We start from the raw sequence: 72,089 nt of genomic DNA on the forward strand, positions 1-72,089 counted from the left end.
TACTTTGATACATTATTGAAACGTGGATCCTTATATTGTACTTAGAAATGATGAGATATAAGTTATGATGTATTTTTCTAAACCTTGGTAATCCAAAAATGGCTTTGCTTAGGATATCAAATTAGTTAAAGAAATCATATGTTAACGGAATGTGTAATTATAACCTACATAAATCAACCAAGGGGAGGTTGTGTGATGAACTACAATCACCCGAAGTTGTTAGAATTGGTATTTGAGAAATCGAAGTAAATCCTAATCTTTCTACTTTACGAAACTACTTGCCAACTTAAATCGACATCATTGAGATGGTATGACATTAGGAAAGGGTGGACTTTAAAATGCACATGCTATCTCCTTAGTGCCAAAGATGCTCACTTAAGGTTTAAGGAGTCATCTATCATATATTGCTATGGCAAGTTTATCACATGTCCAAATATTAATTATCAATGTTAAAATGGAGTGGATTCTTGATCTTAGATGGTAACCTTCGCATAAATGAAAACCTCGTTTAGAATTTTTTATATTAGTCACCTATATATTATATATAAGTATTTACATTTTACAAAAAGTTCAAAATTAACCCCAAATGATTAACACCTCCGATTAAAGTAAAATAACGATTCATTATTAGAAACATTTGTGTCCACGGATCGATACTTGGTTCTTACCAATACTATTCTACATATACGATAGGTACACTTGCCTATTTTGTTTGTGTTTAGTGTTAGTAGAAATCAATTTTATAAATTTAAAACACGATCTTGTGCAAAAGCAAATCATTCCATCATTTTATAATTTTACAAGCCACACACGCAAGCACATCAGCATCTCTCGTTGTTTTCTCAGCCATCTTTAAATACTCGTCATTGATATCTGTCACACCCCGACCAAAGGCGGCGGAACATGCCGAGGTGTAACGATTGCCCATAGCACATGACACTATTAAAGCGACAATATTTAATAAACTCATTTCATTTCACAACATCGAATATGTCACATAACAATATCCATAACAAGTCATAACAAAATATAACAAAATGTAGCAAATCAAATATTGTTCATTTTTGCTAATATCTTAAGGGTATTTGTGACGTTTTCTTCAAGCATCCAAATCAACCAAGATGTAAACCTGTAACATTTCATAAAAAAAGTTTGTAAACACAAAGGTTGGTGAGCAATTCATAAGTTTGAACATATAGATATATAGTAAGAAAGATCCACAAAACTAGTATACGAAACAATAAATAAAAGCCATAATTTGGATAAAATCGCTAATAGAATTACGTTAGCGACACCTAACTATAAGGGGATACCAAATAGTCTAGGATTTAGTAGAATATCGTTAATTGCATAACGTTAACGACACCTGGCTACAAGGGGATGCCAAGTAGTCTAGGATTTATAGACTTCCACCAACCAAAAGCGATAAACACATAGGCATATAAGCATAGAACACCAAATCGAGCAATTATTCAAGTAAATTATACAATAACGTTTGTAGTTTAAGACCCAAGTATAAAACATTTAGTTTAGATAAGATGAAATGTCACCCCCAAAATAAAATATAGAAAACGGGGTATGAAAGTACTCGCATTCAAGTAACAAACTTGAAATATTGATTATATGGAGATTTGCAGGAAGGACGAGTTTAACGTATGAAGCCTAAATAAAAGAAAGTCTTGGATTTAGAAAGGTTGTCTTGAAGATCTTTAAATAAAATAATTGTTGCAAAAAGTAAACAATTAAAGTTCAAGGTTTAAAATGTAACTATTTAAGAATTTATAATAATAACCCTTTTGAAAATGTATGTTTGCTCGAAACCAAGTTAAAGTATCTAACCTAAATATTTACTTAACCAATGTTAAGTAATAAGGTGGGGGAAATGCTAAAATGCAAGTTCCATTGGGCTAAAGATACTAAAACGGGTCTTTAACGAGTGTTCGGGTTGTTGGTTCGGGTCTTGACGAATGGTCAAACCCAGAGTCAACTTTCCAATATTAATTGTCATGAGATAACTCACAAAACCTTTATAAGAATTAACCAAGTATGTAAATCTATTGTTTATAACTAAAAACGTACGTTAAGCGAGTGTTCAGTTTTGTCAGTCCAAACTTAGTTATGAGATCAAGTTGGATCCAACATTTCCAAGTACTTAAGAAAATAATAAAAATTAGTTTGTAAACTATTTTTAAATAAATATACAAGTCTTGATAGCTAAAAACACACTTGTGTGTCTTAAGCGAGTAAAAATCGGATCGTTCGGTTTCCATCTCACAACAAGTTCATAGATGGATTCTACATACCCATATATCATAGATCTTGTATGAAAATGTACAAATGAAAATATTTAAGTTCTACAACTAAAAAGGTCAACAACAAGTCTTTTTAACAAAAGTTCGGTTTGGTTCGGTTTCCATCTCACAATGAGTTCATAGATGGATTCCACATACCCAAGACTTGTAAATGTGACTAACAAACTAAAATGAGCAGAAGGTTGGCATAAATAATATGTATAAATAAGTTATGTGTGTGTATATATATATCAAGAACTCGAAGTCCTCCATGAAGCCTTGCCTTATGACGTTCGAAACTTAACCAACCGGAGTCGGTGAAGTAACTAACAAAGGTAACAAGGGGTGTGTATTATATATATGTTGTACCACCATATTCAAGAGTTAGTAATGTTAGATGAACAAGTTAGAATTAAAGATAAAACTTAGTTTGACTTTTAGAAGTCAAACCTTCAAGAACACAATGAAAATAACCTTAAGATCTTTGAATTTGAGAGTGAAATTTGGAGTTGCAACAGAGATTAACGGATGGAAAGGGTGGTGTATATATAGGGTAAGTTGAAATGGTCAAGCATAAAGGGTCTTGCATGAAAATGGGGTGTTTTGGTCAGATGTTTACATAAAAATAAGCCAAAAACGTGCAGGTGTGCATTCGCGCTATGCAACCGGATAGGGTGTCCCCGCGACGGGGTATATTTCCTGATTTTCCAACTTTTCAAAAATGGTAGTTTTGGCCCCCGAAGTTCGTTTTAAGTGATTTTTTAAGCGTTTTAAAGACCGACTTGAATGTTTTCAAGACCCAACATGTGTAAAATAATATTTCAACATAAAATCCATCATTTTAATTATATCATAAGCTTCGGTTTACAAAATGGGTCGGTTTACATCAATAAAGTTTACAAAACAAATACGAATCGAGACCCGAAATTGATGAATGTCACAGTATCCCCTACTTTAGAAAATTTTGTCCCGAAATTAAGATGAAAACGACGATGCAAACAAATGTGGATACTTCTCTTTCATTGCGTCTTCTCGTTCCCATGTAAACTCCGCGCAACACCGTGATTCCCATCGAACTTTTACTAACCGAATTCGACTACGCTTGGTCTTCTTCTCGTTGTGATCAATGATCTCAACGGGTCATTCAACCATAAGCATAGACTCATCAACATGAACTTCGTCGAGAGGTATATGGAGATTTCCCTCGGCTAGGCACTTTTTGAGATTCGAAACATGAAATGTCGGATGAACACCGGCAAGTTCTTACGGTAGTTCGAGTCGATACGCTACTTTACCAACACGTTCAAGAATTTTGAAAGGACCAACGAAACGAGGAGCTAGTTTATCCTTCTTTCCAAAATGGACTACCCCTTTCCAATGAGATACTTTTAGAAGGACAAGATCGTCAACATTAAATTCGATAGGTTTTCGCCGTTTGTCGGCGTAACTCTTTTGACGATTTCTAGCGGCTAGGAGATTTTTACGGATTTGATCAATGACATCGGTAGCTTCTTGGACCATTTCGGGTCCCGTGATTTGAGCTTCACCGATTTCGTTCCAACAAATCGGGGAAAGACATTTACGACCGTAAAGAGCTTGAAAAGGAGCCACGTCAATGCTAGAGTGGTAGCTATTGTTGTAGGAGAACTCGATGAACGGAAGATGAGAACCCCAATTCCCACCGAAATCAAGAACACATGCTCGTAGCATATCCTTGAGTGTTTGGATTGTACGTTCGGATTGACCGTCCATTTAAGGATGATAAGCGGTGCTAAGATTTAGACGTGTTCCCAAAGCTTCTTGAAGATATCGCCAAAAATGAGAGGTAAAACGGGCATCGCGATCGGAAATGATAGACAGTGGCAAATCGTGTCGGCACATGATTTCCCGAACATAGATTTGAGCAAGCTGCTTGACATAATACTTCTCGCGGATCGGAATGAAATGAGCAGATTTGGTCAAAAGTTCGATGATCACCCAAATGCTATCGTTGCCTTTTTGAGTGTTGGGTAATTTTGTGATAAAGTCCATAGAAATGTCTTTCCATTTCCAAATGGGAATCGGTGGTTGCTCGAGTAGAACAAAAGGTCTTTGATGTTCAGCTTTGACTTTTGAGCAAGTAAGACATTTAGATACAAACAACGCTACGTCCTTTTTCATACCCGGCCACCAAAAGGTAGCACGAAGATCGAAATACATATTATCCGCACCGGGATGAATGAAATACCGCGAATTGTGAGCTTCGTTGAGTATACAAGTACGAAGGTCATCGCGATCGGGAATCCACAAACGATTGAGAAAGTACAAAAGACAATCGGGTTTGGTTTCGATTTGAAGTTCGGCTCCACATGAGATTTCGTCGTACATGTTACCCTCTTCAACGGAGGTACGTTGAGCTTGGAAGATACGAATTTGAAGATCGGTTTGAATGACGACGCTTAAGAGTAGAACGGATTTGACATTAACCTTTCGACTTAGGGCGTCGGCTACAACATTCGCTTTACTGGGATGATAGCGAATCTCGAAATCGTAATCACTAAGTAATTCGGCCATCGTCGTTGTTTCATGTTGAGATCTTTTTGGTCAAAAATATGTTGAAGGCTTTTATGATCGATAAAAACCACACATTTCGTACCATAAAGGTAATGTCTCCAGATTTTGAGAGCGAAAACGACGGCACCAAGTTCGAGATCGTGAGTCGTGTAGTTCTTCTCGTTGACTTTAAGTTGCCTTGATGTGTATGCGATGACTTGACCTCGTTGCATGAGAACACAACAAAAGCCTTGATGGAATGCATCGCAAAATACAACAAAATCGTCGCTTCCATCGGGAAGGCTTAGAACAGGAGCATTGCAAAGCATGTCCTTGAGAGTACAAAAGGCTTCTTCTTGCTTCGAACCCCAATCAAAAGGTGTTCCTTTATGGGTGAGAGAGGTAAGAGGCAAAGAGATCTTAGAAAAGTTTCGAATGAAACGCCGATAATATCCGACCAAACCAAGGAAGGATCGAATTTCCGTGGGAGTCTTTGGAGTTTTCCGATCCTTAACGACCTCAATTTTAGCGGGATCAACATGAATACCTATGTCGTTTATGATATGTCCCAAAAATTGAACTTCCTCGAGCCAAAATTCACATTTGGAGAATTTGGCATAGAGTTGGTCGTTTCTAAGGAGCTCGAGAATGGAACGCAAATGATGTTCATGTTCGGCTTTGGATTTAGAGAAGAAAAGGATGTCATCAATAAAGACAATAATGAATTTATCAAGGAATGGTTTGCAAACGCGGTTCATGAGGTCCATAAATACCGCGGGTGCATTTGTTAACCCGAAAGGCATAACCAAAAATTCGAAATGTCCATATCGAGTATGGAAAGCGGTTTTAAGAATTTTTTCTTCGCGAACACGCAATTGATGATAACCCGATCGAAGATCAATTTTAGAAAAACAAGTTGCGCCTTGAAGTTGGTCGAACAAGTCGTCGATACGTGGCAATGGGTAACGATTTTTAAAAGTAAGCTTGTTAAGTTCACGATAATCAATGCACATACGAAACGAACCATCCTTCTTTTCACGAAGAGAACGGGAGCGCCCTAAGGAGAAGAGCTTGGACGAATGAAGCCTTTATCGGAAAGTTCTTCGAGTTGGTTTGATAGTTCTTGCATTTCCGACGGGGCTAGACGATAAGGAGCCTTGGCCACGGGCATCGCGCCGAGCACAAGATCGATTTGGAATTCAATCGGACGAACGGGAGGAAGACCGGTAACGTCGTCGGGAAAGACATCGGGGAAATCACGAACATTGGAAATATCTTGGATTTTCCTTTCCTTTTTGTCTTTTGTCACCGAGAGAGCTTAAAATGGAATATACTTTTGGCGTCAGTACTTTTGTGATTGTGAGCACGACATAATATTTAGCCTTCGAGAAGTTGTGTTTCCAAAGATCTTAAGAATTTTACCGTTGACGAGCGGGATGCGAATGAATTTATCAAAACAAACGACTTCAGCACGGTGCAAAGATAACCAATCCATGCCTACTATGACATCGAAGCTACCCATTTGTATCGGGATGAGATCGATGGAGAATTATGCTTAGAAGGAATAAAAGAACAATCGCGGACGACGGAATCGATGGTAATAGAATTGCCATTGGCGACTTCAACAGAGAACGGTCGGGAAAGCTTAGTTCGAGGCATCGCAAGTTTCGACTCAAATTTCAAAGAAATAAAACTTCTATCAGCACCGGTATCAAATAAAATAGAAGCCAAATGATAATTCACCAAAAACATACCGTTCACAACATCGTTTGCCACTTGAGCTTGATTTGCATTCATCATAAACGCTCGCCCTTGGTTACCATGGTTGACTTGAGGTGCTTGTTGTGGAGGTGGAGGTGGTGCTTGGATTGTTTGGATGGGTTGGATGAGTGGTGCATTGAGTTGGGGAATTTGGGGTTGGTAAGTTTGAACTTAGTAGGCTTGGGTTTGGTAATAAGGTATGCTTATGGTTTGAGCTTGGTTGGAAAAAGCTAAACGTGGGCAATTGTGGCGGAAATGGTTGGGATCACAACAATTAAAGAAAGCTCGGGGTTGTTGGGGTTGGTTTGATGGGTACGGTGCATAGCGGTTTTGGGCATTTTGGGGAAAGTTTCTCGGTAGGTTTGGTTGGTTAGGTTGGTTGGGTTGGGTTTGTTGGGCGGATCGGCAAGTGGTGTTAAGATGACCAATTCGGTTACAAAGGGTACAATGGCGACATGGCATGTTTGGTGGGTGGTGAAATTGGCAAGTGTTTCATAGCGGGAAAGGACCGGTATAGGGTCTTCGGTTTTGGGGAGCTGGGGTTGGTTGTTGAGGTTGGGGTTGGGTGACGTCAAAGTTTCGGTAATTAGTCTTGGGTTTCTTCTTGTTGTTGTTGTGTCGGGAAGAGTTGGAGTAGTTTATGGCTTGTGGTGCGGGTTCAACCTTGGCTTGAGATGCGGGCTCGGCTTTGGCTTTCTCGGTCGTTTTCTTAATGGTGAGGGTACCTGCTTTCACATGATTTTCTGACAGCGCGCCGGCCAAAGTGATGGCATCCTCGAGGGTCACGGGTTTGCTACTCATGACAGATTCCCGAATTTGCATTGGTAAATCCCCAATGTATTTATCAATTTCACGTTCGGTTGGGGTAACCAAATGAGGAACAAGGATGCTCAACTCATGGAAGCGGAGCGAGTAAGCGGCGTTATCACCACCTTCTTGCTTAAGATTCCAAAATTCCTCCTCGTTCTTTTGAAGTTCGTGCTTGGGGTTAAACTTCTTCATCATGAGTGCTTTGAGCTCGGACCATGGAAGAGACATAGCCGTTTCCGAACCTTGGAGGTGCACAACACTACTCCACCATGTTAGAGCGGTTTCTCTAAACATGCTTGACGCAAAATTTGTCCTTTTTTCGTCAGGGCATTCGCTGTGTCGGAACACACTCTCGTTCGATTCGAACCATTGCAACAAGGTAGTTGCACAATTGGTTCCAAGGAATTTGGACGGATTGGCACTAGTAAACTGCTTAAGTAGGTAACATGCGGGTTTGGGTTCAACGGGTGCAACAACGGGTGCGGGTAGGGTAGCTTGGATTTGGGTTATAAGTTCGGGAATCACAGCGGCCATTTGTTTGGCGACGAGAGCGGCCATGCGTCGGGTGGAGTTCTTGTGTGGTTGGCGTCTTAGCGGAGGCATGCTAAAATTTATAAAGAAAATGGGATAAGTTTTGGGTAAAAGAAATGAATATGAAGGTGTAATAAAAATAAAATAGGATGAAGTTTGATTTAATGATTGTGAATCCTAAAGTTAGTAAGGATGAGATGTTAGTGTTAGATAAAAATATAAATCTTTGTATATAAACAATAAAACCGAAAACAATAGTAAATGGTTTTTGAGAAGTTAAAGCTTAAAAAATTTGAGATTTTGAGATTTATAGAGTCGGAAAAATCGTGCATGATCCACCATGACTTGATATCCCAACACTAAAAAGTTTATAAAACATCACGTTGGAGTCTAAACATGTGTACGTACCACCGAAATTTTTCATGTTTTTGACTCAAATAACGATAATAACACAATAAATCGAGATACAACGTCATGTCAAAACACTAGTCCACGAAATCACCGTAGTTCTATTGTTTTAACACCGAAAATTAGGATGGCGACTGGAACGCTCGCATTCGACTACTTAAAGAATTGACATATATAACATGATTTGTGGCCTAGAAAGCGAGCACTATAACTCAACCATCCCAGCTAAGTAAATCACCTTCGATTCTTGGAATCTTTTTGTCAAATGGTCGTTTTATAATGTCTCGTTTCCTATAATGGCTACAAACCCGAAATAAACGCAACCTTTAAGGGATTTGAAACAACGGGATCCAAGTTAATCTTTTTAATCCATAAAACACAATGAAAAACTACTTTTTGCGTTTTAAGGTAAGGATACCTTGGAAATACTAAGAAAGTGTGTGTATGTGAACATTTAGGATATTGGTGAATTTTAAACAAGTTTATAAATAAATAACATGCGATATGAACAATCAATTATAGAGTAAACACGTATAAGCACACGTATAGGACCCTAAGAAAAACAATTCTAAATCGTTACGTCTAACCACCTATCCTAATTGTCATGGCTCTGATACCAATCTGTCACACCCCGACCAAAGGCGGCGGAACATGCAGAGGTGTAACGATTGCCCATAGCACATGACACTATTAAAGCGACAATATTTAATAAACTCATTTCATTTCACAACATCGAAAATGTCACATAACAATATCCATAACAAGTCATAACAAAATATAACAAAATGTAGAAAATCAAATATTGTTCATTTTTGCTAATATCCTAAGGGTATTTGTGACGTTTTCTTCAAGCATCCAAATCAACCAAGATGTAAACCTGTAACATTTCATAAAATAAAGTTTGTCAACACAAAGGTTGGTGAGCAATTCATAAGTTTGAACATATAGATATGTAGTAAGAAAGATCCACAAAACTAGTATACGAAACAATAAATAAAAGCCATAATTTGGATAAATCGCTAATAGAATTACGTTAGCGACACCTAACTATAAGGGGATACCAAATAGTCTAGGATTTAGTAGAATATCGTTAATTGCATACGTTAACGACACCTTGCTACAAGGGGATGCCAAGTAGTCTAGGATTTATAGACTTCCACCAACCAAAAGCGATAAACACATAGGCATATAAGCATAAAACACCAAATCGAGCAATTATTCAAGTAAAGTATACAATAACGTTTGTGGTTTAAGACCCAAGTATAAAACATTTAATTTAGATAAGATGAAATGTCACCCCCAAAATAAAAGATAGAAAACGGGGTATGAAAATACTCGCATTCAAGTAATAAACTTGAAAGATTGATTATTTGGAGATTTGCCGGAACGACGAGTTTAACGTATGAAGCCTAAATAAAAGAAAGTCTTGGATTTAGAAAGGTTTTCTTGAAGATCTTTAAATAAAATAATTGTTGCAAAAAGTAAACAATTAAAGTTCAAGGTTTAAAATGTAACTATTTACGAATTTATAATAATAACCCTTTTAAAAATGTAAGTTTGCTCGAAACCGAGTTAAAGTATCTAACCTTATTATTTACTTAACCAATGTTAAGTAATAAGGTGGGGAAAATGCTAAAATGAAAGTTCCATTGGGCTAAAGATACTAAAACGGGTCTTTAACGAGTGTTCGGGTTGTTGCTTCGGGTCTTGACGAATGGTCAAACCCAGAGTCAACTTTCCAAAATATTAATTGTTATGAGATAACTCACAAAAACTTTATAAGACTTAACCAAGTATGTAGATATATTGTTTAGATCTAACAACGTACGTTAAGCGAGTGTTCGGTTTTGTCGGTCCAAACTTAGTTATGAGATCAAGTTGGATCCAACATTTCCAAGTACTTAAGAAAATAATAAAAATCAGTTTGTAAACTATATTTAAAGAAATATACAAGTCTTGATAGCTAAAAACACACTTGTGTGTCTTAAGCGAGTAAAAATCGGATCGATTTGGTTTCCATCTCACAACAAGTTCATAGATGGATTCTACATACCCATATATCATAGATCTTGTATAAAAATGTATAAATGAAAATATTTAAGTTCTACAACTAAAAAGGTCAACAACAAGTCTTTTTAACAAAAGTTCAGTTTGGTTCGGTTTCCATCTCACAATGAGTTCATAGATGGATTCCACATACCCAAGACTTGTAAATGTGACTAACAAACTAAAATGAGCAGAAGGTAGGCATAAATGATACGTATAAATAAGTTATGTGTGTGTATATATATATCAAGAACTCGAAGTCATCCATGAAGACGTTCGAAACTTAACCAACCGGAGTCGATGAAGTAACTAACAAAGGTAACAAGGGGTGTGTATTATATATATATGTTGTACCACCATATTCAAGAGTTAGTAATGTTAGATGAACAAGTTAGAATTAAAGATAAAACTTAGTTTGACTTTTAGAAGTCAAACCTTCAAGAACACAATGAAAATAACCTTAAGATCTTTGAATTTGAGAGAGAAATTTGGAGTTGTAGCAGAGATTAATGGATGGAAAGGGTGGTGTATATATAGGGTAAGTTGAAATGGTCAAGCATAAAGGGTCTTGCATGAAAATGGGGTGTTTTGGTCACATGTTTACATAAAAATAAGCCAAAAGCGTGCAGATGTGCCTTCGCCCTACGCGACCGGATAGGGTGTCCCTGCGACGGGTATATTTCCTGATTTTCCAACTTTTCAAAAATTGCAGTTTTGGCCCCCGAAGTTCGTTTTAAGTGATTTTTTAAGCGTTTTAAAGACCGACTTGAATGTTTTCAAGACCCAACAAGTGTAAAATAATATTGCAACATAAATCCATCATTTTGATTATATCATAAGCTTCGGTTTACAAAACGGGTCGGTTTACATCAATAAAGTTTACAAAACAAATACGAATCGAGACCCGAAATTGACGAATGTCACAATATCGGTCGTGTTGCCGTATGCGAGGATGCGTAGAGCCGAAGTACAATTTTGGATGGCGGGGAATCCTAAATATCCTATTGCGTCGGGTTTCTGTTGAAAATACTCATACTCCCGCTCCATATCTCCAACGATGCGCAAAAATAAACGAATGGACATCCGAAAACGACATCGAAACATAGCGTCGTTATATGTAGGTGTGTCGTTGAAGTAATCCTTCATCAAACGAGCATTCGATTGCTTACGATCCCGAAAGATATATGACCGTCTACGTGGTGGCGTATAGCTAGTAGAGCCGGACACCATGGTGATGGCGGCCCGAACCGCGTTCGTGACCTCTAAATGCTCTTCCGCCACTTGTAGATGAATCTGATAAATTCTTCGACTCTCGTTGATTAATTGATCCCAAATCTCGGCAGAATTCGTGGAATCCGGGGAACTCATTGAGTTTGAAGAAATATGAAAATTATGAAAATGATTGGTATTTTTATGTTTGAGTTTGTGTATGATATGGTGAAAATGGTTTAATTGGTTTGATATTTATATTAAGTTTTTAATTTAATTTTTTTTAGTTAGCTGTTATCCCCAACGGTAACATTATTATTATTATATTATTATTTTCATCTCTCGCCAGCGACAATATCACCTCGCCCCCGCCCCAAATCGCCCACATATCGTCGGGGGGGGGGGGGTGTTCTCGCCCTTTCTCGTCCAACTCTCGCCCAAACCAACGTCCATTACACATGGTCTAATAACTTACAATTAATTAGTGATAGGTAGATATCATAATTATTAACATTAATTAACATTAATATATGAATTAAATAGAGTGTCAATAGAATAACATTATTTATTTTTATATTATTTAATTACCAGAAAATTTGAGAAACCTTAGTATGTGTGGAAATACAGTGATGAATCAATAAAAACATGGCATTTGTACAAAAACTTTATTCTTTTAATTGTACAGATAGATGGAGAAATGTAAGCTTTTTGGAACCATATAGGGTATGTTTGGCAGGAAGCTTTTAGGAGCTTCGAGCTTCAAGCTTTTAAGAAAAAACTCATACTCAATTAAAAGTATTGTTTGGTTCGAGTAGCTTGAAGCTTTTAAGTCAGGAGAAAAAGCTTAAAGCTTAAAACTTATACTAGTAGCGTTTAGAAAGAGTTACAAACTTTTAGTATTTTAATTTACCTAAATCAATCAATCAATCAATCATACCCAGTGGGGTCCCACCAATAGTAAAACTATAAGTAGGGTCTGGAAAGGGTGGGATGTAGGCACGCCGTACCTCTATCCAATGGGATAGAAATGTGGCTTTCAGAGAGACCCTCAGCTCTTGATTACATATGTATGCGGCAATATAAAAGGAAATCAAAGTTCAACTATAGTATCATTGATAGTAGCACGTAGTAAAAATGATAATACTATATATATATATATATATATATATATATATATATATATATATATATATATATATATATATATATGAAAGAATATATCATAATAGTGTGTGACCAAAAATAAGGTAAATAATTCTACTTCTCCAAGAATTCATAACCCTAACCATGTCCTCTGAGAGATTTAGGTCTATCAAATCATGCCTAATCCTCTCATCCCACGTCAATTTAGGTCGTTCTCTACCCCTCCTCCCCTCTATAGTAATGTTTTCTACGGATCTAACCGGGTTCGTCGTCTGTCTTCTCTTCACATGTCCAAACCATCTTAATTTACCTAAATAACATTCCAAAATAAATAGATTTACTATTATTGTTTTTAGTTATGCCCGTGTTAGTAATTTTATACATTTTATTAAAAGCTCCAGCTACTCTACCAAACATCTAATATATCTAAAAAGCTACAGCTACCAGCTAGTTTTGCCAAACATACCCTAAAGCTTCTACTAGTAGCATTTAGAAAGAGCTACAAGCTTTTAGCAGTTTAATTTACTTAAATAACCTTCTAAAATAAATACATTTACTATTATTGTTTTTAGTTATGCCAATTAGTAATTTTATATATTTGATTAAAAGCTCCAGCTACTCTGCCAAAATCTAAATATATATAAAAAACTACATATATCAGCTTCAAGCCACCAGCTGACAACTAGTTTTGCCAAACATACCATTAATCAACACTGTTCAAGTTTCTCATCCTATTATTTGGGATTGTCGTGGTCGAAACTCACTAAATGGTAGTGTTTGGGGGTGGCGCCCTTGGTTAGCAGTAGGGATGAGATATATACAGTATTCAGACCCATACACATACCCGATTGTACGCATTACCAAACATCAATAAAAATGAGCATCAACTATCTTATCGAATTTATTGGTATAGTACGGGTGTTTCGGTACAGTACCCTCTTTTGTATCGCTTTGTTTGTGTCCCCAAATCTCCAATGATGTTGGTACTGGCACCGATGCGAATAACAAATTAGTTGAATCGGTCTGAGTATAGGTACATAGAGGGTACCAAATCGGCTAAATTGGTACGGGTATCGCCATTACTAATACGACAACCAAAAGATAATACCAAAACCGAAGAATAAGAGGGAGATAAAGCATATGTTTAGATGAAGTAAACCCTAAACAAAAAGCTCGATGAGGTAGATCAGACCTTATTAGATATTAAATATGAATATATCCCAATAAACCTCTACATATTCCAAACGAGTACATAATACCGAAATACTCATACCTATACCCGTAACCGTTTGTACCGAATACCAAAAATGTAAAATATTGATATACCCGTAGTAAGTAGGCTCAATCGGTACGGCTACGGGTATTCGGGAAAAAGATCTCATGCCTAGTTAGCATGGTCACCTTGGTAAAGTCCAAGGGGCCAAAGCCTCTAGCTAGGGTTAAAGTTTTGGAATCATGGAATCACAAAGTTGCTTGAATTCGATCATTATAATTAACTCTGTTGTTTAGTTTCAAAATTGATGACCAAAACTTTGGTACTTGGGTTGATTGGAACATACTTTGTTCTTTAGAACCAAATTTATTGATCATAACCAACTTAAGTTTCATAACAGAGCCACTGATAGAATGTAGTTCTTGGAACTAGTATAATATAGACAAATCATATCTCTACCATATGGGATAGAGACATGATATTAATATTAACTTATGACCTATGATTCTTTGTTAACCTTTATAAATTAGGATAAAGTTAAAATATAAAGTAAACAAAAATAAAATAGTGAGAAGGAATTATATTCATTGATCTTAAATTTGATGATGAAGGTTAATTTAAGAATAAAAACTGATGATAAGGGCATGAATGTAATAACCCACTTATGATAACTTTTTGCTTCATATGCAAGACACGTGTCAATTCCTCCATTATTTTAAAACGTCTATAACTTTTTCATACGCTATTTTTTAGAATTTTTTTTACCATAATAACAAACGTTTTTTATCTTTAATATGATTATCATATTGTTATATAAAAATTAAAAAAAAAATTAGTGGGTTTTTTTATATTGTGTTATTTGGTTGTCCATTGTGTTTTTTTAATTAAGTTTTTCCATGCATTATGTTACAGATTTTCGTTATTGTGTTTTTTAGTTGATACTCATATTAAAGATAAAAATTAAAATAAATATTACTTTATTGTGTCTTTTTGTTCGTCATTGTGTCTTTGTGCTCAACATTTGTCTTTCTACTCATCACTGTGTTTTAGTTATTGTGCTCAACATTCACTTAAGTTAAGAAAAATAGTGTTATGTCCATTGTGTATTACGTTCAAGTCATTGTATAATATGTGGATTCCATTGTAGTTTACGTTTCAGGTCATTGTGTTATATGTATCTACCATTGTGTCTTACGTTTCAGGTTATTGTTATGTATTCATCATTGTGTTTTATGTATTAGATAATTGTTGGTATTTTTCTTATATTTACATATTATTACACAGCAGTGTTATTAGTATTTAAAAAAACACATTGACAACAGAAAGACACAATGGTACGCAAAAAGACACAATGACGTAATTTTTTTTTATTTTTTATATAACAAAATCATACTCGTATTAAAGATAAAAAACGCTTGTTATGATGAATTTTATTTTTTTTTTAAGAATATCATATGAAAAAGTTATAGACGTTTAAAAATAACGGGTAAATTAACATGTTACTTGCATATGAAAAGAAAAAATATGTACTTTACTTTATACATATCATTCATTTTTCCTTTGTTCCATACTTGATACATACAATTACTTAATGCTTGTCATTTTTGTTGGCTCCATTCCATGTGAAAAGAGAATAAATTAAGTAGACGTTTGTTTAGTTATCAAAGCAATAGTAATTTTCTCATTAACGACAAACACACGCCCTTTTTAATCGTAGTTGTAATTTTTCACAATTAATTAATTGTCGGCTATGATAATCGAGTTATCAATTTATGCATCATCTTGATACTTACTAGCGTTAGATAGAATAGAACACATGTTGCTGATATCAAAGCAAGCAAGAGTTTTAAATTAAGTAATTTCTCATATAAATTAAAAGATACCTTAACCTACCTATTATCAAGGCCCAACAAATTAAAGAGAAATGCACCCTGCTCTTGTTCAGTGATATAATTATTTCTCTACCAAAAAAAACTCAATGACTCCAAATTTGTTGCATCAATGGCATGACACAAATTGTGTCGGCTAAAAAATAAAATGTACAATACGGGTACAAAATTACTAAACAAAAACTCTTATTACACGCTCGCTACCTTTAACCAACTTAAGATTATTTATTCTAAGGAGGAAAAATAAAAAAGGTTATGATAAGATATTACAAAGATTCAACAACATATCCCATGTTTTTGTTTTCGCTTTTATGACCTCATCCCCTTCGTTTAATCGAACAAACTCTATATCTATAGAACAGAGAACCTAGTGGTCGTGAACCTGATTTAGTGTTCCAACGCGCTTCGAAGAGAGACACTAGGACCGCCGGTGCCTCCTTTACATATTTGATCGTAGTTTAAAAACAACACGATTACAGTTATATCATCGTGGAAGTGGCGCCGCACTCGCTTATCGATCTTCTTCAAATCAGAATACCTCATTTCCCGTTTCTTCGCTGCTTCCTGCAGAGCAGCTTTCACTAGCCTCTTTGCTATCCCCTGAAACATTCATTATTATAATAATGCTGCTATCACCATTATATTATAACTTATTTCTAAAGTACAATCACAATTCACAACTAATGCTTGTTAAGCTATCAAGCTCGAGCTTGAGCCTTGTATGGGAAGCCTGTTTCCTTAATGAGCTTTGTGTATTTATAAGTTTGACCTCTTTTGGACTTCTATGTATAACATTCATTACTGTGTAGCCTAGCTCAAGCCGTTTTAAGGTTTTTTCTCAAAATATATAAACTGATAAAAAAAATTAATTAATATATAATAAAAGAGTCGAGACCGAGCGTGAAAAACAAATCACAAGCCGAGCGTCAGCTTTAGAAAAAAAGCTCGAAACAAGCCGAGATCGAGCTTCATTAGTCAAAATGCTCCGAGCCGTTTACACCCCACAAGTTGTAAAAAGGACGAGAATCTTACAGCTCGTGGATTATTATGAACGATCTCCACAGCTTCATCGTTACTCAGGTGTTCCCATAAACCATCAGAAGCAAATATAAGAAAAGAATCATTCGGGTGGATATCATGTGTAAGTATTGATGGAGTAGCAGATAAAATAGGCATATCCGTTGCTTCAGGAAGTCGAAACTTTTGTGCTATTTGATCATTATTGTACTCTGAATGTTTCATATAAACATCTCCAATGGATCTTGAAACCTGTATGCATGCATACAAACAATTAATCCTCCTCACACAAAAACTATATTCTGTTTTCTCATTACAATATAAAAATAAAAATGTGAATAACCTGAATAATGCCTTTGACCCGCCAAACTCCATACTTCAAGGCAACGATTGAGGAATCATGCGGGTGTAGATTTTTCAATTCGTGTCTAACCTCCTCAAGATTTGCATTATGCTCCGATGACAGCTGTATGGCCGCCATGCCACCCGTGTTACCAACCTTTTTACCAAGAACAGCACGGGAATCACCAAGATTTGCGATAAAAAGAGTTTGCTGATATATTACTCCAACTAAGCAGCATGAACCAACGGTTGCAATGCTGGGGCGCGCATTAAATAACTGGGATACACGAGCAGTGAATCCATTCTCTGTTTGAAGAAATGCCCTTTTTATGGTCTCTGGGGTCACCACACCGTCATCCTCGGCTGATGCTACTGCATAAACACCAAACCTATAAGAATCTTTATTTTATTATTCTCAAACCCTAGGCGCATTTTCAACCTGTTAGTAGTGAAACATGTCAATTCGGGTTGCAAGCAATTTATTTTGTAGCAGGTCAAACTTAGCAAAAGATGAAACGCGTTGAACTGGTTAAAGTTTAAACGAGTCAAAAGTCGCTTGATGTGTATTGAAATGAGTTACAACACCCTGAACCAGTTGATTTAGAAAGAAGTTATATATTACTAATTTAGTAAAATACTTTTTAACAATAATGTTTAAAACATTAAATATTTACAAAATTCAAAAAAATAGAAATAAAATTTGACGGGTCAACCTGACCCGATACGGTCTGCACATGAAAGTACATGTTTTGACCCGAGGCGATTTTCACCCATTAAACTGAAAGCTGAAACCCATCCATTTTGCTTAGATCCCACCACTTATAGAAAAAATATATATATAATGTTCTTTTTCTGTGTACTCAAACTAAGCTTGTGGTATTTCAGTTATCACACGGCCTGTGACATCATGAATGTTTAGTTAATGTAGAACTTGAGAAAGAAACTCTTCTACATGCTTTAATGATTTGTAGCTGCTACTATGTATCCATATTTTTAAATAAAAATCAATACTTTGTAGCAATTACAAATGGATATATAAGTAAATCCAAAGATTTCAGCATTTACTTGGGACAAAGTTATTTGAAAAATTCACCGTTTTTGCAACTGAACTGGTCATAGTATCAAACTACCAAAACTCCAAAAGTACACTTTCAAACCATATTTTGGAATAAAAATGACTCACTTTGAGTTCAATCAATCACCAATTGATCAATTATACACTTTCTGAGTTTAGCTCATCAGTAACGCTTTCTGAAATCAACTATAAACTCTAAAAGAAACCAATTTGCTTAACTACGTGCATTTGGAAGGTACTCGGATGCACATTTTGTATATTAACCACCTAATTTGTAAAATATTAAAGTCTCTAGTTTTTGCACAATCAATTGCATACTAGCTACAACAACACAATTATCAAATAACAGATTAAATTTTCTTGTTCCCTTATTTTAATAAACTATAATACCACATAAAAGTAGAACAAACCATGGAAATTCCTGAACAAGTTATCGCAAACGTATCGGGCGACATCAGGCCCTCCATGACCATCATAGACCCCAACAAATGTCCCAAAAGAACCGGACTCAATCTGGCTCTGGTCTTCAAGCACCTGGTTGGCCTGGACAACAGCCATGGAGTACTCTCCGCCACTGTACTTGCCAATATCTCGATACCACAACAACCCGTCTCTTTCAAAGTCACCGCCTTCCCCATTGTAACCATTAACACTAACAGCAGCAGCAGCAGTGGTTTGGCTACTGTCACCCTTAACAACTGGCTTCTTCCAACACACAGAAAGCAGATTCATCAACCCTTCTACCATCCCACATTTCTCACACCAAATCCAACCACAAAGTTAAACACTTTTGCCATTATCAACCAACCTAGTATCAAGAAATCTTGAATGTCTTTTAAAGTTCAAATCTTTTACTCAAAATCTAGACAAGTAACAAATACCCAAAACAAAACAGAAATCATAAAATACCCAAATCAAGAAAATCTTGAATTTGTTTTAAAGTTCAAATCTTTTACTCCAAATAAGGTATATTAGAAATACCCAAACTGAAAAGAAAAAGAAAAATGAAAATTTTCACAAAATAAAAAATACCCAAATCAAAATCTTGGTTCTTGCTGGTAAGATCAAGAATCTTGAATCTTGTTAGGGTTTGGTTTAGGGATTGTGTGTTGTTTGTTTGATTGGATTGAAATGGAATGAAAATGGGTTTTATAGTTGAACCCTAGGGAAGGGAGTGTTGGGTGGTGAAGGAACAAGAAAGAAAGAATGTGTTGAATTTTGTTCTGTTGGGTTTGTGTTACTTTCAATGTCAAGGAAATCATGGGGACCTTCAAGTTATTTCTTCAAACTTAGGTCTTCAAAGAATAAAACAAGTTACCATTAAGGTAAAATAGGGTAGGACGCGTTTAAGTGTGTTTTGAAAATTCGATAAAAAAACAAAAATTCGAACCGAAACCCAAATAATCTGATTCGAATTCTTATTCGGATATTCAAATAACTAATTCAGATTCGGTTGGATAGGGATTTTAAAAAACTTCAGATAGTTCGGATTACTCGGATATCTGAAATATCCGAATAAATAATATGTGATTTAATTATTTTGAAGTTTGGCTTTATTCGTATTTGTTTTAGCTTTTAGATTATGATGGATCATAGATTTATTTCGACTTTTGTTTGAAGTTTGACTTTTCTTGTATATGTTTTATTTTAATTTTTCGGTTTTGTATTATCACACCCCGACTTAGGGCCTAGGCGTGTGACCAATAGTTGGTACATGTTTTGAAAATATATCAGAGTTTAGCGGAAGTCTTTTAATTTATAATAAAATATTTAACTTATTTGGAAAGCTTCTCGAATAATAAATATCCGAGTGTTTGATTTTATAAAACTTGTTTAAATATTGTTTGCAATATTTTAATAATTAAAACTGAGTCATCTCTACCTTGCGAGCATTTATCTTCTTGTATGACTATAATTCCTTTCTACATGTGCTAACTTTATTTCCTGTAATATTGAGGGGAAATACGTCAGCGATATTGTGACATTCGTCAATTTTGAGTCCAATTCGTTTTCGTTTTATATTCGCTTATCTTATAAACCGACCAGATTTATATCCCGAACATTTCAATTATATAAAATATTGGATTTTTTGTTACTAAATCATTCCCACGTGTTCAATTTGAAAAACCCCTTTTACGGATTCGAAAACGCATTTAAAACGCTCAAATTACATCGAAAACGAACTTCCGGTACCCAAAACGAACCACACAAGACGAGCTGACCAACCCAACCCCCCGTAGCACGCCGCGACGCGCGGCCAGGGAGGCTAGGTTGGTCACGTAGCGAGGCCCCATGTCTGCAGCATATATTTGTTTGTTGTGGTTTATATCATTTTACCCAATCCGAATTTTCTACCCACTACACCTCTTGCTTATCCTCTCAACCGTATCCCCTATTATCAAGACCCTTTTCCTTCATTCACCCTTGCTATCACTTCATCTTCACTCCCAAGTCAAACTAACCATAGTCTTTCATTCTAACTTGTTCATCTAATTTTACTAACACTTGATTATGGTGGTATAACATATATATAATATACACCCCTTGTTACCTATGGTAGTTGCTTATCGACTCCGGTTGGTTAAGTTTCGGACCTCGTAAGGCAAGGCTTCATGGAGGACTTTCGTGGTCCTTGTTATATATTTTTCGCATCTAACCATCTAACTTTACTAACCATGACTAACTACTACTCATTTTAGCTTGTACATCTTATTTATAAAGTTCCATGGTTATGGGTTCTAAGAGTCTAGCCTCGGTTCGACCGTAAATAGCTCTAGACCGGAAACCGAACTCTTGTTTAAAGACTTTACTTTTAATTTTTATGTTGTAAAACTTAAGTTTCTTCATTTATAAATTATTATACAAGTTCTTGGATATTTGGGTATGTGGAAACCATTAATGAACTATTTGTGAGATGTAAACTGAACCAAACCGAACTACACCGACTTTTACTCGCTTAAGGACACACAAGTGTGTTTTTAGCTATCAAAAAAAGACTTGTATATTTTTTTAAAAATAGTTTACAAACTGATTTTAATTATTTTCCTAAGTACTTGGAAATGTTGGATCCAACTTGATCTCATAACAAAGTTTGGACCGACAAAACCGAACACTCGTTCAACGTGCGTTGTTAGTTCTAAAGTAATAGAACTACATACCTGGTGAAGTGTTATTATATTTTATTGAGTTGTCTCATAACATTTATTATTTTGAAAAGTTGACTTTAGGTTTGACCAATTATCAAGACCCGTACCAACAACCCGAAAACTCGTTAAAGACCCGTTTTAATATCTTTGTCCCAAAGTAACTTGCATTTGTGCATTTTACCCACCTTATTACTTAACATAGGTTAAGTAAATAATAAGGTTAGATACTTTAACCCGGTTTCGAGCAAACTTACATTCTTAAATAGTTACATTTTAAACATTTAACTTTAATTGTTTACATTTCTTGTCTTTTATTTTAAAAAATTTCTAAAACAACCTTTCTAATTCAAGGCTTTTACTTTTATTTTAGGCCTTGCTCGTTAAACTCCATCCATCCGATTTCCCTTCTTTTGTCAATCAAGTTTTATACTTGAATGTGAGTACTTTCACCCGTTTTCCATCTTTTGTTTTGGGGATGACATTTCATACTTATTCAACTAAATTCTTTATTACTTGAATCTTAAACCACAAACGTTATTGTATACTTTACTTAAGGTGATCTATGCTTATATGCCTATGTGTTTATCATTTTTGGATGGTGGAACTATAAATCCTAGACCATTTGGCAACCCCTCATGGCAAGGTGTCGTTAATGTAATGCAATTAACGATAACTATAAAATCCTAGACTATTTGGCATCCCCTTATAGCTAGGTGTCGCTAACGTAATTCTATTAGCGATATCTATTTATCCAAGTTATTGCTTTTATTTATTGTTTCGTATACGAGATTTGTGGCTTTTTATTACTATATACTTATATGCTCAAAATTATGAATTGCTCACCAACCTTTGTGTTGATAAACTTTATTTTATGAAATGTTACAAGTTTGACTTTTGTTGACTCGAGGACTTGACGAAAAACGTTACCAAGACTATTAGGATATTAGTAAAACGAACAATATAATTGTTTACTTGTATTCAATTTGTTGTATGAACGAGACGTGTTGTTTATTGATTCATGAAATAAAATGAGTTGATTAAATATTGTCACTTTAAATAGTGTCTTGTGTTTTTGGGCAATCCATTGCACCCCGGCATGTTCCGCCGCCTTTGGTCGGGGTCTGACAGATATGCTGGTGAATCGTTGACTCTAAAAACATTTTATAAATCTTTCTTTTGACTGACAAGATAGTTTTCTTCACACTAAGCAAAAACGTCTATTTCTGGGATTGTGCCACTGCCATACACACATAATTTGCGGTTCTACGGGAACTGACGCCCTATTTAGTGAACTTTTATTATGATCTCTAGTATGTGGCCACGTAGCCATGAATGATAGACTAGATTAATTTTGTTTGGATCCAGACACATGTATACTCGATCTGAGTTGCTAATTTTATTTTTCTATCTTGTATTTTAATAGGGATCATATAGTCCCCATAAATCTTTATTTGACTGACGTTGTTTAAGATAAACAACCTGTTTATCTAGACTGAAAAAGGTTTAACGTATTCACCTGTGACTGTCTGTTCCGAATGATGTGGTGATCTCGTTTGAAAACCTTTGTGAATGAATGATTGACCTATAATAGGTTTATATATAAATACCTGGATCGTCTCTTAATTCGGCTACAGACCTTTAGTCTGGTTTTGATAGCTTCAAACCTTGATTGATCTTTTGTTTGAATAAAACATTTTGAACATGAATTCTTTCTCTTTATTTGCTAATCATGTACTATGTTTCTTCTTCAAGAATAAACGTTATTTGTCTATAGCATTGATATATTTGTCTATAGCATTGATATATAAAATCTTATGTTTCTTATTTTGACTATACCTTCAATGTATATTATATATCTAAATTTAAAGAAACATTATTTTATCTTAACATTTGTAATTATTTTGATCAAGGTCTAGGCTATATACCCGACTAGGGTCTTATCCATATAATAATAAAATAATAACTTAGGCAGAACCCCTACTTGATGTGGGTATACGGGGTTTATATGCCTAACTTGTACGAGCAGCACTTCTACTCTATGTCGCGTACTAAGTCTTTAAATGGCGGAACTTCGAGGCTTGGCACGCATTACGAGGTCGGCACGCAAAGCGAGGTAAGCCAGTCTTCAAAACTTATCGGTACGCGCTTCGATGCGGGACGTCGGGTCATCTCGGGTCGGCACGTACTTCAAGACATCCTCAGGATCGGCACGTTTTACGAGGTATAATGTCGGGTTTTTGGCACGGAAAACGAGTAAGTCGATGGCACGCCAAACAATGGTTGGCACGCAAAACGATGTAGAGAGAGAAAGTATTTCTAGATAGAGAGTGGAGTGGTGTGAAAATGAATGTGCCATAAGCTACCTCTTGATAGCTGTAATCCGGTCCCATCGTGATACGCGACGGACCCTTTGTTATGGCCATCGCGTATCGCAATGACTCATGTTATTAAGAGAGCGCCACGTGTCGCCACGTGGCCTGACACATCTGCCACATGTTGCTACGTGGTGGACACGTGTCATCTTTTTATGCCACCTCTGTCACGTGTTGTCACGTTGTGGACACGTGTCATCTTCTTAGACACATCTGCCACGTGTTGCGACGTGGCGGGCACGTGTCATCTTCCCATCACGTATCGCAATGTCTCATTGGGTATGCCCATCGCGTATCACGATGGGTTAAGAAATCAGAAAAAAAATTAATCCCTTTACTTTTACTAACTTGTCATATTTGAATCGAAATTTTGGGGATGTTACATGTATTTTTATTAATTTAACGTTTGTTTTTTAATGCTTGTTGTACGGTTTGTCTCGGGTTATTCGCTTCGGATTGGATCGGAATTCGGATAGGGTCTTAAAAATTTCAAATCCGAACAATTCGAACTGAATAAGCTGATTAATTCGTTATCCGATATGATGAATACCCCTAGGCGCATCGTTGTGATGGGTTAGACTTGTAGTATTAACGTGTTAGACGCAATGAGTGTTAAACTCTCAAGGACTCTTTAATCTTGTAAATCAGTTTGTTACTTGCAACCATTCAATAATAAACGGGAGTTTTTTCTCTTCTTGTGTAGTTGATATATGTAGGTTGGTTTGACTGGCATTTCATTGGCTGTTGCAATATCGTTTGGAGATGATAGATTTGATTATGTGTTTATCATCTTCTCAAGGAACGACATCACGTCTCATCAAATATTGTTATATCTTAACATCCTATGCATATATGAGGTGGGAGATATAGTCATGGTTTATCTTCACAAGAAGCATTGTTATATCTTAACATCCTGTGCACATACACTAAGCATTCTATGTTGTAGATATCTACAAGCACCGCCATCTGATACTGATGTTTATCCTATAACCTCAAGGTTGAGTTGTTTACAAGTGAGGAGAACAATATGAAGTTGATTGAAGAACTGACTGACTCGTACTTGGACTTGCTAGGCGAAGACAAATAAGGTAAAATGGTCTAACTTAAAAATGGTATATCTTGGGCTACATTTAGGGTTTTGGGATCCATAACTATGAGCAAAATGATAAAGACAAGTTGAGTCATGGACAAATGACCATAAGTGATTTTCACTTTTTCCTCAAGAATATTTACGATTGTTTGTTTTCGTTTCACTAATCAGTATGCATTGTACACACTAAGATTATGTGTTGTGGGATAACTACAAGAGCTAGTTATTGTGTCACGTTAATGCCATATAGGATACTAGCCATCCGTTAATTTGAGATTTTAAGCGTTGTGGGTTAAATAGGTTTAATTATATATTAAAAGAAAAGAAAAACAAAACAAAACAAAAAAATGATGATAATAATAATAATAATAATTTGTGATAGCTATTAGTGGGGTGGACCCACTTTATCACGTCGTAATGCTCATGACGTCTGGTTTGAGGCGACATGATGTTTAAGACGTTATCATGCCCATGTGACGTGAATGACACCTCCACAACACAATGCCTAATAAAATTTGACGAAAACTTAAACGGGCCACCTTTACATTCAAACAAAAATTTTAACTAATTGAAACATATAAGACAATGTATTTAAAAGGGAAATATAAATAAAAATGCAAAGAGCACGCATGATTTATGGAAAGATTCCACAAATAATTGGACCTAAAAACAGTTATATGTTGGAGACTCTTTCCATAAAAAATGGACCTTATTGTTCATTTTGGCTTCTGATTCTTTGTACAAGTAGGGTCAAACACCACACACCATCACGTTTGTTATGTATGTGTGTAGCTCCCAAATCTTTAACAATGTTTTGCTTTTGTTTTTTTCTTTGTTCCGATTAGAAATGTAGCGAGAAAATTGAAGTTTCAACATGATTAGACTCTATGTTGGTATGTGTCCCGTCCATATACTTACAACAATAGAAACGTCTTTAAGTTGTCGAATAATGTTAAAATATGTTTTTTCAGTGCTTTACGTTGAAAGTTAAAATTTTTAATTGGTTTGTTACATCAGCTAACATTTTAATTGCAACATGAATAAAACATTGGGGATTGAAAAGACGGATTTTGAAATATTAGATTAATATAAGAAATTTAAACAAATAGAAATGCGTCTTAAATTGTTTGATTAAACTCTCACAAGCACCCAATCATTAGTCAAGTGATAATGATTTTAGTGTTTTACTACTTTTGTTAAACAACCATCAGACATAGTTATTACGAATTTCTTGGACTTTAAGATACAGAATACAACAATTTGTATTATTAAAAGACACATTTGTATGTTTTAACTAGAGTGAACTACGGTTTTTGTCTCTCTGGTTTGTTCAAATATGCGGTTTTAGTCCAATAGTTTAAAATCTGTGATTTTCGTCCCCGTGGTTTCATTTCACTTGCAACTAAACCCAAATTTATTAACCCCGTTAAGTCTGGTCATTAAACCCATCAGCGTGCCCCTCACTAGAGGGACATTTTTGTCCTTTTTCTCCCCAAATAAACCCCTGTCGTAATTCGTAAACCCCCTCACGTGAGAGGCTGGGGTGTATTTGGGGAAAAAAAGACAAAAATGCCCCTCACGTGAAGGGTATGCTGATGGGTTTAACGACCAGACTTAACGCGGTTAATGAATCCGGGTTTAATTGCAGGTGAAATGAAACCACAGAGACGGAAATCACAAATTTGAAACTCCTGGACTAAAACCGCATATTTGAACACGAAAACCGCAGGTTACTATTTTAACTATAAAAAAATCCTATTGACTTTATTATCAATAAGAGAAACCATAAATACATTATATTTTTAACTATTTGATTATTTACTAACATACATTTATTATCTGATTGGATTTATAAAATGAATTGTCTTAAACATTATACATAAATCATCTCTTGGATGGAACACAAATGACTTAAAAATGGAAAGTAAAAAGTGATCAACTATTAACCACACAAGCATTGTTAGGAGGAGGAAAAAGGTGTTATTAACACCTTACAAAAACATGACCTTTAAACCATAAAAACAAACTTCAATTCATGTACTTTCATCCCACATTGTCTAAAAAAACACATGTTTCGCTATGTTTCGTTTACATGTAAGCCTCTTTAAGACGTTAAACGTTATATATACATTCACGTTTATCACATCTACACTTTTCTTCGATGGTGCCAATGCTAGAGGTTTCCGCCCATCCGCCGTGGACGATCTAACTTCAAAAATCAGAAATGGAAAAATAATTACGGTTGATACTAATGGGTCGATACAAGATGCTATTGATTCGGTTCCTCATGGAAATCAAGATTGTGTAGTCATTCGTATCAAGAAAGGAACCTATAGGTGATAATACTAATTTAATTATCAATGTTTGATCACTTTATATGTCACTTTATTATTGTAATCGTTTGAATGGTAAATATAAATTTATAAGAAAAATATTATCAATCATAACATAGTTTATATTTATTTAATGCAAGGGAAAAGGTGACAATTCCAAGAGTAAAACCTCATATTTTATTAAGAGGAAGTGGAAGGACTAAAACAACAATTGTTTGGTCACATAGTTCACAAAACAACTATGAATCTTCCACTTTCAAAGTTGAAGCTCCTCATTTCATTGCCTTTGGTATAACCTTCAAGGTACAATTTCCTTTATGCATAAACACAAACTAACATTTAATATATATATATATATATATATATATATATTACAATGCATGTTCATGTTTTGGACAGAATGATGCACCTGTAGGCTTTGCTAACACCTCACATAACCAATCGGTAGCGGCATACGTTGGCGCTGACAAAGTTACATTTTATAGTTGCGGATTTTATAGCGCGCATAACACTCTTCTTGACAACAAAGGTAGACATTACTATGATCGATGTTACATTCAAGGTGCCGTTGATGTCATTTTTGGCCGTGCGCGATCTCTCTTTCATGTAACTACCACTTACTAATAATATACTATATCACAAACATATAATATAACTTTGATCAACATATTTTTTTATATTTTAACTATATAGGAATGCGAGATTTTTGTGATTGCGGATAAAAGAACAGAGATTCAAGGATCGGTTACAGCTCATACCCGAACAAGTAAAAATGAAAACACGGGCTTTGTTTTCCTAAAAGGGCGAGTTTATGGAGTGGGGCATGCTTTCTTAGGTCGACCTAAAGGCGACCATTCTTGAGTAGTTTTTGCAAACACTTATATGTCTAAGACGGTGAGGCCTGAAGGATGGAGCGACTGGAACCATCATGGCAGTCTAGAGTAAGTTTATATGCATATACATAATTAGGCAGTGTGCTTAATTTCTAATGACTGATTTGATTTTTTTATGTAGGAATGTATACCATGCCGAATACAACTGCCATGGTCCGGGGTCAGGTACACACGGGCGGGCTCCATGGGTGAAGAAACTTAACGGTGAACAAGCCGCACCTTTCCTGTCTACAGATTTCATAGATGGCAAACAATGGTTGGTAGCAGGGACATGATATAAATTATATGTGCATCTATAAACTTTTGTAAACAACTAGCTTATTGTTGTGTATACTTATTAACCAATACTTCCAATTAAGTTGCTCATATATATTCAATGATTAAAATCAAACACTAGATGTAGAATCATACTGTAACTTGCTCAAAATCGCCTTTACCACCGGAAACATGATCGAGGTGGCACTTGGAGAAACATTAGAAGCGTAGAAAACGAACGAACAATCACAACAAAATTAGATTAATATACTTGATGGAATGAACTAGCCGAACCAACTCCAAAAACCATATGTATGAGACAAGATTAATCTGACTAAAAGAGGTCAAAATAACTAGCCGAACCTCACCATTTTATTGATGGTTTGCCTGGCCAGTTCAGTCTCAACCGATTTCATTATACCCAGAATTATAATTAAATGTCCAATGAAGTTGGTCGAAGAGTAGGCATGGGAGGAAGCGAGGCGGGAAGTATATATGAAGAAGTGGTGTCGACAGGAACATCACCGCAGCAGATATCTGCATGCATGTTACACAGTTGATTGAATATAACTAACAAGAAAATCTGAATCCAGGAAATGAAACATGAAGCAAATGCCTAACTGCATCGCCTTTACTTTTTAATTTTTCATGTGAACGAACATATAGCGGAGGCTAATTGCAATTTACATGTAATATTCATAATTATAACTATCACTTGGTTGATATTATATAATATAATATATCCAGCCCCTCCATACCCTACTCTCTTCTGTTCTGTTATCTTCATTTTGTCGGTCCTTCCTAATAACATCTTTTTGTTTCCAAAATCAAGAAGCCTTTTTTGCAGCTACAGAGGCCCTGCTAAACTTCTTCTGCAAATCGTTTAACTTGACTAGTATTTCTTGAAATGTTGGACGGGATCGTGGTTCGCTGAACAAGAAAAAACAGTCATTCTTTGCAAAAAAAAAAAAAAAAAGCCCAAAAAACAGATCCTGACATATTAAATTGTTAACAAAAGCCGTCGACTAAAAACGCATGTACTGACCGTGCAAATAAATAAACTCAACAAGACTTCAATTTGTCAAAACTCGGTTTAAGTCATTTTGGGAATATACTTTACTTGTTTCATGTAATCGTATATGGTTACTTGTGACCTTACTAAACAGCAGAAAGTTACAAAGATTAACCAACCTTGACCAACAACTTTGGATAAGAGAAGCCCATTGTGGATCAACATCACTTGAAATCTCTAACCGCTCATTCTCGAATCCTACAGCTCGAACAACCTGTAAGAGTTTCATTACCATACTTGTGATTCAAACAAATAAAATTCCAGTTTTTAGTTTCAACTACATGTTTAACAAATAGCATTACACAAAGTCAAAGTTTAACATTGTATCAGACCTGCATCATGTTGAGATTTTCCCAGGGGATCTTTTCAGTGGCAATTTCCCACAATACCACACCATAACTGTATACATCAGACCTACACATCAACAACTTGACTTTAACTATCTATTACTATTTTACATGAATTTTAGTTGTCCAAATATTAAAAAACAAGACACACAGCCTTACTTTTCATCCACGTGCTCATCACGAAGAATTTCGGGTGCCATCCAATGAGGCTAACACAACAAGAAGTCAAAAACAACAAAAAGAAAAGCTTTTTAATGATGCTTATTTATGGAACATTCTAGTACCGTTCCTGTCCCGGTATTTGTTGCCAGGTAGGTTTCATGTTTGATCCAGGAGAGACCAACCTATCATATGCAAACAAATAATCGTTTTTACGAAAGAAAACAAATAAATAAATAAATATAATTAATCAAAACAACACACCTTCAGTGCCCAATTCTTGTCAGCAAGAAGATTTGAAGACTTGAGATTACGGTGAACAATAGGCGGTTGGCAATTATGAACATAATTCATGCCCCGTGCCTATACAAACATACATGAATTTATTTACAAACTGATTTTACGAAACGATAACTAAAAAAGGATAATTATAACCAAATTTCAATATATTGTTTTCCTAACTATAAAAGCCACTCAAAATTTCATGTTGTGAAATGTTTTTATAAATATTCAATTTTTATAAAATTAAGTGACTTAAAACAGAATATAAACTTGGTTACTATTTAGTGGTTATACTTTTTTTAAGTTGAAACCAAACAATTATGAAACTTGGTTATTATTTAGTAAAATTTTTTTCTTCACTACTAGTACTAGGAACAAGAGACCATTAATAAAATGATTAGCACGATACTCACAATATCCATAGCCATAAGAACGCGACGTCTCCAATCTAATTTTGTCGTTTTGCGCTGAAGTAACTTGAACAAACTTCCACTATAAAATGAAAAAAAATAATAATAATTAGAGATATCGATTTTGACCACAAATTTTACTCTTTAAGGGAATTCAAGACACTTGGTAATGGTCAAATATATAGCGGTTAGTCAACCCACCGGGGAAGAAACTCGGTGACAATGCATAGACACTGAGGTGAAATTACAGCCCCCATGAAGAGCAATATATTTGGATGCCTAAGCCGTTTCATCAGACATACCTTCAATTCATAACATTCAAACAAACAAACAAAGTCAAACCTTTGACTCTTCAAATTCAGTATAAAGACCAAAGTGAAGAAAAAAAACCAAGAAAAAATAACCTCTTTTCTAAATGCTAGTATGACATCATTAGGGTAGTCTTCCTTGGTAAATATCTTAACCGCAACATCCTACATAACATAAAGACATATCAATTGTTTTAATACAGTTAGCATTTTGAACAGCCATATACACATGACACTTTGTCCAAAATAACCAGCATAAATTTTGTTAATAACTAAAAGTGAAATATACCGATCCATGCAACAGAGCACGATATACTGTCCCACTCCCATGTGAACCTGCCACAATCACCGTTACAAGTAAAATATCAAACACTGAAACAGCACAAAACTATGAAAGCCTTTTTATACCTTGGCCAATTTTTTCCCGGATTATGAAGTCGTCCCATGAGATCTCAACATCCAGGTTCTCAATGTGAAGGTCTATCGAATCACTACTTGAATTTGACCATGATGACCCCGGATCTTCTGTAATTTCACAACAACTGGTTTGTGGGACCAGCTCGGGTTTTTGGTCATTATTATTTATACCAGAAGAAGAAGTGTCTTTATTAATCTTATTATGGTTTCCTTTCCATGGCCAAGAAATTCCCTTTTTACCCATCCATGTCTCAGCCTCCGCTTTTAGAGATAAAACTTTATGAAGCGCGGGTTTGTTTTCTTTCCCCTCATGATCCGTGTTGGTCGTCTTCATTTTCGTTTTAACCTCGGAAGCCTGCTTAATTTCGTGTTTTCAATAATCAATAAACCATTTTTCTAAAGATATCATAAGAGGGTATTTGAGATTGCTTATTTCACATTTACAAGTCAAATATTACAATAGGCAAAAGCATAATAATAAGTTTTTCTAAATGAAACATTTGACTAGAAAACTAATATATATCCAAGATATGAATATTACTTATAATACAAGTAACCAAATTGGATATCTTGGAGACGATTGCAGACTGCAGCGGTTGATGATGAGAGTTAATCCTGTGGGGTGAACCGACGAGACGTGATCTTCGAAACTGGCGAGTATCGGCACATACACATGTAACTCCAAAAGTTGTTCCGTTGTGATCACGACACGGTGCAAGAGTGGTAATAACAGGAAACTTTTCCCCATACTTTGTCCTAACAGGGAACTGGCCTGACCAAGTCTCTCCGTTGACAGCGCGCTGTATGATAAGAGTAGCTAATCCTGAATGCCTAGGTTCTATAATAATATCAGGAGCGGTTTTCCCTAACGCTTCTTCAACTGTATAACCATACAGATTTTGCGACATTTGGTTCCTGCATGAACAAATAATAAGGTGTCTTTGAGCTTCAACATGTTAACTTATATATACGCACACTTTTTTCTTTTCTTTTGTTTAAATGACAAGTTTCATTCAAAAGAAACAAGCCCAAAACCCACAAATATGGGCCGGACCAATAAACCAACTAGCCCAAGACATGCACACACACTTTATACTTTAAACGGGTGCAATGACATTAATGGAAAAGATTAGGCAGTACTCTATAGGTTTTTAATGGCGCATGAAAATAAGTTTTTAACAAGGGGTTAAAAAATGTCAAAAAGAAATAACGTTTGAGAGTGGTGAGATAAAGTGTACATCCTAAGTAAGATGTCTAAAGTCGTCATTTAAGGGGTCATCCAAGAAAAACAACAGAAGAACGCATCTTAATACTATTTTTAAATGATCCGTTTTGAAAATCTTCTAGCTTAATTAATATTTCTTGGAATGTTGGACGAGATTGTGGTTCCCAGTTTGAACCGTTCCTATCACAATAATTTTTGCCATGTAGGTTTTGTGTTTGACGCGGGAGAGTCCAAAGTTGCCAATCATAAGTTTTTAACAAGTAGTTTTCAGATTTTTTTTACTGTCTTTAGAGGCTTATGTATGCGCGCCCGCAGACATAAGCCTATTGCAGATGTTTGAAGCAAAAGCAAACACAACCTAGTTGTATTGTCTTCAGTGTACACAATTTTACTATTTATTGAAGCAAGACGTTTGGTAATAGTCAAACATATAGGAGCTAGCTAGAGAACCAACTGGGGAAGAAACTCGGTGACAATGCATAGATGCTGAGGTGAAACAGCCCTCATAAAGAGCAAAATATTTGGATATCTAAGCCGTTTAATATTCATAACAACATAAATAGTAAGTATATATATGACATTCTATTAAACTTATCAAATTCAGCTAGCACAAAGAAAAAAGAACCTCTTTGTAAAGGATCGTATGACGTCATCAGGATATTAATTCTTGCTTGTTAAATATGTTAACTGCAACATCCTACATATGTAACATAAAAATACATTGATGCCATAACGCCGTTTAGCATGGCCTTAATTAACAAGATGTATTAGCTAGGAAGGCAGACAAAAACCATACTGATCCATACAACAACGCACGATATACGTACTGTCCCACGTGAACCTGTGAAAATCGATGAACTTTTTAGCTTAAAGACATTCCATAAATAGAAATTTATAAACTTTGACTTGTTATAAGTTGGCCAATTTGTTCCCGGATTATCAGGTCATCTCAACATCGGAGTTTTCGATGCAGAGGCTGATGGAATTACTGCTTGAATATGACCATGATGACCCTGAATTATTATTTCCATGCTTGAATATTACCCAAGGACTTTCATACTGTTGACTTTTGACTTTTAGAGAAGATGTACTAAATTGGCATATCCAAAATTCTTAATAATTCTTTTTCATGTTTGTTTTTCCGTTTATTGGGTCCCACATCATCGCAAAAAAAATGCACGACATCTTTGTAGAAGCATTATCGTGTATTAGTTGGAAAGCCTGCTCGCTGCCGAAGTGAGGCAACTGGAATTTGGTTGGTATAGTTTCAGTTTGTTATAGTGCCAAGGTGTTGCGTCAGGACTTTTGTAGTGAATGTCTAAAGTGTTCGACCTCAGCCATCTTTGTCATTTATACAAACGGTTCCAAGACAAACAAACACAATCATTCATAAAGGAATGTGAACGAATACAAACAAACACTAGAAAAAAAAGGTAAGTATCTAAATTTAAGTCTAAAATACCATCATCTTTACCATTAAATATGGTCCTGGGTCCCCGTCGTGTAGCTTAGTTGGTTAAGGGGGCGTAAGACTTGGAACAATAAATATGGGTCTGGATCAAATACAAATGAAATTAACTTACTAATTATGAGAATCAAGTAAAGTAATCATGTAATTACATCATAGAGTAATTATGTAACTACTGTATGATGTAATTAACAAGAATAGAATGATTTGAAAAAGGTGACAATAAACCACAATATTAGAAGAAGAGTATAATTAAACACACTTTGTCTATTACAATAAGACATATATATATATATACACACACACACATACAAGAATCCGAAGTTAATTCTAGGAATAAATTTAATTACAATTATATGCAAGACATAACTTATGGAGAGAATATCTCCATCTTTAACTAGCCATGATTCATGGGATTGTATTGATTATTATCCTTGATAGTAATTACATAATTACTCTACTTGATTTATTATAGTTAACACGTTAATTTTATTTGCAAGTCTTATGAAATTTTAAACCTAAAGAAACATATATATTATATAAGTGATTTTTAATTGGATATAAGAGTTTAGAATATGAAAATTAGTATGGTTTTAAACTTCTATTAGTAATAGATAATTTTGAAGAACTATTTAAAAAAGGTTAAAGGAGCAGAGATAATTGGGTATTCCATTAATTTGAATCAAAACCGAACTAATAGTAACGATTTGGTTTCATGGTCTGAAACTGTTCGAGCCAAAACCCGTGAGAAAATTGAACTAGCATCGTACCTGTATAAAAACAAATTCTGCAAACCAACAACTGAATACAACAAAATAATAATAATAATAATAATATTATTATTATTGAAACAATTAGCAACATGAATATAATATTCGGTTCACCTAAAGGTAAATGCTTGTGTCTTATTGACTCTTGAGTGCATACTCGTTGAAGACCGATGTCAAAGATTGGTAAGTTCATCTTCGCGACGGCGGCTATATACTTTTAAAAGTAATTTACTAATTTGGTCGATATGGGTTCAACTTGTTATAACCTTTTTCCTTATAAAGGTTGCATACTGAAATTCTTAACATAGTCAAATACATTTATTTATATTTTTGAGGCAAAATAATTTATAATAAACATGAACAGAATTCAAAAGGCGAATCCTTTGTCTAAAGTAATTTTCGAGCATGTCAATCCAGTAATGTATACCGTGTGACGAATGCTAGTATAGTCGCAAACGAAATAGAAGCATTAGCTTATTCTTTTATACATCTCCCCAAAGGCTTAAAAAAAATGAGAACTTCCCAGTGGATCACCCAGGCACGGCCAAGGCATGCCCATGGCCAAGGCCAAGGCACGCCCACCGCCAAGGCCAAGGCATGACGAATGCGTATTTTATCGAATGAGCTCATAACGTAAGACATCATATCAACCATATATGTTTTCTTAAGCTACATGTTCTAGATTAAACCATAAGAAACACTACGAAGATTTGGCAAAATGTAGCTTGGTCTATTATATGATTATTTGATATGCTCATGATACATCCAGCTTTACTATGTTTTTGTTACATGTAAGTCAACTAAGGTTGGTCACTAATCACTTATAGACAATTGTGCACATTTGTGATGTCACACCCCGATCAAAGGCGGCGGAACATGTTGAGATGCAACGGATTGCCTAAGAACACAAGACACTATTAAAGTGACAATATTTAAACAACTCATTAATTTCATTCAATCACTAAAAGTAACACATCTTGTTCATACAAAAGAACACCAAATATAAGAATTTAATTGTTCATTCTTCTAATAACCTAAACGGTCTCAAAATAAGATAGCATCTTCAAACTCCAATCAACCAATAATCAAACCTGTAACAATGCATAAAATAATATTTGTCAATACGTATGTTGGTGAGTAATTTCATAGTTTTGAGTGTATATATATATATATATATATATATATATATATATATATATATATATGACGCAAAATCCACAAATCGTATATGAAACTACAAATAAGAGCAAGTATTTGCGGTATATAAATCATAAATAAATGAGGATCCTTTCTAATCGGTAACAACCGACATACTCGGATAATGAGAAAACATTCTACTAGCACAAGTCTAAAGTAGTTAGGTTTGCGTATGACCATACTTATTGAGGTTCAACAACATAAAATTAAACACTCGTGCACGTAAATCATATGAGACATATAACACACAATATAACAAGTATTCTAGTATCATACACCCTAAAGTTTGTGGTTTGAGGATCAAGTATTATAAATCATTCTTGTTTTCAATAAGTATGCATGTTATCCCCAAAGTATAAAAATGAAAACGGGGGATGAAATATCCTCACGTGAAATAAGTAACTTGAAAGATAGTTTGTGATAAAATGGGAAAAGGTAAGTTCAACGGGCAAGACCTAGATTAAAAAAGGTCTTGAGTTAGTAGATGGTTTTAAAATACTTAAAGTAAAATAACTTGACAAGTAAAATAAATAATTAAAGTTTGAGAGTTAAAGTGTAAATACATAAGAATTAAAGTAATGGTTTTTGAAAAGTAAGTTTACTCGAAATCAGGTTTCGGTATTCTATTCATTAGTTTTTCTTAACCTTTGTTAAGTAAATATTTGGGTAATGTTGCAATATTGCAAGATCCTTTGTTAGATAAATACCAAAACGAGATTTTACTAGTGTTCGGATTTATCGGTTCGAGTCTTGATAATTGGTCAAGCTCGAAGCCAAGATTCCAAAGTAATAAATGTTATGAGATAACTCAATTAAATCAAAAGAAACTTAACCAAGTGTGTAGTTCTATTAAGGAGAACCTCGACGTCCGCTAAGCGAGTGTTTAGTTTTGTCGGCCCAAACTTTTTATGAGATCAAGTTGGATCCGACATGCAAAGTATTTTGAGAAAATAATTAAAATTAGTTTATAATATAGTATTAGAGAAAAATACGAGATTCGGTGGCCCAAAACACAACTATGTGTCTTAAGCGAGTGAACTCGGTTTAGTTCGATCTTGGTTTAGTCCTTGACTCGGAATAAGACCGAGGATGGTTACCACGTACCCAATACCATAGAACTTATTGAAATGAACTTAGAATTTATAATATACAAATCTTACATGTAACATATTATTAAATCATTTTCAATATAAACATTTAAACAAGAGTTCGGTTTTCGTTCGGCTCTTGACTCGAGATGAAACCGAGAATGATGGTCACATACCCAATACCATAGAACTTATTAGAACAAACTTAGAAACAATAATACTCAAGTCTTACATACAATATGTTAACAATAAAGTATTTAAACAAAAGTTCGGTTTTGGTTCGGCTCTTGACTCGAGATGAAACCGAGATTGGTGGCCACATACCCAATACCATTGAACTCATTAAAATGATTTGGAAACTAAAGTAATTAGAAACTAAACAACATTAGTAAGTTTACATAAATTAAAGCATAAATTAAACAAGGACTATAATAGTCCTCCATGAAGCCTTGCCTAGCAATAAACCTAAACCGACATGGCCAGAAAAGGAAAAACCAATGAAACAAGGGGAGTTTGTTTTAAACAAATTATAACAACAAACTTTAATTAACAAGAATTAGTTAGTAATAAAGATTAGTATTAGTTTGACTTTGAAGAGTCAAACTATCAATAACTTGAAGAATGGATACTTGGATCTTAGATTGAGAGAGTTTGTAGAAGAAAGAACAAATTAAAATGGGTGCATGGAACTTATTTTTATAGTGAAAAAAGTGTAGTTTACTCATAAGGGGTATACTTGCATTTCATTGGTTAAAAATGGTCAAACAATGCACAAACAACAAGAGGTGTTTGACACAATTAGTCCTTTAAGTTTGTTTTAAGTTGTTTTTAGCTATAAAGAGGTGTTTTAACGTACCGAAAAGGATGTTTTCTTGATCCGACTTTTGTGTAACATAAACGAACATAAAACCCAACATTTTATTTATAACAACGGATCCGAAAGACTTGAAACGAGTCAGGTTTCCGATACAAAAACAAATACAAAGTTAAACCGAAAATGACAAATATCACATGTGGACGGAGAAATGAGTGTTTAAAAATGAAATATAAATAGACAACATAATTAAAACTTTTGCATTATTAAATGATTACAATGCAAAAAGACGATAATTAAAGTTATGTTTTATGTTGTTGTCACCGAAGATCGGCTAATTATGGGAGGACCATTGGTTGTTGAAAAACAAAGCTTAAATGAGATCAATGGTCATGTTTGCTCTACACAGTGCAGGCTCTTGGGTTGGGTAACCCGGACGATCGGCCGGAACACTTATTTTTTAGGGGCACAAATATTATATATATATATATATATATATATATATATTTTTACTAGGCGGATGCCCGCGCGATACGACGGGAAACAAAAGTCCCAGTAATCATGTAACAGTTACTGATGTTCAAAATTCGTTTTAAAAATTGAAAACGTTTAAACCGATCACCACTTTTTATTAGTTGGTTTTTGAATGTTCAAACCATAGCAAACAGTTCGGTTTACGGTTTATACCAAAAGTAGGCCATATAAAGCGGACTGTAAACTTATTATTGAAGCTCAATGTGTGAAACCAAACCATTAGTAACTATTCAGTTTAAATTTGCGACGGTTCGGTTTTGGTTTTCAATGACAAAAATCAAACCAACGGTTTGGCTCTTGTTTTAACTTAGAAACCGTTAAAACTAAATTGTGAATGCCCAAACGTAACATGTTAATTTGTTTAATTGAAAAAATCTATAGCAATATCATACCCAAATTAAAAATAATAAAATGTTCATTTTTATGGTGCAATTTAAAAAAAAATATATTTACTTATTAAAAAGTTACAGCCTTTTATAAATCGTCGGTGGGAAGTTGATTAAATCTAAATCAAAAGAAATACATAAGTAATAATGAAGGTTCAAAGATAAGTAAAGATGAATGTTTAAAGTTGTAACAATTTTTAAAATTTACAAAAGTTGAAAGGTAAATGTTGTAACTAGTTATATGCATTTTAATTGAAAAGTGTGTAATTATTTTAAAAATTGTTAAAACTTTGAACCTTCATCTTTACTTATCTTTGAACTTTCATCATTACTTATGTATTCCTTTTGATTTAGATGTAACTAACTTCCCACCGATGATTTATCAATAGCCGTAAATTAAAAAAACACGTATATTCTTCAAACCAAACCTAGAAAATGAAACAATCATACATTACATCCTTCGTCCGTCCTAGGTTAGACTTACATGAAGTAATCAGACGTCGTTTTAGTTAACCCAGGTTCTCCTCTCTTAGGAGTAGGTTCAAACTTTTGAGTAACTTTTAGTGCCATCCAAAATGGTATTCCAAGAAACGCCGGTCACAATCAATCATATATCTAAATCGATTATAAACACGTGTGTTTAATAATATATGAACCAAAGATAATATTAATCACAATTGGTATAGCTGAACAAAAACAAAGCGCCTTAACATCACCATTGGTACTCAACAAGATGTTTGCAGCTGTCAAAAAAGATTTGTGTTTACATTCGTTTATAATACAAGAAAGTATAACAAATTATATATATATAGAGAGAGAGAGAGAGCGCGCGCGCGCAATGTTATAATAAGAAGTAATTTTTTACTAAAAAGTGTAAGAAGAATTAATGACCATTAGATTAAGATGATCAAATAAGGGTAGGATTTTAATTTCTATTTCTTTGATTATTATGGTATGTAAATAAATCATTAATTTTGATCCATATTTTCCTCCATTTTTATAGAATATCTGTTTATGTTCATGATTCACAGTGTGTTTTAGTTATTTGTTGGCATATTATAACTTTTTCAGTTTTCATTTAAGTTTTTGTCAAAACAATGGAGTTCAGTGTGTTTATTTATTTATGGATGCTCTATTTATTGATATGTGCCTAATCTTTTCGTTCTAACATTAGAAAAGATTTAGAAATATGAGATGGTACAAAGCACATGCATGTGAAAGTCTAGCTGGGAACGTGATAGGAAAGAGTTGATTTTATATTATTTATTGTCCAAACGATTGCATCAAGACCTGTACTAGGAGCCAAAATTGAAATTGACTTCCAAATTAAAGATGTACAACACTTAAACTATCTACGTGTTTTTTACATACGATAAAGAAAAAGCAAGCAAATATAAAATTTAACTTTTAAAACTGGAACTCTAGAGATAGATTTCGGGTTTGTTAGTTGGACCAAACGTCCTTTATGACGGTTTTCAATTTTGTATTTAATACACTCAATTTTCTGGAAAACTGATTGATGGTTTCATTATCTTTCATTTGTAGCATTAGAAAACATTCACGCAACAACTTATTACACTACACGCTGCTCATTTATTAAATCAACACCACATATTCTATATATTAATATATTTGTTCATATATAATTATATATAAAATAAATTAAAAATATTCGAGCCGAGTCGAACCGAGCATACCCTTGCTCGTTGCTTGGCTCGTTTACAAACCGAACCGAGCAGAGCGGCTCGTTTTCAATCGAGTGAAAAAACGAGCGAGCATTTTCCGAGCAATTTTCAAGCGAGCGGCGAGCGAGTTCGAGTGTCGAGCGGTTTGGACGGCTCTATAAGAGGTCTACAAATGAGTTGGTCATGGACTCATGGCTAGGGGTGTTCATTGGATGGAATAACGGGTTATTCAATTTATGTGTACAACTCGGATGTTCCAGTATTTATTTTATCCGTTTACCCGACCCGTTTTACGTTCGGGAAAATTTATGAATAAAATATCACGATTATTGAGTAATTATTACTTTATTTTTAATTATTTATTATATTTATTATATATAAAAACAAATTTGAACTAGATACATTTCCTACCCTAAACTATACTCTAACTCACTTTTGTATCCATATCAAAACTAGAGGGATTATTTTGCAAAATCTGTAATCTACCTATTTAAAATAATTGTGACAGATGTTAGTTTATGGTTAAACTTCATAATTTTTCCCTTTAAAATTAAGATCTTAATTGACCCCAATATATATTCATATTCACTTTCATTTTACATTTTATTTATATATTTTTATAAAAATAAATATTAACATATTATTTTACTATATATTCCAAAACTAGCTTTAGAAACCTGTGTATTACACAAAATAAATTATTGTATAAATTACAGTGAATAATTTAATACATATAAAATACGATAATTAAGTCTCTTTATGAAAAAAAATGTATTACAAATATAGTTGTTTTATATCATCAATATAATTGAATTTTAAATCGAGAAGAAGTTGTTCTACCATCGTTATACAATAGTGAAACAATGCCACTGGAAGCAACATATAAAACAATGAGGCCTATTAATGTGAAAGATGTAGCTAAAGTTTTTTCACAAAAATGTTTTACTTTCCATACCCGACCATAAACAAAAAAGACATCAGATTTTCTTTTTGAATAGCTTTCATGTTGTCCTTATAAACACACTGTTGTTCAACTATCACAATAGTCTTATAATAAATATAAAAATTGACAAATTTTCTATGAATTTTAAGACTGAATATTTGTAAAACAAATTAAAAAAATTATTATAGCTTTCTTCATTACGAAGATGTCTTAAAAATTGAATGTTAGTGTAATATTTAAACATAAACTCTTTTATATTTACATTTCAATTTTAAAGAAAATACATTTATGACACGTAATTATTATATTAATATATTTTTATATTAAGTATGTTTAGAATATAATTTATGACATTAATAATTCAATCCCAGGAGATTAACCAATTAATACGGTATGTTGAATTTATAATCAATACTATATTTAGAACCAAGATTTTTTTTCTTTTCCATCAATAGAAGAGAAATGATTTTTGTGGGAATTTGATAGTGAGAATTAACCTCAGAATGTCAAGTGTCCAGAATTATTTTCTTTTAATAGTATAGGTTTTGTGAAATCCAAAAAATAACAACAAACCGTTTTTGTTAAAGATTGAAAAGAATATATAATTTTAAATGTTATCATTAACATATTTACTATGTATATTATTGAAGATTATAATTTGGTTTTTATAGTAAAAAATTGGTAAATAGATTGTTTGGTACAAGTTAACTACATATAGAATGCAAATAAATTTATCGTCAAATTTGTTTGGTACATGAGAAATCTAAGTATTTTTAAAAGATTGAGAATGCAAATAGATTTATTGTCAACTTTGTTACAGGTTCAAGTGTTGACTCGAAAATGTCAAACGGATAAAAGTTCGAATTTTAAACATGATTTGGGTTTCAAATTTATTTTAAATGACATTTTTGGAAAAAAATCAAAAGGTTTGGGATTTGGTAAATTGATTATTTTTCCATTGACTATTAAAATTAAGAATATATAGTGAACACTTACGACATGTCACCCCCAAGCCTATCAATGCTTATCAAATTTGAAACATTTGTGTCAGCATTAACTTTTCCTTCTAAGATGATCAGAGCGTTGTATAAGAAGCATGCCACGCAAAAATATGCTCAAATGAAGCAACATATTCACAAAATTGAATGAGTTAACATGTTATTTTTTATGTTGTCAAACTTATCAAAATCTTTTTCATGGTGTATCTATGAAAAACATAGTTCTTGAAGAACACCCGTCGTTATAATTTAATGTTCTCCTTTTCTTCTATGCGTTGTAAATTAATAAATATATCAATAAAATGTAACACTCCTTTAGTTTTTAGGTTGAGCGGTCAGAACTAATATTGTATGAGAAGTCTTCTTGTGGAATTCTTTTAGTTGTACATATACGATACTGATAATGAAAGTTTCAATAAAATGAGCGTTCTCGGGCACGTTTTTGCACTTGCATTTTTTTTATTAAGTTCATTGAAAAAATCATTTTGTGATATAAATAAAATCAATTTATATACACATAGTATAGATACAAGTATATATGTAATTTCTTTACTTGTAATTTTATAATTTAGATAATCCCGTGTGTTACACAGGTTCTAAAACTAGTAATATTATATTATTGTAACATTACCAATCTACCCATCAGTCCAACCCGACTCGTATCGGAAACGAGAGATCCATTGGTTAGCTTGGACCTCAATTATCGGCTTTAACTTGGAAATTAAATCATGCATTGTTACTCCCACCAAATCGACCTTGCCGACAAAACGAATTAAAAAACCAAGATCAACATGATACGTATTGCCAATAAGAACAAAACCAACATTATTAATATACGATATACCATATTGAATCGATGATACTTCAATTAAATTTATACACACCTCCTTCTGTATGGCGCAAATCAAACCCCTATATTAATTATATTTCACAGCAATATGATGTTTATTGAGCTCTGTAATTCGTCGTCAATTCAACATCTTAACATGTAATTGGTACATGTAACATATGCGTATTAAGCTGTATAACGTTAAACCTAAGATTAATTAAACTAACATTAAGCAGATTGAACGATTTTGTAAAGCCCCGATCCCGATGCCTCACTTTGGGCGTAGATTTACTCATAAACACAGTTCTAAATATCAGAGTTAATTAAAACTTTCGCGAAATAACATTAATAGTAAACCATCCATTACAAACATTTATAACTTGTCTTTCTAAAACATAACATGTAATATCAAACAGCATAACAGATCTTTAGATGCCAGCCTCTTCCCATCCTGCCATGTGTCTCCCTCAAGCTAGCTGTTGCAATCTATTCACATACGTGCATACTAAAAGTCAGCTACGCTGAGTGAGTTCTAGTTAATCGGGCAACATACAATGCATTCACATACTTACATTCATACGTATCTGAAGATACATATTACATACTTAGCCTGCTACCTTTCGTTCATTCATACATACATAATTATCTTTATGTTTTAAAGAGCATTTCGCCATATAACCTTCGCATATATTATTTGGGTATGCAACCCTGTAACCTTCGCATATATTGTTAGGGTATGCAACCCTGTAACTTTCACATATATTGTTAGGGTATGCAACCCTGTAACCTCCGGATATATTATTAGGGTATGCAACCCTATAACTTCAACACGTCCTATAACCATTCATAACTTTCTTTATATAGTCATACTTTCATACATACTCGTTTCATTAGGTACTTTCATACATATCCTCTAGTAGGCTTTCTACACATTACCTTCCCTGTCGATACGTGTAATATCCGAAGATCGTTGCTCAGATTTCCTCCAGCTGCACTTCCTTCTTCCCTTGTGTTAGTGGCTGACTCCACCAAAGGTTCTCGAACAATGCGTAGCCTGCCACGACGTCCAGTTTAACCTCCTTGTCCCGAAACTTTCCTAGCTCCAGCCATCAGTATTCTATAAGGAAACACAAACGTCATCACTCAAGAAACTATTTAGTACAAGGATAGTAACGCTAAAAGGTAATAACAGTAGCCAGCTGTGACTAGCAGATCACGTTACTCTCCGTCCCTTTGTGAGTCTATTTGTGCTAGTTCTACTTCTAACAGTTAGACAATCAAACAGTTCATATAATCATGTATCCCTATCTCTAGCATTTAAGCTAACTTCCTTACACATTCTTACATTACACACGAATTTAATCATGCATTTTACCTTTACTTAGCTTGCTTGAGTGACACATGGCTTTCTTGAACTGACACCTTCTTTCTTTTCTTACTTAAATCTCATTTTCTATTCGAGTCTAAGCATGCATGATGCTTAATTCTCTCGAACTTATTCTCTGGAACCAACTTGTAAAGCCCCGGTCCCGGTGCCTCACTTTGGGCGTTGGATTTACTCATAAACACAGTTCTAAATATCATAGTTAATTAAAACTTTCGCGAAATAACATTAATAGTAAACCATCCATTACAAACGTTCATAACTTGTCCTTTTAAAACATAACATAACATGTAATATCAAAAAACATAACAGCTCTTTAGATGCCAGCCTCTTCCCATACTGCCATGTGTCTCCCTCAAGCTAGCTGTTGCAATCTATTCACGTGCGTGAATACTAAAAGTCAGCTACATTGAGTGAGTTCTAGTTAATCAGACAACATACAATACATTCACATACTTACATTCATACATATCTGAAGATACATATTACATACTTAGCCTGTTACCCTTCGTTCATTCATACATACATGATTATCTTTACGTTTTAAAGAGCATTTCGCCCTATAACCTTCGCATATATTATTAAGGTATGCAACCCTATAACCTTTGCATATATTGATAGGGTATGCAACCCTGTAAAGTTCGCATATATTGTTAGGGTATGCAACCCTGTAACCTTCGTATATTATTAGGGTATGCAACCCAGTAACCTTCCACACGCCCTATAACCATCCATAAATTTTTTTATATCATCATACTTTCATACATACTCGTTTCATTAGGTACTTTCATACATATCCCCTAGTAGGCTTACTACACATTACCTTCCCTGTCGATACGTGCAATATCCGAAGATCGTTCACGCACCGACAAGCATTCATTCGTAGCACCTGTTCATACTATCACATCAATCATTATAGCATACACTTACCATTTAAGGTAAGTGTATTAACGTTCACATTGAGTATGCATACAGCCCCAAAAACATAACAAGGAAACGGAGCTAGAAACTCACCTGAATCCTGTTACGTTCGCCGTTAATGGTTATTCCCTTCTTTAACCGAGCTCGGCTAATAGTACATTAATTAAGTGTATCAATACTTGTCCTAATCACATTATTTGGGTTTCAGAAAAAATGTCTAAGTCTGGTCTATTATAATGGCCTTGTAAGGCATTGTATGTATAAGCATGACCTTGTATTCGAATACCCTTATGTTCTAATAGAATACACTTGTAAAATCTTTCCTTCCTTCTTTCTTTGTTGTATTCGAATGGAAGCTATTTAGAATACAATTTTGTATGCGAATTTCCCATGTAGTCCCTTGTATCCGAATCCCACGTATTCTAATTAAGCTTATGTTCGAATACATATTGTATTCAATTAAGCAACATTTGTTTAATCTTTCTTTCTATACGCGAATAAGAGCTAGTATGTGGATACACTGCATAAGCGAATATATGCAAATGCATGGTGTATTCAAATACATAATGTATGCGAATACATTGTGTATTCGAATACATAATGTATACGAATACATAGTATATTCGAATACATTACGTATGCAAGTGGATTGTATTGGAAATCTTGTATTCAAAAGAAACTTGGGTTTAGCATTATTATAACTTGTATTCGAATAAGATTAGGTTAGAATACATTCATACTCGAACAATATTGTATTCGAATGGCATGTGTGCGAATACACGGTGTTAACATACAAATTGATGGCATGTAATAGGAATACACTTGTATTCGAATTTGTATTCGAATGAACGTAGCATGCCTACTTGTATTCGAATGGCAAGCCCATTCGAGGTCATCCAACTACTGTTCACTTCTTTTTTTTCCTCATCTTTACGTATTTTAACATCTACACATCGATTATGGTCCCATATTACTCCTTAAACATTTCAATACCTTCCAAACATTTTCCTTCCCGTTTTTAGGCCAAGATCTAGATTGTTTATCAATAAAGTTTCAACCTTTATTGATTACAAACCCATTTTAACTAGATCTAGGGTTTCCAAGTGAGTCGTATATACTAACGGGGTCACCTAGTCCATTTTTATCATCAAGTTCCTATTTTTATAGTGTAACATCACCCGATTAGCCTTCGTGTTAAGTTTTAGGGCAAACCGTTCGTAAAAACATAATGTTTATGAGTAAAGAACATGCCTTTATACGTTTTTAGGCTACGATTAGCTTTGATGTGTAACTTTAGGGTTGTATCTTGCTTGTATAACAAAGATCTATCAAGATCCAAGCTTGATTCTTGGTCTTGAATCCTCAGCCGAATATATGAGAGAGTTTGTTTGTGTTTTAGTGTGTGTAGGGAGGATAGGAGATGAGAAATGAGGCTTTTAGGGTTTTAGGGAGGTTTATGGAGTATTTATACTCTAAGCCTATGGACTTAAGGCCCATCACCACCCCTTAATCCATCTTTCCTAACTAAGTCCATACTTTTGTATTATCTTTTAGTTAAATATTAACACACCGTAAAACAAACAAAATCTCTTTATTAATAATATTGAAAGTAGGATGTTACAAGTCTTCCATCCTTAAAGAGGTTTCGTCCCCAAAACCTAACTATTACTTAAACAAATCAGGGTAGAACTTGCGCATCTCTTCCTCAACTTCCCAGTGGCATCTGATCCTTTATGATACTTCCATATCACTTTTACTAACGGAATAACTTTATGACGGAGTTGCTTTTCCTTGCGTTCAACAAAATCTATAGGTTGCTCAATGTAGTTTAACTGTTCATCAACTGTCCACATACAGTCAAACCTAATCTTAACACCAAGAGTGTTTTCCATCAGCTCGTCTTGTTGCCCAACAGTTCTTTCTTTCTTCATTAGTCCCTCATCTACAAGTACTTCAGACTATACCTTGGTGATTTCTTCAAAGAGATCTGAGTTAACAATCAACTTATATGAGTTCACTATTGCATTTGATATCACAGTCATTGTCCTTTAACAACGCCAACCATCTTCTCTGTCTTTTGTTTAGCTCTTTCTGCTCAAAGAAATACTTTAAGCTCTTATGATCCGTGTAAATGGTACACTTAGTACACAGATAATGCCTCCATATCTAAAGAGCATGCACTACCGCTGCTAGATCTAGGTCATACGTCGGATAAGTACTTTCGTGAACTTTCAATTGTCTAGACGCATATGCTATCACTTTTCCTCATTGCGTCAATACGCAACCTAACCCACGATGCGATGCATAGGTAGAAACAACCAAGTCCTCATCACCATCGGTTATAGCAAGGATTGGAGCTTGTGTGAGCCTCCTCTTCAATTCCTCAAAAGCCTCATCTTAAAACTTACCCCAGCTGAGTACTACTGCCTTTCGGGTCATACCGGTTAACGGTGCGACTATCTTGGAGAAGCCTTCAATGAATCTCCTATAATAGCCTGCCAAACCTAAGAAGCTTTGTATATCAGTCAGGTTCTGTGGAGTCTTTTAATTTGTTATCGTCTAAATCTTAGCTAGGTGATGACCGTTGTTTGAGTCAATCAAAAACCTAATTAAACTACCTAGATAGGATAAGTAAGGTATCATATCCACCAGGAGTATGTGGTCAATGTAATTCGTGTACAGATTTACTATTATGAAGTAACTGGTTTTTTAGTGCTGATCACACAAGCAATTAAAGTGAATTTAGAGAACTAAGTAACACGTAAGTAAACGAGTTCAAGCAATTAACATACAAATCACACCTGGGAATTCAAGTAAGCAACCTACAATTATCTCTTGTAACCTAACAGATTAATTATTAACGATTAACTAAAGACTGATCAATCAGACAAAACCTTAGACATCAACAATCACTTTACACACGACACTGGTTATCAAACAGTCCTTGACAGTGTGACTCAGTTAAGGGTTATTGTATGTTTTATTGTATTCAATCTAACCAAACAGTCATATGATCAATTATCTAGCAACTGGTAACAGATCGTTCAGACTAACGCAAACCTAAACCGACCAAACACTCAGAAATACCAAACATCAATAATCATATATCAATCATCAATAATAGTACAATAATATTCTTAGTCACATGAGAAAAAACTGTAAAGATTACAAACTATACATCCCGAGTGCGATTCTAGGAGATTAGCCGAGCCTTGACATCATTGGATCTTCAATACGGATGATATAAATCATATGTAGGGTCTTGGCACAAGCTATGGTGGTGAAAATCGCCTCTTGTAGTTGCTGGAATCGCCTCTTGGTCGTCAAAAGGGAGTTCGCATTATTGTTTATGAAGAATGAGATATAAACCTAAAATTCTCGTCTGCACCCCCCCCCCATCGAACCAGCTCGAACCTTGTAGCTGTAACATCCCGTTTTCTCGTTTCAGCTAATAAGATAAATTATGAGATATTATGAGTCGGGCTTGTGTTGGATTGAATAAAATGGGTAATGGACTTCGATTAAAAAGAAAGAGAGAAAAGACCATGGGCTTGAGCCCATGACCCATGATATAAATACCATAATTAACCAATTATTAATTCATTCTCATCCATTCCATACACCATCAAAAACACACACTTAGCTCTCTCTCATCCTACTTTCTCTCTCTAGCCGAAATCACCAAGAAACCCGAGCATCAACCCGAGGTAATGATAGTATGATATTGTATAGATCCAAACTCGTTAGATCTAGTCGCGAAATGATGAACCAACACCCTCAACCGTTAAAATCATGAGATCCGGAAGGAATTGGGTATAAACCAGTCGAAAGACGAGTTTAGGGGTCGCCCTAGCTTAGATCCGGATCGAACGGGATGAAAAACAGTGAAAAACGGTGGAAAATCGAAGAGATCTCGCTTTTCTGGCGAGATTTCCGGTTTTCTGGCGACAACGGCGCCAGAAAGGCGGCGCTGGCGGTGAGGGGAATGTTGGTGAATACGATGAAAGGACATCTGACATTCTATCAGATGCCCTAAACCCTAGGCGTGTGTAAAGAACTTGGCACGCCCATTCGTTAAGGGAGGATAACGAACTAGCTTCATTCGTTAAGCAATTCGTATGCTAATTCGTCAAAGGAAGAATGACGAACTAGCCCCATTCGTTAAGGTAATTCTTTAAGTGAGGGACGAATGAACGCCATTAGTTATAGGGTTCATTCGTTAACCAGACCAAGCGAATAATGTCCAATTCGTTATAAAGACCAGTTCGTTATAAAGGTCCATTGGTTATGAGGTAACGAATCAGTTAATTCACTATGAACCCCCATTCGTTAAAAGAGCTGAATAACGAATCAGAATAACGAATCTGGGTAAGGAATCCGATCTTGGGCAGATAACGAATTAGGATGGGTTCAGATAATGAATTAGGCCTAATTCCTTATGATAAATGAGTTAAAGAATAATATAATAATTTAAAAATCATAATGGAAAATGTGTTAAGGCAGCTTAACCCCAGCCAGGGGCTCAACCCCTTGGCCCCGCTAGGGGCTACCGCCCCTAGAACCCCGCTGCCCCCGGACCCCCGTTTGTTGAGGGTAATAATTAAACTAGAAACATGATATGGGTAGTGATAGTTAAACTGATACGTGTAATTGTTATACAGTTAGTCGTGCACAGCTCAAGAAAGGAATAACCATAAACGTTGAATGTAACCGAGTTCAGGTGAGTTTCTAGCCCCATTCATTGTTACGTTTTCGGAGCTGTGTGCATACTCGATGTGATTGGTTAATACACTTACCTTAAGTGGTAAGTGTATGCCTTATATGATTATGTATGAATGAATGCTTGACGGTGCGTGAACGATCTTCGGATATTGCATGTAGCGTCGGGTGATAGTTTGAAGATATGAAAGATATGTATATAAAGTATGAATGATTGCTTTTCGGTACGTGAACGATCTTCGGATATTGCACGTACTGTCAAGTTATAATGTTATGTATAATGTACGAATAATATGTACGTATGTTATGAATGAATGTAAGAAATAGCCAGGTACAGAAGAAAGGGACTGAGACCTAGTAATACTCAAGGTAGAAAGAGACCAGATCCTAATAATATCCGAGGTAGAAAAGGGACCGAGCCCTTTATAAATCTCGAGATAGAAAGGGACTGAACCCTAATAATACTCAAGGCAGAAAATGGACCGGACCCTAATAATATCCGAGGCAGAAAAAGGGACCAGACCCTAAAAATATCCGAGGCAGAATATAATAATGTAAAGTAGAGTTTAAAATAAAGTATGAAGGCAAGTATGTATATTATGAATGAATTATGAAAGTAAGAAGTACGTATGGAAGTACGTAGTTATGAATGTATTGTATGTTGTACGATTAACTAGAACTCACTCAGCGTAACTGACTTTTAGTATGCACGCAGGTTAATCAACTGAGACAGCTGGTTTGAGGAATACACATGGCAGGATCCGAAGAGGCTGGCATCCGAAGATTTGTCATGATGTTTGACATACTATGTTTTATTTTAAGTTTTTAAAAGACAAGTGGGATGTTTGTAAAGAATGGTTGACTTTTATATTATTCCGCGAAAGTTTTAATTAACTCTGATGTTTAGAACTATGTTTATGAGTAAATCTAACGTCCGATGTAGGGAACCGGTAATGGGGGCTTATAGTAGTTGATCAAACAAATCATCGATTCGTCGCAACGGATATCTGTTCTTCATCGTAAGCTTGTTCAACTCCCAGTACATCCTCATGCTTCCATCTTTCTTCTTCACGAGCAGTACTGGTGCGCCCCACGGGGAAACACCCGTCTTATAAAACCTTTATCGAGGAGTTCTTGTAGTTGGGACATCAATTCTTTAATCTGGGACGGCGCCAGGCGGTAAGGTGCTTTCTCGACGGGCTGGGCTCCTGGTACGAAATCTATCTGGAATTCTATCTCACGCTCCGATGGAAACCCCGGAAGATCCTCAGGGAACACTTCTGGGTAGTCTCACACAACAGGATCATCTTTCACTTCGGCCGTAGCATTGACAACATACGCCAAGTAAGCACCGTACCCTCGTCGTAACAAACCTTTGGCTTTTACCATCGAAATGACATTAAGCCCTGAACTATCTTTATCACCATAAACCGTCACTGCACTACCATCCAAGGACTTTAACCTTATTAACCTACTCTTACACACTATCTGAGCCTCAAATCATATAGCCAATCCATTGTAAGGCCCCGTTACCGTTGCCCTACATTTCATGTCAGATTTACTAATGAACACCGTTCTTACAAATCAGAGTTAATTAAAATTTTTGCGAAAATGTTAACTTTAATCATTCATTACAAAACATTTAATCTTTTATTTAAAACCAACTTAAAACATCATATTTAAAACACCATTTCTTTCGTCTTCAGATGCCAGCCATTCAATCCATGCCATGTGCCGTCCTCATGTTAGCTCTTTAGTCTGATCACCTGCGTGCATACTAAAAGTCAGCTACGCTGAGTGAGTTCTAGTTAATCAAGCAACTTACCATACAACCACTACTTGCAACTATATACATGTCCGAAGATACGTAGTCGTCTATCTAACATGCTCACCTTACAACTAACATCTTTATTTCCCCTACAGCTTAGCCACTTGGTTACGGAAGCACATTGAGGCTTGCCCTCTCATGTACTTACGTATTGCCACTTAATTAACGAAGGCCCGTAGAGGGTTACCCTCCCATGTACTATCTTCATGACAATTAATAACGAAGGCACGTATAGGTTTGTCCTACCACACGCTCACGTTATGCCACTTTTATGACAAAGGCGCGTATAGGCTCACCCTACCACGTATTATCGTCATGCCACTAGCACTCTTACTAAACCCCTCTACACTTCTATCACACTCTACTTCTACTTGTATATAACACACTTCCCATCATAATTAATATTTACATAATAAGAAACTTACATCATAATACTCACAACCACTCATAACCACTTAGCAATCACTCTTCTTGGCGATACGTGCAATATCCAAAGATCATTCACGTACCGACAAGCCATTAGTCATAACCTCAAAATAAATACTAACTCGTATATCATTTATAGCATACACTTACCAGTTAAGGTAAGTGTATTCACACTTCACATCAAGTATGCACACAGCCCCGAAAACATAACAAGGAAGTGGGGCTAGAAACTCACCTGAACTCGGTTACGTCTGCCATTAATGGTTACCCCTTTCTTCAGCTGTGCGCGTCTAACTGTTTAATAAACACAATATTAAATACTACTCTAAGCCTTCTTATCGTTTACTTAATTAATCTTGCGTTTCTAAGCCGGTTTTACTTCATTGAATCATTACCGGTTAGTTAATCGTTATTTATTAACCTTTAAGGGTATCTTTCATAAATTAATAAAGTCCAAGGGCTATTATGTAATTAAAACACTCTATCTTAAGTCCAAGGACCACTTCTGTCATTACTTCAAAGTATAATTCGTTAATCAGAGCACAACCTGATTCGTTATCTGAACATAGCGAATTGGTGGATAACGAATCACCTGATTCGTTATCTTATCGTAACGAATTGGTGAGTAGCGAATCTCCTGATTCGTTATCTTAACCTAACGAACTGGGTGAATAACGAATCGCTTGATTTCGTTATCTTATCATAGTGAAATGGCTTTCTAAATTTAACGAACGACCATCACGAACTGCTTAACGAATTGAAGCTAGTTTGTTGTTCTTCCTTGGCGAATCAACATAACGAATTACCGCTAATTCGTTAATTCCCTGTTAACGAATTAGGGTTAGGTCAGAGAATCTCAGGGAACATTCTTTGACATTCCCCACTGTTCCAGCGCCGCCTTTCCGGCGCCGCCATTTCCGGAAAAACGGGATCTCGTTGGAAAAGCGAGATTCCGCTTGTTTCACCACCGTTTTCACTGTTTTTCGTCCCGTTCGATCCAGATCTGAGCTAGGGTGATTCCTAAGCTCATCTTTTGATCGGTTTATACCCGATTCCATCTGGATATCGTGACTTTAACGGTTTAAGGTGTCGGCTCGTCGTTTCGCGACTAGTTCTAACGGGTTTGGATCCTTACGTTATCATGCTATCATTACCTCGTTTCGGGATCGGTTCTTCTTTTTGGTTTCGGCTAGAGAAAGAGAGAAATATGAGAGAGAGCTTAAGTGTGTGTTTTGGGTGTTGTATGGAATGAGTGAATGAATGAAATAAAGGAAAGAAAATTGTTTATATATTATGGGTTATGGGCTTGATCCCATGGTCTATCTTCCTTCCTTTCTAATCCAAGTCTATACCCATATCTCTTTAATTATTTATCTACTAAACCAAGCAACTTTTCCTACCGTAAGTAAATAATATATTTTTTATTACTTTAGAAATTTCGGGATGTTACATCCATTCCTAAAGCTATATCGAATCCTCCTAAGGTCATGACATACAAGGTAACAGGGAACTTATGTCCCTCTAATTCTATCTTACAATCCTTATCCATTCTCAATATTCAAACCGAGGTCTCACTCGCGGTCTCTACTTTAAAGGTTTCCGGCACACGACAACATTTTATCTTTGCTAACTTACTAAATGTCATAGCTACAAAACTTCTATTCGTACCTGAATCAAACAATACTAAAGAAGAAATTCTATTCACTAAAAACGTACATGTCACGACGTCTGGGATCTGCTTGGCCTGTTCTTGAGTCAACATGTAGGCCCTGGTCTTTGGTCTTGATGGTTCAACATCTTTTTCCGCTTCCTCCAGCTTCAGTATATCCCAGGTCATGTGACCCGTCTTACAACACCATAAACATGTTGGTTTCTCATTGCACTCATGAGCATAGTGCCCCACATTCCCACACTTATAACATGCGTTTGATCAAACTCTACACTCTCCCCAATGAGCCTAGCCACATTTTTGACAAACATCAGTCCCAACACCTCACTTGCACTCACCACCGTGCATCTTACCACATGTCTTACACGATCTTTTCTCCCACACCTTCTGCTTCTTATCCATAGGGTTCCACCATAGAGTACCGGGTCGTTTGACATGAACGACCCATTTCTTATCTTTCTTCTCTTCCATCCCCACACCGTCCACTGCTAGGTCATCATAAACCATATCTGCGAGTTCGACAGCAGAGTCAAAAATAGCCGGTTTATTAGCACTGACCAATGTGCGGACATTCTATGGCAGTCCTCTTATGTAACTCTTGATCCTCTTAGCTTTAGCGTTAACCATGTCCGGTACCAACCTGGATATTAAGTTGAATTCTGTAGTATACTCACGGTGTGTCATCTTTCCCGCCTTCAAGTTCAGAAACTTCATTTCCGCTCTTTCTACCTCAGCATCAGCACAAAATCGTTTCATGACCATCTCTTTCAGGTCATCCCATTTCAAGGCCTTAATCTCTTCCATACTCTTCCTCTATTCAATTGACTCCCACTAGTACATTGCTTCATCACCGAACGATTGGGTAGCATAACCCACAGCTTGATCAGGACGGCACTCGCTAATTCGAATAACCTTGTCCATGGCGGTTATCCGTTGAAGAGTAGCAATTGCGTCTCCTAAACCGGTCAGCTTTGGTGGGTCGCAGCCTTTGAACGACTTGTAGTTACACCCACCGCGGGCTCTCTTTCTCTCATCAACTATTACTGATTGAATTTCACTCAAAGCACCATCCCAATCATCAACTTTCTTATCTTCATCACCTGCCTTCTCAGCGGTCCTTGCATGGCTTCTAGTAGACCATTCAGGTTGCAGATTTTTCACTGCAGCTGCTACATCTTGAGCAATGGCAGCATGAACAGTAGGGTCCAGTTGATATCCTTCATTGTTGCTCGGATTTCGTCCAGCTGCACTTTCTTCTTCCCTTGTGTTAGTGGCTGACTCCACCAAAGGTTCTCGAACAACGCGTAGCCTGCCATGACGTCCAGTTCGACCTCCTTGTCCCGCAACTTTCCTAGCTCCAGCCATCAGTACTCTATAAGGAAACACAAACGTCATCACTCAAGAAACTATTTAGTACAAGGATAGTAACGCTAAAAGGTATTAACAGTAGCCAGCTGTGATTAGCTGATCACGATACTCTCTGTGTCCTATACACTTCCCTTTGTGAGTCTATTTGTGCTAGTTCTACTTCTAACAGTTAGACAATCAAACAGTTCATACAATCATGTATCCCTATCTATAGCATTTAAGCTAACTTCCTTACACATTCTTACATTACACACGAATTTAATCATGCATTTTACCTTTACTTAGCTTGCTTGAGTGACACATGGCTTTCTTGAACTGACATCTTCTTTCTTTTCTTACTTAAATCTCATTTTCTGTTCGAGTCTAAGCATGCATGATGCTTAATTCTCTCGAACTTATTCTCTGGTACCAACTTGTAAAGCCCCGATCCCGGTGCCTCACTTTGGGCGTTGAATTTACTCATAAACACAGTTCTAATTATCATAGTTAATTAAAACTTTCGCGAAATAACATTAATAGTAAACCATCCATTACAAACGTTCATAACTTGTCTTTTTAAAACATAACATAACATGTAATATCAAAAAACATAACAGCTCTTCAGATGCCAGCCTCTTCCCATCCTGCCATGTGTCTCCCTCAAGCTAGCTGTTGCAATCTATTCATATGCGTGAATACTAAAAGTCAGCTACGCTGAGTGAGTTCTAGTTAATCGGGTGTTGGCTCAGCCGGGACCGAGACGATCCGAGCGCGTTCGAGACGGAAGGTTTGATAACCAAAGACGGACAGAAACAAACACGAAACAAACGATTTCATTGATAAAAACGAAAGATTACATGCTTGTTTAAACACTGAAATCACGATCTATGGCAGGGGGAGGTCGAGCATGGCCTCCCCCCTCATCCGGACAGCACCTGGGCCCCGGGCACGAAAAACCTCAAAACTCTTACCTGTTCACGCCTGAAAGCTGGTATTTATACCCGCTGCCATTCGGTCAGGACTCATTCGATCGAATGAGTCCTATTCGATCGAATGGCAGACTCATTCGATCGAATCAGAAACTCATTCGATCGAATGAGTATCCATTTGAAAATGCTCTTTCAAATGGATCACTTTCAGCGTGAACCACTGCCTAGGTGTACAGCATACAACATAAACATTCTAAACTATTCGCCAAGCGACGGCCACACAATGTGCACCAACATATTCCCCCTTGGACGTTGCTTGCGAATTGCTGTAGACACCTCTTGCAATCTTCAGTCAAATCTTCTGCTATATCTTGATAATCACGTTGAAGAATACCATCATTGCAGCAAGATTCCCCCTTAGACTGAACTCTTGGTTAATGATGCAAAGTGTTCTCCATTGCTGACATCTTCAGACAAAACAATCTGTTTAAAAACAACCAACTATAGAAATTCCCCCTCAGACGTTGGCGTGTATCCCAATATATAGACGTGTAAGCTCATATCGTCTTCCGCTGACTTAATAATGTATTGGGCAATCTTTGATGAGGCTTCCGATCCACAGCTACTCCCCCTAAACAGATTAGTTTGTATGCAGATTCATCATCGGAGACAAAGACACATCATTAACTTCGTGATTGCGAATCACCATTCTTCAACAGGATGCAGAAGTTGCTTTTGACAGTACTTCGTTGACTTCTTCAACAGTAGCAGCTTCTGCAGGAATTGTTGAATTTGGAAATGATTGAGGAACATTTGACTCTTTTGCTTGATCCTCCTTAATCTCCAGATAATCACAGACTGATTCCCTCCACGAAGCGGAATTCTCACATGCGGAAAATAAATATTTGACGCTGATTGGCCCATAAATAGTCAGATGCTCCTGACTACCCCACAATAACTCGATTACTGCTATTCATATTTCAAGGTCTGACATCATAACTCATCAGTAATCACTTTTCTCTGTTCTTCTGTGTTCTTATAACAATCACCACTGTAGAAGCTCAATGAACAAGGGGTTGTCCATTAAACTTGTAAACGATAATTCCTTCAGGTGATTGTGCTTTGTTCATTGCCCAAATTTGCCGCTTTAACCATTAAACATTTAAACGCTCTGACTTTGCCGGCAAATATCAGTGAAAATTTCACTGTCACCAAACTTTTTCTGGATAGTAATTAACTTGTATAGGATGTCCAGAAAAATCTTCATCACTGACCCGAAAATTAACCGAAAATTTCCCGAAAATTTTGTCGAAAAAATTTTATTTTTGCCAAATTTTTTCAGAAGACTTCCCGACTGATAAAAATGGCTTGGGCAAGTTTTCGTGTAAGCGGGCGTTCCAGACTCTTTTTTTTTTTTTTTTTTTTTTTTTTTTTTTTTTTTTTTTTTTTTTTTGGTCTGGAACATGTTCGATCGAATGAAGCACAGATTCGATCGGATGAAGAACAGATTCGATCGGATGAAGAACTGGTTCGATCAGCTATTTGAATTTGACACTTTGAGCGGGAAAACCAGTTCGATCGAATACAATCTGATTCGATCGAATGAAGAACTGGTTCGATCAGCTATTTGAATTTGACACTTTGAGCGGGAAAACCAGTTCGATCGAATACAATCTGATTCGATCGAATGAAGAACTGGTTCGATCAGCTATTTGAATTTGACACTTTGAGCGGGAAAACCAGTTCGATCGAATACAATCTGATTCGATCGAATGAAGTCAATCGAATGGGCGGGAAAACTGGCGTTTGAATTTGACACTTTTGAGCGGGAAGACTGATTCGATCGAATCAGTCAATCGAATAGGCATATTCGATCGAATGGGGAACTCGTTCGATCGAATGGACAGATTCGACTCCTTCAACGCCAGCCCAGAAAACGCGAAGAACACGAAGAACACACCAACTTTTTAACGTCCAGAACGCATAAAATCAAGAGCTCGGCTTGCTAGATCGGTTGTTAGACCTTTCTAGCGGTAACCGTGGCTCTGATACCAATTGTTGGCTCAGCCGGGACCGAGACGATCCGAGCGCGTTCGAGACGGAAGGTTTGATAACCAAAGACGGACAGAAACAAACACGAAACAAACGATTTCATTGATAAAAACGAAAGATTACATGCTTGTTTAAACACTGAAATCACGATCTATGGCAGGGGGAGGTCGAGCATGGCCTCCCCCTCATCCGGACAGCACCTGGGCCCCGGGCACGAAAAACCTCAAAACTCTTACCTGTTCACGCCTGAAAGCTGGTATTTATACCCGCTGCCATTCGGTCAGGACTCATTCGATCGAATGAGTCCTATTCGATCGAATGGCAGACTCATTCGATCGAATCAGAAACTCATTCGATCGAATGAGTATCCATTTGAAAATGCTCTTTCAAATGGATCACTTTCAGCGTGAACCACTGCCTAGGTGTACAGCATACAACATAAACATTCTAAACTATTCGCCAAGCGACGGCCACACAATGTGCACCAACATATCACCTTCTTCCACGTCTCCACTTGAGAAGATTTGCTGTTCATCTGGGTTGTCCAAGAGATACGTGAAAAACTCCGCTGCTGTTTTTGACTGCAGCGGTTGGACATTTGATGTATCAGCATCACCTGCTTGATTAATAATCACAACACAGTAAAAAAAATTTTTTTTTTTTTTTTTTTTTTTTTTTTTTTTTTTTTTTTTTTTTTTTTTTTGAATTTTAAACTTCTGGACTGGTTCGATCGAATTATAAAGGATTCGATCGAATGAACTAATCATCCGATCGAGTGAGACATATATTCGATCGATTTAAACTGGTTCGATCGAATGGACTCATTCGATTCCTTCAACCAGAACCCAGATTTCAACGAGACCCGAATCGGTTTTTCGACCGATTAACCACAATCAACATGTGCGAAACATTGAAAGATGTTGTTTACATGTTTTCCAATGACCCTCATGACCCGAAAACTCAAAAAAACTCAGTTTTATTGTCGGGACCGTTTCCGACACCAAAAACGGCCCGAAAACCTATCGAAACGCGGACGAAAATCAATAAAACTTACATTTTTGAAATCTACGCGAAAAAGTGAATAAACTGGTCGGATCAAAAAGAGGTTTTAGCACGATCGATTTTGAGAGGGAAATTTCAAATTCTTTTCGGATGAAAATGTCCGATCGAATGACTTCTGCTATTTATACAGATTTTTGACTCATCCGATCGAATAAACTTGTTCGCTTGACTCATCCGATCGAATGAGACACACTATTCGATCGGATGGATTTCTTCCCTCAAACTGATTTTTCACAATAACTTATCCGATCGATTTGGCACATTCGATTGACTGACTCGATCGAATGGCTACATGTTCGATCGAATGAGGAAAAGTTTTAGAAAAATTTGACTTTTAAACTTCTTATTCCCCGTCATCGATCACGGTGCTTTTGAACCTGCAAGAAAACTTAAACTTTTGACATTTGGTTAGTTAGCATAGAAATTTTCCGATTTTGTGAGCTCAGTTCCTGTAGAACATAAAGATCATAAAACGTTAGTAAACACACAGAAAATATCAGGTCCAACCAACTTCGGTTTTATTGCAACTTCTTCCTTCTCTCATTACACACTTGGTTGCGCAGATAAACGTTTGGCAACCTGCATGAGTTTTTCTTTCATTCCTACACACTGAATAAACATTTAGTAGGAATAGACAGGAATCAGACTACCTGTCACAATGATTTCTCATCGACTTTCAAACATTAAGAATAAAATAAAATAACCAAAAATAAAATCTTAATTATTTATTTACAGGGAGGGACAGGGATCAGACTACCTGTCACAATGATTTCTCATCGACATTAAAGCAGAATAAAATTAAAGAAAAATTAATTCAAATTAAAAATGTTTTTGAATTTTTTTTTCTTGTTTCTTTTTATAATATTCAGACTGAAATAAACATCTGTACAAAAATTTAAAACACATTATTTTTGGTTGAGAAGGATCTATAATAAGAAATCATACAGACGTATATGACTATCTACTGAGACTTTTTGAGATTTTTTTTTTTTTTTTTTTTTTTTTTAATATACGAAGTTGAACAAGACATAATGAATATTCTTTTTGTGAGAAAGATCCGAACAGGAATCATACTAATTAAGTGACTGTCACATAGATCCGTGTTGAGCTGTATTATGACATAAAGAAACAGGTTATGAGCATGAAAATAACTTAAAATGGTTTTCATCGTTTCTGTGATACGAGTTAGGTTCAATTATGTCTCAAAATTTAAGTGAATAACAACTCAGAGATTATGATGCCTCCTATCTATTCTCAAAGCGTATTTGGCTTTCCCCAAGTCACCCCGAATTGACTTTGACCCATAGTGTCTGATTAAGGTTGTAAGTGTCTTCATCTGCTTCCCGTTTTCTTTCTTACTCCATAATTGAGAAGTCTTGACATTATTAACTCTAGAATGTTTCAATAACTCATAAAGAATCATTTTTTTTTTTTTTTTTTTTTTTTTTTTTTTTTTTTTTTTTTTTAATGTTACATAGACTTCAGAGTAGTAAAACAATTGCAAGTCCCGAATCTGGATCACTGCAGTTTCTTCATGCACTATCTTTACGGGAATTAGAACACTTATGGGCTCGTGTATGACTGGGTAATCGCTTTTCTGCCTATCATTCGGAAAGATATATATGAAGACAAACAAAACTCTTAAGGAGTTTCCACGTAAAATCGAGTAGATTTAGTTTGTATCACATCTACTTTTACGCACCATAAAAAGCTACCATGACACACAATGACTGTTCTAAAGCCTTTTAAGCCTAATAACTTCACTAGTTAAGCACACAGAATCAGTATATCTATCATTTTCCAAGGTTGGATCAATTTCTCATTTTCTGAATATAAATGAATGTCTTTAAAAAAACGTTTAAATTATTTCGCCCCGATCAAGTCAAAGTCTTCAGGTAAACGGCTATCCTGAAGATCCAATGGATCAACTGGACCGACCACATACGAGTATGTGTCCTTCTAACTAAGTATAACCGACTATTTTTCAGCGAAAGAATAAAAACCATCAAAACCCGCCCCGATCACTTTCAGTCATCTGGTTAATGGCTATCCTCATAATCTACTAGTAGAAATAAGGACCAAAACACATCCGAAAATGTGTCCATCAAACTGAGGTAACCGACATAATTTTAAGCGATAGTGATGTATAAAAATTTAATATAAGAAAAATGAAAATAAGCTGTACAGAAATAGCAAATCTTTTTGATGTCTCAGTATGATAGCGTCTGTGTACTATCACCTTTCTTGTAACAAGATCAACTTCTCAAAATTTTGAAAAATTTTTTAATGTTTTTGGTTTTGAAAAATTTTTTAATGTTTTTGGGTTTTTGTATTTTATATTGTTTTTGGTTTTTCTTGAACCTTTTCTCCCCCTAGAATTTATAAAAAACAAAATCTTTTTGGACTTTTTCAAATTTTTAAGAAAAGAAAAAATGAAAACAATTTAAATGATATCTTCAGGAACATCATGTGATATACGTTTAACGCCGTTGATCTCTAGTAAATATAAAAACCGTGGTTTATCAAATGCTTTAGTGAAGAGATCAGCGCGTTGTTCCTGAGTGGGGATTTTTATCACATCGATTAACTTCTTTTCGTAGCAATCACGAAGGAAGTGATATCGAATTTCGATGTGCTTCGTTTTGCTAAAATGAACCGGATTTTTGGTAATTGAAATTGCAGCAGAATTATCAATATATATGGGAGTAGTAGAGCATTCAATACCGTAGTCACGCATTTGTTGCTGAATCCAAATAACTTGAGAACAGCAACTGGCAGCCGCAATATATTCCGCCTCAGCTGTTGAAGTGGAGACTGACGTCTGCTTTTTGCATTGCCACGTTACTAAACGACTTCCAAAGAACTGACATCCTGCTGTTGTTGATTTGTAATCGAGTTTACAACCACCATAGTCCGAATCACTATACGCATGTAGATCAAAGTTATCATCATAAGGATACCAAAGACCCCAATCTGGAGTACCCTTCAGATAACGCAAAATTCTTTTGACTGCAATCAGATGGGAGACCTTCGGCTTTGACTGATAACGTGCACAGAGACACGTAGCAAACATTATGTCTGGCCGAGAAGCAGTCAGGTACATTAGAGATCCGATGATCCCTCTATAGTGAGTTGGATTGATCAATTCACCCTTCTCGTCAGGATTAATCCCGTGATTAACCTCTAAAGGAGTTCCCTGTGAAGAAGAACTCAACATCTCAAACCGTTTCAAGATGTCATTGACGTATTTTGTCTGGTGAATGAAGATACCGGAATCTTTTTGATCAACTTGAAGTCCTAAGAAGAACTTCATCTCACCCATGGAGCTCATTTCAAATTTTTCTTTCATCACTTGTTCGAACTCCTTACAAAGTGTTTTATTCGTGGACCCGAAGATGATGTCGTCCACGTACACTTGTACCATAATTAGATCTCCTTCTTTTTCTTTTGTGAATAGCGTGCAGTCAATGGTTCCCCTTCTAAACCCGTTGTTCAGAAGGTGTTTGGATAGTTCTTTATACCAAGCTCTCGGGGCTTGGTGAAGACCGTACAAAGCCTTGTTGAGCAGATAGGCTTTGTCCTTGTGATATGGGTCTTCAAAACCTGGAGGTTGTGCCACATATACGGTCTCTTCGATGTGACCGTACAAAAAGGCACTCTTGACGTCCATCTGATATACTTTGAATTTCTTGAAAGATGCATACGCCAAGAACATCCGGATTGCCTCCAAACGAGCAACCGGAGCATATACCTCATTGTAGTCTAGGCCTTCGATTTGCCTAAACCCTTGGACCACCAGGCGGGCTTTGTTGCGAACAATCACTCCACGATCATCACGTTTACATTTTAGTACCCACTTAGTGCCAATTTTCTTCTGACCTTTGGGGAGATCCACCAGCTTCCACACACCAAGTCTTTTAAACTGCAATAATTCCTCTTGCATGGCTGTGACCCAGTTGGGATCTTTCAGCGCATCGGTGGTGCTGTGTGGTTCTTCTTGTGCTAAGAAGCATTCATGGGCATTAAGAGCAACTAATCCTGACTCCATCATTTCTGTGTAGAGACCAAAATTCAGCTGTCGACGAGTTTTGACACCCTGTTGAATGTCCCCTATAATGTTGTCTTGTGGATGATCACGTTCAGTCCTAACAACCGGATTGTCAGGAACGACAACATTTTGTTCCAAGTTAGTTAAGTTCGGCTCAGGAACTGGAGCGGTTTGTTCCATGTTGTTTGTGTTCAGCTCAGGAACTGGAGCGAGTTGTGGTGCTGCCTCTGAAGTAGACGTTAGAGGCGGATCTGTGATAGACACATCTTGATTTGACGAGGACGGTTGTGAAATAACATGTGTCGGTGCCGGTCGTACAAAGTCTGTTGGTGTTTCATCTTCAGATTCGGAATCAGATGACTCAAGAACTTGTTCTGTTGACTCTGTGGAAGAAGACGTTGACGGACCAGGATGAGATGAGCGTTGCTGTGATTCATCAGGAGGTGCATTTTGCGCCTCATACATCATTTGAATAGCAACATCATTCAGATTGAATGACTTGACCCATTTGTCAAAGTCAAACAACCAGTCTTCACCTGTCCCTTTGGCTGGTTCTGTGTAGCGTTGAACATCAACGTGGTACCATTCTTCAACCAATTTTGTTGATCGGTTGTAGACCCTTTTGAGAGGAACGCTATAACCCAGAAAGTAACCCTTAATAATCTTCTCCTCGAACTTGTTATCAACTTGCCTTTTGAGTAACGTGCAGAGAGCCCCAAATGGTTCCAGGTGCTCTAAGTTAGGCCTTCGACGTTGAAGAAGCTCGAAACTAGTCTTGCCGTGGCGCTTGACAATGCCAACCCGATTCAGTGTGAAACAGGCGTTGGCAATTGCCTCATTCCAAAACGTGACTGGCAACACTGAGTCAGCTAACATGGTTCTTGCTGTCTCGATTAACGTACGGTTTTTCCTTTCAGCAACCCCGTTCATTTGTGGAACATACGGAGCACTGAATTCTTGAACGATGCCTTTTTCTTTGCAGTAAGTATCAACGTTTGCGTTCTTAAACTCTGTACCGTTATCTGACCGAATTCTTCGAACCTTCAGCTTGTATTGCGACTCAAGAGTCGTGACTAGCAGACTAATACACCCAAAAGTTTCAGACTTCGCTTTTAGGAAAAACACCCATGAGAATCTTGAATATTCATCAGTGACCACTAGACAGTATGAGTGCCCAGCAATACTTTTGACGCTGATTGGGCCAAAAAGATCCATATGTAGAAGTTCCAACGGCATATCAATGGAGTGGAAACTCTTAGACTTGTGGGACCTTTTTCGTTGTTTTCCGGCTTTACACTGAACGCATGAATCAGGGAGATGAAAACTTCTTAGATTGACTCCCTCAACCATTCTATTGTGCACCAGCTTGTTCATGTTCCTGACGTTTATGTGTCCCATCCGTTTATGCCAAATGACAGTATCACGTTCGGATGCCTTGGACACAAAACATGTTGCAGTTGGAGATGATGACCCTGCCTTAGCCATATCCAGAATGTAGAGATCACTCTGGCGTGCGGCTGACATTAGAACTTTGTCTTCAGGAAAGTTGACGTCCTTAGACAAGATGTGGCAGTCTCGTTCATCAAACATTACTTTGAAACCTTTGTCGCAGATTTGACTTATGGACAACAGGTTGTTCTCCAACTCTTTGATGAAATTAACTTTCTCAAACGAAACTCGCCCATTAGACACAATTCCTTGGGCCGTGATAAAACCTCCTTGATTTCCTGCAAAGGAAACTGCACCTCCTTTTATTTGTCTGACATTTGAAAGAAGATTCATGTTTCCAGTCATGTGCCTGGAAGCTCCTGAGTCTATGATCCACATGTTGAATCTTGGATCATATCGAGCAACCTGCACACAAAAACAAAAGGTTTAAATATCATTGGAAACCCAAGCCCTTAAGGTCTTGGGTTTTCCATCTTCATCACGAATGAACAATTCAATCCATTTACCCTCATTAACACTGTTTTCAGATTTGACGTTGTTATCAACAGTGTTAGTTTTCTTTGGTTTCCAAAAGTCAGTCTTCTTCTCAACATGTTTGAGATAGCTGGTTGAAGACTGGGTTTCACTTGTCGAAGTGGAAACCTTTGAAACTGATGGGTTTGAGAATTGGTGTGGTGAGGTTGGCTGAGGTTTCCGAGGAGAAACCGACCTCGGTGTGTGAAACCGTTCTTGACCTTGAATGTCAATGGTCGGTCTCCTCCTAGGAGGTGACTTGACATACCTCGGATCCGGAGTCGATATGTACTGCTTAGGATCCGTGTACTTATAGCAAAATCTTGCTATATGCCCTACCTCTCCACACGAAAAACAGTAGTTTCTCCCCCTTTGACTTGGTGGAGAGAAATAACTCTGGTTTTGTCTGTTATCATAGTACCCCCTGGATTTGACATTTTGGGGTGGAGTTTGTCTAGGAGGGTGTTTTGGGAAATTATGTTTTTCATTAACGTTACCCTCCTTTACAAACTGGGTACTATGTTCCACATAGACTTTCTCAGATTTAGGAATAAACTTTTTCTTCTGAGAACTTCTTGTTGTTGTTGCCTTTGACTTAGATGGTGGTGGGCCCGACTTAGTTGTGGAACCTAAGTCTGTGGCAACAGCATTTTGTTTGGACACAGGAGCCGGGTCAATGACTTCTTTACCCTTAGACACAGAAGTTTGGTTTGTGTCCTTGGGTATGTAATCATTTGATTCATCATCCGGCACAGCTCCTGGTGTGCTTGCAAATTGATTCAGGATCGGGGGTGGGACATTGTTGTATCCCACTCCTTTTTCCTTTTTGCCTCGGAACTCGGGAATGATGTGTTCTAATAAATAAGATGAATTTGAGTAACTTTTTAATTTGAAATTTAATGATTCAAAATCAGCTTTCAAGTTTTCCAATTCTTTTTTCAAAACATTATTCTTATTTATGTGAAAATTGATAGAATCTTGTTGATTAAGAACACATATTTCAAGTTCCTTGTTCTGACGCTTAAGGCCATCAATCTTTTCTTTAAAAGCAGACTCTTTCTGCTTCCAAGCCTTATTCTGTGCAAGCGCGTCAGTCAGTTCCATTAAAGATCTTGAGGCTGCTTGTTTGTAAGCCTCGAGATCTTCAATTCTCTCTTTTAGAGATTGAATTTCTTGTTCATACAACTCACATTTTAAACATTTAACATTTACAGATTTAGGAGTTGAAGGGTTAGAACTTACCTTGGCATTACTTGAAGTGTCTGCCATGAACGCGGAGCATAGTTTCCCCGCTCTACCCAAAAACGATGGAGAAGTTACTTTAATTTCTGCTTCTTTGACTTCTTCATCCTTAGCAGTCTCCTTGTGAATTGTTGAACTTTGAGATGTTTGAGGAGTGTTTGACTCGTTCTCATGATCCTCTTTCATCTCCGTAACTACCACTTCAGCCTCTGCATCTACTACTTGAACTTCAGTAGCTGGTTCCTCGACTATATATGCTTCGTTTTTCGAGGAAACCACAGACCCAGAATCTGAGTCTCCATCTAGATCAGCCATATTTATGTTGAAGTTCCAAGTTTCACCCTCATCTCCTTGAACTGCAAGAGCAGTTTCATTGTTGATGTTGTTTGTTGCTGTTGGGTTTTGAGGGACCTGTTGTCTCTCAAGATTGACATTTGCAGCAGCAGCAGTAGGAGTGGATGTTGAAGAAGTGGTTCGGAAAGGGTATTGATGACCTTCCCGTCTGGGCTTCGAACACTCCTTGGCGAAGTGACCAAGTTCACCACAGTTGTAACATTTGACTTTGTTTTTGTCAAAGCCGAACTTGGATTTGTTGTTGATAGTGAGGGCCTGACCGGTTTTCTTTGTCCATTTCTTGGCCCTTCGGAACGCACTGCCAAGTGCCCACATAATATCTATGCGTTCCATGTCGTCTTCATCCAATTGTTCGTAGTCATCGCTGTCCAGATGACTATTTCCCAACTTTCCAGCTACCATCAAACTGTATGACTCTATAATCGTACCCAGAGTTGCCATGTGTTCTTTGGCAACCTCAACAGTTACAGCTCCCAAGCCCTCTGTATTTAACGTTGCTTTTTCCATGGGCTTGGTTCCGGAGTTTGTACTTGCATTACCGGGAGTTGACGGTGGTGGAACAGACGATCTTGTTTCAGTCCCCTTTGAATTCGACACTGAGGAGACGAAAGCAGTCTTGATCGGTGCATGATCATTTACATCTGACAACGGAGATTTTGACATGTATAACGATTTGTCAGGTGTTGATCTTGGCTTTCTTGAGGAGGCTCTCAGTTCAGCATCCTCTTGTCTGATCTCTTTAATGAAATCAGAGAGAAGAATTGTTTCGAGTTGGTGACTTCTTCTCATCACCGTTAGAAAGGTGCTCCAACTGGGTGGGAGACCTTGTGCCAGACATCTCACTTTCTCAGTGCCAGTAGTTCTAACGTTGTAGGCCTTGAGCTCAGACATGAGATGATAAAATCTCGACAGCAGTGACTCGATATCTTCTCCTGATTCCGGACCAAACAAATCGAATTCACGCTTTAGTTCCCTAGCGTGAATATCTCTCAGTGAATCCGACCCTTCACATCTTTCAACCAAGGCGTTCCATAGTGTTGACGCTGTAGTGAATTGGTTGAACTGGTGAAACAAATCGCTGGAAAGGGCTTGTGATAATAGTGAGAAAGCCTTCTTTTCAGCTTCAAATGCTGTCTTCTGTTCATCAGACAGCCTGAAATAGCTTAAAGCTTCACCATCGTCGTTGGTTGGATGAACCCAAGCTGTTTGAACAGCTTCCCATAATCCAGGATTCACACCGGTTATGTGAATCTGGAATCTAGTCTTCCAAGTGTTGAACTCGTTTAACGCCATTAGCTTAGGAGGCTTGTTATAGCTTCCCGATTCCGAGTCACTTTCGAGGATTGACTGGATCCTCTTGGTTGTGCTTGTACTTGAAGACATGTTTGCTTAACTCCGAGAAGACTGAAAAACACTTAAAATTTGCTAAGTGTTGAAAAAACAGTCTGCTGATCGAATGTGTTGTATTCGATCGGATGAGTGGTCTATTCGATCGGGTGTGAGCTGACTCGATCGAATGTCTGTTTGGGTTAAGGTTCTGGTGTTATGAGGCTGATTCGATCGAATGGGAACTTTTTCGATCGAATAGGGTGTTAGGTTCGGTCGGATAAGTATCTGGTTCGAACGAAACGGGTTGTGTATCTTGTTCGATCGATTGGGAACTAGTTCGATCGAATGGGGTCTTGGTTCGGTTCTGATGTTGACTTAGTCGATCGGATGGGTTATGACAATCGAATTTGACACTGATCGAATGGGTTGATCAAATGGGTGACTAAGTCGATCGGTTGGGTACTGGTTCGATCGAATGATTGGGACTTATTCGATCGAACGAAGGGAGCGTATGTTGAGGCGGGTAAAGCTGGTTCGGTCAACGTTTAAACTTGTTCGATCGAATAGGAGGGCTATTCGATCGAATGGGTTCCAAAAATAGACTGATTCGATCGAGAAATCTGGATTTTCCAAAATTAGAAGATTTTGACGAAAATTCGGATTTTGAAACAAAAACAAGAAATCTTGACGATCGAGGACCACTTTATGACTATTTTTAAACTTATAACATAAACACAACTTAATTCCAACCCAAAAACGGATCAAAACAACCAAAAACTCGAAGAACACGAAGAACGCGAAGAACGTTCTTGACGAAAACCCGAATTTTAACACGAAATCCTTTGATCAAAAACCAAAATATGACAATATTAACTGTTTTTGACACAAAACCGATGAACACAAGACCAAAAACCAAGATTTTACCGGAAATTTTACGTAAAAATAACGAATTTGACTCTAAAAACGCAATTTTTACCACGAATCTACCGAGAATCAAGAACCAAAGGCTCTGATGCCACTTGTTGGCTCAGCCGGGACCGAGACGATCCGAGCGCGTTCGAGACGGAAGGTTTGATAACCAAAGACGGACAGAAACAAACACGAAACAAACGATTTCATTGATAAAAACGAAAGATTACATGCTTGTTTAAACACTGAAATCACGATCTATGGCAGGGGGAGGTCGAGCATGGCCTCCCCCCTCATCCGGACAGCACCTGGGCCCCGGGCACGAAAAACCTCAAAACTCTTACCTGTTCACGCCTGAAAGCTGGTATTTATACCCGCTGCCATTCGGTCAGGACTCATTCGATCGAATGAGTCCTATTCGATCGAATGGCAGACTCATTCGATCGAATCAGAAACTCATTCGATCGAATGAGTATCCATTTGAAAATGCTCTTTCAAATGGATCACTTTCAGCGTGAACCACTGCCTAGGTGTACAGCATACAACATAAACATTCTAAACTATTCGCCAAGCGACGGCCACACAATGTGCACCAACATCGGGCAACATACAATACATTCACATACTTACATTCATACGTATATGAAGATACATATTACATACTTAGCCTGTTACCCTTCGTTCATTCATACATATATAATTATCTTTACCTTTTAAAGAGCATTTCGCTCTATAACTTTCGCATATATTATTAGGGTATGCAACCCTGTAACCTTCGCATATATTGATAGGGTATGCAACCCTGTAACGTTCGCATATATTGTTAGGGTATGCAACACTGTAACCTTTGTATATATTATTAGGGTATGCAACCCTGTAACCTTCCACAAGTCCTATAACCATCCATAACTTTTTTTATATAGTCATACTTTCATACATACTCATTTCATTACGTACTTTCATACATATCCCCTAGTAGGCTTACTACACATTACCTTCCCTGTCGATACGTTGCAATATGTAACATCCCGAAATTTCCAAAATAATATTAATTATATTATTTAATAATAGAGGGAAAGTTTACTCGGGTTATCGGGAAATAAATAAATAGAGTAGGAGTTGGTATGGGTCAGGCTAGTGTTGGGTAATGAATATGGGTTATGGACTTGGGTTATGAAGGAAAGAGGGAAGGACCATGGGCCTAAGCCCATGATCCATAATTATATAAACCTTAAATCACCAATTATCATTCATTTCTCATACTCTATACACCACCAAAATACACACTTAGCTCTCTCTCTCGTCTTACTCTCTCTCTAAGCCGAAACCAAGAAGAAGAAGAACGAGAACCGAGTTCCGACCTGAGGTAATGTTAGTATGATATTGTAGAGGTCCAAAACCGTTAGATCTAGTTGCGAAAAGAGTAGCCGGCACCGTTAAACCGTTAAAGTCATGAGATCCAGTGGAATCGGGTATAAACCAAACCTAAGATGAGCTCAGGGAAAGTTCTGACATTCCCTGACCTAACCCTAGTTCGCTAATGGAAGACTAACGAACCAGTGGTGATTCGCTAACTAGTTCGCCTGAGGGAGCGTAACGAATTAGCTCTAGTTCATGTCTGTTTCGTTAGGGGAAAAGGTAACGAATTAACCTTGATTCGTTATAGCCAGTTCGTTAGAGAAGATAACGAATTAGATGGGCGATTCGTTAGAGGGACTATTTCGTTATGGACTGATTCGTTAAGGCCCAATTCGTTATGGAAGATGATGAACTAGATTAACGAATCAGCTAAGAATGGATAACGAATCAGAATGTGATCTGGATAGTGAATTAGAATGTGATCTGATAACGAATTACACTTAATTCGTTATAGAGAATGAGATGGTGAATAAAATAATAATTTCAAATCCTAGTGGAAAATGCGATAAGACACTTAATGGAAATTAATTTTTTCCATAATGTTTGTCGGTACGTGAACGATCTTCGGATATTGCCCCTTGGACCCCAGCCAGGGGCTCTGCCCCTTGGACCCTGCTAGGGGCTGCCGCCCCTAGACCCCGCTTCCAGGGGCGCTGCCCCCGGACCCCCATCCGTTGAGGGTTATAGCTAAACTAGAAGTTTAGCAGAATGACAGAATGGTCCCTATACTTAGAAAGGAATGAGATAATTACATAGTAGCCCTTGGACTTTGATAATTTATGAAAGATGCCCTTAAAGGATTAACGAGTAACGATTAACTAACCGGGTAATGATTCAATGAAGTAAAATCGGCTTAGACACATAAGACTAATTAAGTAGTAATGAGAATGGCTAGAGTAGTATTGATATTCAATTATAAAACAGTTAGACACGCATAGCTCGAGAAGGAATAACCAGTAGCAGAAGAAGTAACCAAATTCAGGTGAGTTTCTAGCCCCATTTCCTTGTTATGTTTTCGGGGTTGTGTGCATACTCGATGTGAAGTGCGAATACACTTACCTTAAGTGGTAAGTGTATGCTATAGATGTTATACGAGGTAGCTATTATATAATGTTTGTCGGTACGTGAACGATCTTCGGATATTGCACGTATCGCCAAGGATAGTGATTGCCAAGTGGTTATTAGTGTGTATGAATGCAAT

At 36.4% G+C, this 72,089-nt stretch overlaps 2 protein-coding genes and 1 pseudogene across 2 annotated transcripts; 1 reads left to right on the forward strand and 2 right to left on the reverse strand.

Moving 5' to 3' along the window:
* Window positions 1–16,216: 16,216 nt before the first annotated feature.
* LOC143635568 (putative protein phosphatase 2C 42) lies at window positions 16,217–19,467 on the reverse strand. The gene is made up of 5 exons (XM_077103367.1): window positions 19,300–19,467; window positions 18,678–19,075; window positions 17,194–17,564; window positions 16,866–17,102; window positions 16,217–16,433 (listed from the first exon to the last, which is right to left on the reverse strand). The coding sequence occupies exons 2-5, from the start codon at window positions 19,012–19,014 to the stop codon at window positions 16,221–16,223; spliced, it is 1,158 nt and encodes a 385-aa protein (XP_076959482.1). The 5' UTR covers window positions 19,015–19,075; window positions 19,300–19,467; the 3' UTR covers window positions 16,217–16,220.
* Window positions 19,468–26,954: 7,487 nt separating this feature from the next.
* LOC143635569 (putative pectinesterase 67) lies at window positions 26,955–28,376 on the forward strand (annotated as a pseudogene).
* A 662-nt stretch (window positions 28,377–29,038) lies between these two features.
* On the reverse strand, window positions 29,039–55,600 carry LOC143635556 (uncharacterized). The gene is made up of 15 exons (XM_077103363.1): window positions 55,148–55,600; window positions 54,283–54,412; window positions 31,909–32,231; window positions 31,810–31,863; window positions 31,343–31,706; window positions 31,224–31,270; window positions 31,031–31,099; window positions 30,828–30,928; window positions 30,630–30,708; window positions 30,199–30,297; window positions 30,060–30,119; window positions 29,935–29,984; window positions 29,761–29,842; window positions 29,548–29,642; window positions 29,039–29,286 (listed from the first exon to the last, which is right to left on the reverse strand). The coding sequence occupies exons 1-15, from the start codon at window positions 55,598–55,600 to the stop codon at window positions 29,184–29,186; spliced, it is 2,109 nt and encodes a 702-aa protein (XP_076959478.1). The 3' UTR covers window positions 29,039–29,183.
* Window positions 55,601–72,089: the final 16,489 nt, after the last annotated feature.

The sequence above is a fragment of the Bidens hawaiensis genome, unplaced genomic scaffold (genome assembly GCF_021521415.1).
Source record: "Bidens hawaiensis isolate Kalapana, Puna unplaced genomic scaffold, B.hawaiensis_p1.1 tig00007577_1, whole genome shotgun sequence".
NCBI classification, from domain to species: Eukaryota; Viridiplantae; Streptophyta; class Magnoliopsida; order Asterales; family Asteraceae; genus Bidens; species Bidens hawaiensis.

Coding starts and splice junctions, on each gene's coding strand:
- LOC143635556 (XM_077103363.1), bottom strand. CDS start 55,600: ATGGCTGGAGCTAGGAAAGTTGCGGGACAAGGAGGTCGAACTGGACGT. Junction 31,271..31,342: donor CCGGGAAAAAATTGGCCAAG/GTATAAAAAGGC, acceptor TGATTGTGGCAG/GTTCACATGGGAGTGGGACA. Junction 29,985..30,059: donor CAAATACCGGGACAGGAACG/GTACTAGAATGT, acceptor TTGTTGTGTTAG/CCTCATTGGATGGCACCCGA.
- LOC143635568 (XM_077103367.1), bottom strand. CDS start 19,014: ATGGTAGAAGGGTTGATGAATCTGCTTTCTGTGTGTTGGAAGAAGCCA. Junction 17,565..18,677: donor CTTGTTCAGGAATTTCCATG/GTTTGTTCTACT, acceptor GTGTTTATGCAG/TAGCATCAGCCGAGGATGAC. Junction 17,103..17,193: donor GGGTCAAAGGCATTATTCAG/GTTATTCACATT, acceptor GCATGCATACAG/GTTTCAAGATCCATTGGAGA.